Here is a 72,089-nt window from a genome sequence, read left to right on the forward strand (position 1 = left end):
TCACTTGCCCACACCCATGGACGTTCACGAACACTCAATGGTTAATAATCCACCATTATTACACATTAATAGTCGCCCACACACGAATTTGAGAAAATAAAACAAAATCTTGTCAAACTAGAATATAAAAGAAATAAAATGATTTTTATTATAATTTGCAGCATTTTTATTTACTTACAAACAGTCGCCCCAAAAAACCCGAAAAACCCGAAAAAACCGGTTTAGTTCGGTTTTTAAAAATAAAAACCGAAAAAACCGGTTTTTCCAAACCGCTCGGTTTTTGCATGCCCTAGACTATGTATATAATGTATAATGTATGAAACTAATAAAATAATGTCTTTCATCGAAAATTATTCAACTTGTTATAAGTGCCGGTTTTATAACGTCAATTTCAAGTCTTAGAAATTACATTTAAAATAAAAAGAACAATCTAAATTTTTATTAAATTACTGGAATTACAAACTCATGAATATTGTTGACAAAGTAGGCTATTTCATAGGCTCAGTCCAATTTCACAGGATTAACTAACTTCACCCAAGCCGACATAATTTCATCTGGAAAATCTGTATAAAACAGTAATCTGTATAAAACGAATTGCAAATTCAGGCTGCAAATGCACCCCCGGCGGAATCGGGAGAGCTTTTTTAAAAGCACAATACCAAACAAAGCCCGATCTGCATTAACGAGCAGTGGAAATCGGAGAAAAACGAACGCGGTGGAAAACTATTTGATGTATTGTTTAAACGTCGAATCCGATTTTTATTTACCGTACATTTCGAATAGCCTTAAGTGATAAAAGCAAAATGGTGAAGTGAAATGAATGTAACTCCTGTTTGTTTTGCGAAAGATAATATTTAATCTGCTTCCGACGCTGTTCATTGCATTTTGAAACAATATTGAAAGTAAATGTCGGCGGGCGCCTGGCGCGTCAATATTTAACAACGGACTTAACGGAGTATTCATTGTAATTGTTTTAATGAAAATTTTTAGTGCCGCGCTCATTTTCGGCCTTTAAATTCGGCATTATTTTTCAATAATAGAAATCATCACTTTAAGTAGAAAAAATAGGAAATAAATAAATAATGTATTTTTATATCAGAATCTGGATAAAAAATCAACTTGAGCATGTATTTCTTGAAGGGTGTAGAAAAGCAACAAGTGTACGGCGTAGGTACACGTCTCAGCCGACGGGTGCTGAGAGGGTGCGTGGTTCGATTTCCAGCGGTAATGTGAAACTTGAATTTTGTTGTGATATTTAAAGAATGCTATGAAAAATATTAAAATGCTTTTTTAAATAAATTACTCGTAATGTTAAGCAAAATAAATGTGGTTTTAAGTGTGCGATTGTAGTGTAATGTGTTATTTTAGACACTTACCTTATTTTATGGTTCCGCCCGTCTCGACTATCATGTAAAGTGAAATTAAAAAATTTTCACTGATATGAAATTTAATAATTTAGCAAAAATTAATGAATTATTTTAAAAATATTTGAAGAAATTTTTTAAAGGAACACAAGAACACCAAAAACAACTTATTAGAGAAAATATTGAATACTGAAATGAGTGTTTATGGGAGACGTTCGTTCAGGTCTGCTGCCCAGGAGCGATTGAGAGCTGGGCTTGCACGCGGCAGCCGCCCGCCCGCTGCAGCCGCCCGCCCCGCGCTGAGGGCGGCTCGCCTAGCATATAACCCCATATAGCACCACATTATACTCGTACGACTATGGCTTTACTTTTTAATGGATTAACAACCATAATTATTTCCATTTTTTCGGTTGATCCCTAAAAGTCTAAAACATACATAACATACCTATTTCTCTTAAAATACCTGTTGCTTTGTATGTGAGGAAAGTGTTTTGTGTTACTTACAAGTTTTGATTAAAGTCATACATAATGAATGAGTGAGTCTAATGTCCGTTTTCACCATCAATCCCTAGTTTTTAAGTGACCCCTATGGTAACACATAACAGGCATTTTGTTGCCATAGGGGTCACTTAGAAATTAGGGATTGATGGTGAAAACGGGCATTAGGCTCAGTTGCACTACCTAACTTTGATAGTAACTATAACGATAACCAGTGTATTTTGTATGGAGTTTGACAGATTTTTGACGTTTGTCAAAGTTAAAATAAGATGGTGCAAACCCACCCTTAATTCATTTAGTTTGAAGTTACAAAAATGTTTTATTACTATTTCAGTATAATAGTAGATTTACTTACTTATTCTAAGTACATGCCCCGATACTAGGTACCTGCTATATGCTTACGGGGCGGCGAATTGTAACATAGCCGCGATTACATTAGAATATAATTATATTTATTGCTTTTATTTCATTACATCGAAAGTGACTAATTAAGACTCTGTTGAACTATAAATCTCAAATCTTTCAAAGAACATATTTGAGATTACTTATGTTCTAGCTAGACTAATCTAATGTAATGATATAAAATCTTTTTGAAAATAAAATAAAGGAAAAGCTTTCAACCGTAGACCGCAAAAATGAAAATGAGATTGATTATGCATTTGTGCTTTTTTTAAGTATCTTATTCCGAGTTTGACTTGTTAAACAAGTTCCTAGAAAAGAGCTATGGAATTGCGAGAGGCTGAAAAATTGGTTTTTGCTTGGAGAGAAAATAATTCGATTGAAATTGGTTAAAAGTTAAATCGAGTTGTCTATTACGTCCATTTGCCGGCGTCAGTTGATATCGACTAGTTCTAACTTCAGTTTATTTCCGTTTCTCTAAATTAAATGTAACTTAACTAAGCGGCCCGACGCCGCGGCGCTGGGAGTTATTTTTGTTCAAGTAATAACCTAAACTGTCGAGTTCAATTTGTGAAAGTGCATTGTACGAACATCCTTAACTTTCCAATAGTGTTTTGTCGGATCTCCTATGTCAGTGGTTCTTAACCGGTGGTCCGCGGACCACTTGTGGTCCCTGGAGGCATTCCAAGTGGTCCACGAAGACATCGTAATACACAAGTGACGTGACGTGATGAGTCGAGTCAACACAACTCAAACGGCGCACAGTGGGCGAGAAATAGACCTCGCCTTTCATAGGATTTTGAAAAAATAAAAAAAGTTGTCCCTGACAACACAGAAATTTGGTAAAATGGTCCCTCGTGAACTAAAGGTTAAGAACCACTGTCCTATGTAATATTAAAAGACGTGATCGATTCACATGTTAGCAATCACTATTGATCCATTTTCAATTGCGGTTGCATGCTTGTAACTACGAATCGCAATTAATTGAATAACATCCTTATCGATTACTTGTTTCAGAGGCAGTTTTTAACCGACGAATGATAAGTAGTACCTATGTAGATGTATGATATTCTTGATATGAAACATAAACGAATAGTTACTGTTCGGTTTATGTTAACAGTGATTAGTGTCAGTAATATTAACAGCAGCTACTGTTGTTACTTCTCGAATACTCTGGCGAGTTCAGATTCGACGTAGAGCTGTCAGTACATTTGCGAATAGAGTTATTTATACATATAGATATATAAATTTAATGGTTTTAATAAGTGGCAGGTATTAGTTTAATGTATAACTATACAGGGTGTTTGGCGGAAGGTTACACAAACTTCGTGGGTGTATTAATTATTATGTGGTAACGTCATTTTAAGAATACAAGTTCGCCCATTTGACCCTAAGTGAGCTACTATTTATTTAATTTTTTAGAAAGTAAAGGGGGCGTGGCCCGTTTTGCAGCAATATGCCCAAAAACAGAACACATTGCTCGTGTAAGCAATGATGACAGCAGCGACGTCATAATGTAAACAGTTCACATTGCTTGCGTAGTACTAAAGATTCGAACGTTGAGTACAGATACCGCAGTGGTTAATGAGCACATATTTTGATTACTTTGTGTGTGTGAATTTGTAAAGTGACACTGAGTTTCGAACTCAGCGCATTAGTTGGCTTCTTGGGGGGGATGCAGTCAGCCTTCCCGTAGAGCGACTTTGCTCGGCCCCTCCCCGTGAGTAGCGGCAGAAGCCGTGAAACGAATTACTGCACCAAGATGACAAACCGAAGTGTAGGTTTGTTGTCGACACGAAAAGAAGAAGAAGTTGGCATCTCTACATCTCTATGGTTCTTACCTTGCAGCCCTCGCAGGAGGTGACCCCGTAGTGGTACCCGGAGGCTTTGTCCCCGCAAACCTTGCAGGGAGCCGCCGCTTTGGCCCCGCCGCTCGCGCTGTCCGCCGCGTACTGTTGTTCTGGAAACAAATCATTAATTAATGGTAGAATATGGTATGGTGGCTGGTAGGGCCCAAAAGAAAAGGAGACATGTAAAGTGCCCCATAGGGCTACCTTCTACTGGTGGTCTAAATGAAATAAAATATTTTTGATTTTGATTTTTATAATTAAACAAAACGCAACAGCACAAAAGGGAATCAACGGTAGGACACATTGGGAGTGACCAGTCCCAACAGTGCACTGTTGAATCTGGTTACTCCCAGCTATAATGATGAAAAAGGGCATCTGACCTCTCATAAACCCACATAATTATAATATTTTACATAATTTAATAATTAAAAAGTTCGCAAATAAAGCTTAGTTAGCTAGTATACGGATGTTGTAGTCTTAATAAGGATTTTTGACTAAATAAAAAAAACATTTTTTTTTTCATTCACCGTTTCGCTCGTTTGCTTTCTGTCCTATAACATTTTTTTTTTAATAACCTAACATAAACAATTTGCTAACAACATTTAAATTGTGATGTCAAAAATACAGGGTGGCTAAAATACACGCATTTAGACTTGATCATTGGGGGCCTTATTAACAAAAGTCACACCCTAGTTGAACTTTGGCTTAAGTTGTCATTTAGTATGGAAATGTCATTTTAATCCAGTGTTCATCCTATTTGTAACTTTTTATTAATAAGAGGAAGTGCGTTTGTGTTTCTGCTGTCATAAACAAATAGGCTCCAAATTAACAGGCAAAGTGCTTATTAACGTCGATCGAGGATGGAAGTGGCCAATTAAGCCTAAACGTTGTTAAACGTCTAGACTGTGCACTTAACTATTTGAAGTTTACGGGCAACAGAATTGATAATTCAATTACGCAACAATATAATTATTTGCAAACGCCTCCTGGAGTCCCGGCGGAGTGGCGTGGCAGCCCTCGCAGCATCCCGAGTGAAGCTCAGGTGATAGTAGTGACTATATATATATATATATATATATATATATATATATATATATATATATAGTTTATCCGAAACTATCCGTAACTTTTGAATCAGTTTCGGTTACGGTTATGGACATTTTTTTATTTCGGATATCCGATAGTTTCGGTTACGGTTACGGATATCCATAACATCCTTGCTTGGTAAGATGGCCCTCTCCGTCCCGCTCATACCTTTTAAAATGGCTTCTCCACCTCACCTAAGCTAGAAACTTAAATTTTGGGCACATTAGAATAATATTTTTAACCAAGGTAGATAAAGTTAAAAACGGGATTATTTCCAAAAAAACAAAAATTGTCGACAATTACAGCAAAAATTTACCAGGTGTTATACCATTTTGGAATCCTTACTAAATGCGCCAAATTATGACGTCACTTGCCACACTCGCGTAGTACTTTTTTTTTTCAGTACAGTCAGTTTAAACTAGGCAAAATTTTTATTTTGAATTTTTTTTTGAGAACAATGTATTTTTTTCATCCAAGCTGGAGCAGCTGGTTTTGCAATTTTGATAACAATTTAGAGAAGCATTATTCAGGGTTACATAACAAAAAAAAATTTGGAAAAAGTGAAGATTTGTGGCAACATGAGTAAAAGGACCGTCACCTGGAGTAGAATTTTTTGATTTTTTTTAAATGCCTATTATTTTTAAAATATGCCACATAGATTTTTTTTTATATTTTTCTGATAACCAGCACAATTTGCCTCAACACCCAGTTCCGGCTTGACGTTACATTACGGGACACCCTGTATATATATATAGTGACTGAGTTTCTTGCGCTGCTTCTTCTCAGCACTGGCCCATTTATTGTCCCGAAGCAGTGGTAGGGTTAATATTGGGACGTGTAAAAGCGCTTTTTTAAAGCCTATTTGCAAAAATAAATGAATTTTATGAATTTTTAATTTTTAATTTTTGTGAACATTCACATTCGCTCTTATGTCATGAGGCACAAGATCCACTGACAAATACCTACAGTTCAGTAAGTGCTGCCCATTATCTACTCTGTCCTGATGGCTAGATTCGCTCGTTCGCTGCACTTTGTAAAAGTGATGCGATACAATGCATGTGGTTCGTTCGCTTGTTTCAGCCAAAAGACATCCACTGCTGGACAAAGGCTTCCCCATAAGGAGGTGCATGTGGTTAAATAAATTAATTTAATACAAGTTTTTTGTTATTTTTTATTGTGCGGCGTTGCTATTAGTATTCTGTGTAGCATTTATAGGGTTGCCAAGAAAAACTAGGAACTTGAGCTTTTAAAAAGTTTTCCTTCAACAAAAGGAAATATATCCGATTTGAAGCTGTAGTAGTAAGGTAGGAAGCTAGATAAATAACTTAAGACTATAAAGTGTTTCATTTTCATCAACAGCCCTTTACAGTCCACTGCTGGACTATAAGCCTCCTCCACTATAGTGGAGGGTTTTGCCATAATCTCCACGCTTGGCAGGCGGGTTGGAGATCGCAGTTTAAAAGATTGATGTTTTTCAGAGAGCGCTGCTGCCCATTCTCTGTTTGATGTGTAGTCCCTAAGTCGCCTCTTACGACACCCGCGGGAAGAGTAGGGGTTGGTGACAAATGTATTCTACTCTGCCGTCACCACACGGCTAGCGTAAAGTGTTTCATTATTATGGTTTAATTTTTGAGCAGAATGAAAAAGTCCATAAAGAAATAGTTTCAATGGTTGTCCTCTTGCCATTCTAGCCATGTGACCTTTATAATAAAAAATAAATGTCTCGCTAATACTGGCAGATTTTAAATTGTCAAAAGTAGTCACATGCTGCTGACGCGGACGGATGAGACAGATAGAAAAATAAAAAACATTGTTTGTGACAGGGCTCAAGAGCTTACAGAATTATTATTAAAACGTAGGACAATGTAGGATTATAGTATGTAGTATTAAAGCAGCAGTTAACACATTTTAAAAACTAATCTTAAAAAACTTCTGTCATCAACTGCGTGTACACATTTGACAGCTTTTTAAATAATAAAAATTAGTGATGAGCTAAAAGTTTTAGTCGCAGAAAGTTCGTGTATGAGCCGTAGGTCATCATGCACCTTCGCCAGTAACTGCATACAAACACTGACACTAAGGCCGAGTTGCACCACCTAACTTTGACCGTAACTACAACGATAACCGGTGTTTTTGTATGGAGTTTGACAGATTTTTGAAGTAAGATGATGCAACCCAGCCTTAGGCAACTCGCTCATCTATACAGGGTGGAAGCAGAAGATAAATAACTCGAGCTCTCAATGGCAATCACGGAGTGGCAGGTAGCAAAAACAGACGTCTCTTCTAATTGAGTCTGATCAACAATAGGGAAGGGACACGGGGTGGTCACGTTGGCTGGCGCCTCTCGCCCTGCGGCTGTCAAATGACAATATTCGTAACATTATCCCAGTATTTAAGATATACAGGGTGAAAGGGAAAGGCGTAGAATTGAAAAGTCAAATCCAAGTGCTCCGATATTTGTGCCGCTGAGTGTATTTTTGAGCCAAATGTCGATGAAATGCAGTTTATTTACATACTATTTATTTATTGAACTTATTTGCTTATTGAACATCTATCTGTATATCTCATTTATTTTCTCAGTTAACTATCAGTGATCGCTCTCAACGGTTGACTTGTTCGAAAAAAAAAACTGGACAAGATACTATTGTAAAAAAAAATATTTACTTTAGTAAAACATAGAACTGCTGTTCCTGTTATTTTTCAATTTATCTATTAGACGTTGTTGCGATCCAGTTCTTACTACTACTAATAATGTAATTTAAAATTTATGCTTTTTATTTTTTTTTAGGTTTAGCAGATGAAGTAAAATTTAGATTTTAAATTAATTATTTATTCAAGTTATCCTTAAATATAAGGCAATTAACTGACATTGAAACGGCAAGGCGACGTACTCGTATCCCGCTTTGAGCATCAAATAGCACATGCAGTTCCAGTTGCAATCTGTATATTTGTTAGCTAGTGTAGGTATCTACTTTGTCAATTTTCACTTTCTTTTAGGGCTACTTCTCTGCTTTCTTCGTGTATCACTTTACTAATACCCCTGTATTGTTGTTTGACATGACACACACGTGCCCTCTAATGGGGTGTCATCGCGGCCTGCCCACGCGCGATGCGAGTGACGTCAGATGCATTGTCTAGTCTAAATCTGCAGCATTATGCTTCATCTGAGACGTTACATTCATTAGGAATAATGAATATGAAGTTGCTATTTTCATATTTAGGTACTAAGCGCTACGAATAAAAAATTAAACGCATTTTAAACACTAACTTAGTTCATTTCCATACGAAATATCACTTTAAGGCACTGTTCAACACACTTGTTAGTCTAATTAACTACCTACTTTGTTTTTGTCGGTAATAAAATAAAGAATTATTTTACAAAAAATTACGATAAAAATCTTATGTTAAGTACCTACCAAAGGTTGTTTAAAATGTGATTTGCCACGACTAGCTTCATACGTAGGTAAACCATCATCATCATCATTTCAGCCATAGGACGTCCACTGCTGAATATAGGGCCTCCCCCAATGATTTCCACAATGGCCGGTTAGTGGCGGCATTCCCGCTACCTTTATGAGGTCGTCGGTCCACCTTGTGGGTGGACGTCCTATGCTGCACTTTCCGGTACGTGGCCTCCATTCCAGAACCTTGCTGCTCCATCTGCCGTCAGTTCTGCGTATTATATGCCCTGCCCATTGCCACTTCAGCTAGCTAATCCGTTGGGCTATATCAGCGACCTTAGTTCTTTTACGCATCTCCTTAGGTAAACACAAAAATGTTGAATATTAATACTAAAGCCATCGTCTTACAATAATTAATTTATGTTCATACATTGATGTTTAATTTTATGGTCGGTTGACTAATACAGCGGCGTTTTTATAATGTGAAGGTGTGGTGAAGGCAGGCATCCGCCGTCACATAGTATGAAATTTTCGGCAGCGCGTCTGTCGTGCGTTTGTCGCACTGCTAAATCGCCTAAACGTGAAAGCGCTCTTAAACAACAACAAAAACCTTTTCTTCGGCCGAGTTGCACCATCTTGCTTTTAAGTGTTTTCCATTTTTTTCCATTTTTTCCATTTATATAAATTAATTAAACTTAATCTTTTAAAAAAATTGTTTGAATTTTAACACCTCTGTGAATACACCTTTACCCTACACTTGCACTGATGACTCACTGCTTTTTAATGCGTACGAACTATAGTGAAATTATCTCAAGTCTGTGTTACCAACCTCAATAATTTACCCAAATACAAGCCCAAGGGAAAAGCTGTAAGTTGCTGATGAGAAACACATCACGAATTTAGTTAAAACTTTAATCCCAACTAATATTATAAATGCGAAAGTAACTCTGTCTGTCTGTCTGTCTGTCTGTCTGTTGCGCTTTCCCGCTTAAACCTCGCAACCGATTTTGATGAAATTTGGCATAGAGATAGTTTGAGTCCCGGGAAAGAACATAGGATAGTTTTTATCCCGGTTTTTGAAACAGGGACGCGCGCGATAAGGTTTTTCTGTGACAGACAAAATTCCAGCGGGCGAAGCCGCGGTCGGAAAGCTAGTTTTAAAATACGTAGTAGTTCAGCCTTCATAAAATTATTTTTGTAGACGTCAGTATATTGGAAGATAGCCTCTGGCTGACCTGAGGCTATTTTAAAATCTAGTTCAGTCTCAAACAAACTTGAAATATTTCAAATCCAATTATACAGATTGGGGAATAGAAATAAAAGTTGCCAGTTATCTGGGTCACACGGTTATTAGGGGCATGTTTTTCCCTGTGGATGTTTTTGTTAAAGAACAAGCAAAGCAACTTAATTTACTATGCTATGGATTTTTTTAAATAAATAAGGATATGTTAAGTTTGTTTAAATAAATTAATTGCTTTATTACTTCATAAATATATTTTTCCCCAATTCAACCTCAAATTAATGAATTTCTTTGGACTAACTACAAAGCTTATTTACTAGGTTAACTAATAGATAAAAATATTATTTTAAAATTAAAATTTACTTTTAAAATCTTCAAAAACAATGCGGTCAAAAAATTATTGATTAACTCTTTTGTTTTCATGAAAAAGACATCAACGCGTTAAAGAAAACAATCGTCATTGTAATAATTATCTAACCCCGTGAGCTTTAAGGTTCTTTAAAGCCTCTGAAGCTAGACACGATAGCTTTTCTTTTCTTTTCTAGTATGTATGTAACCAATACAGATATTGAGCAAAATTATCCTTTTAGTCCTGTATGACTAATATTTATATCCAAATACAAGTAATACAACAACAACAACACCCGCGGCAGGGGAAGACCGCCTAAACGATGGACAGACGATATCGGGCAGCAGGCTGGAGTGAACTGGATGCGTGTGGCCAGGGACAGAAAACGGTGGAGGGTTGAAGAGGAGGCCTATGTTCGAAGGCGAACCCAAAGGCTGACATAGATAGATAGATAGACAAGTAATACAAATACACTACGAGATTAAACCAGTATTATTTAAAAGCGCCTGAGAAAATGTTTATACGAGTGCATCATCTAAGTAGTTGCTAAAGTGCAATCTTTGAACTGGGTGATCGATGAAAAAAGTTATGGAGTTTGACATGAACCACAATAAAAAGGAAAACATTGCATACAGATCAGTTCCCGAGGGTCCGTAAGATAGTGCAGGTGCTGTTAGGAGTAATTAATACGCAGTCACGAGCTCCGAGGAACGTCTTCCCGCCGGACCCCATTAACCCAATTACATACACCTAGATGCATTAGCTGTGCATTTATTTGATGCGACAATCGACGGGAACAAAGTTTTGTTGCAGTGGGTTGTTTGAAACGTTTAATCCATCCTTTTCATATTAACCATGCTGGCTAATCAAAATAATAATGTTAGGTAATAATCTAAATATATATAACTCAAAGGTGACTGACTGACTGACTGACTTCTCTTCTTTTCGTGTCGACAACAAACCTACACAGTGTCAGCCCAAAACTCTGCCACAAGAGTGGCGTTGTCAGTAGCACTCATCAAATCCTCCTGAGTGCAGTTGCTTGGGCACTCAGAGCACGACATCAGGTGCTTCATCGACTGGGGAACCAAACCGCACCTGCACTCCACGTTTAAGCCATCCAAGACTGACTGACTGACTGACATAGTGATCTTCAACGCACAGCCCAAACCACTGGACAGATCCGGCTCTAATTAAACATACGTAGTTAAACATTTTTGTTCCAAAAATAATAATGTTAGGTGATAATAATTGGCTAAAATAAACTATTAAACTAAATTATTATTAGTTAGATCGTAGATTGAAAATTACTTGTAGTAAACATAAACATTGCAGACTTTATCCTTTCCTCTGCTTGGAAAAGCAATCGAGCTATTTACGTTAATACCGATGAAAAGATAAGAAGTCTGGAAATAAATTCTGAAGAATCCAATCTAGAACTATTTAAAAGAGCATCTCCAGTGATAAAACAATGATTGAATAATATTCTACAGCTTCTCAGAGATGCGCAAAGAGCAAAAAGTATTTTCCTAATGAAAACTATAATCCTTTGTGGGTAGAACCTTTTGAAAACAGAACCAGTGCAAAGCGTGGAAGCCTTCACTGTATTTAGAGCTTCCATTTAATCTGGAAATAGTTAAAGAGATGCGCCTCGCAATTACTTCGAATTTAGTTTTATTGCTGATACAGGTTTGTAGTGAACTAGCGTTATTCGTTATCTTATCTCAAGTACATTTACCTACCTATTCATAATATTTAAAGAAACAAAATCTATTAAAACTTCTTTGACGAAAATTTTCTTAATGTTCCGTAAAATAAAATTGCTTATTCGTAGAGGCATGGTTATAAAATATGTAAGTACCCACAGTGAAAAGATGTACAGGATAAGATATTTTTGTATTTGTTTTTAACATATTGTATTGGCATATGTCACTGTTTTCCAGTCAACATTTGAGCGAAATGGAAATTTTGATTAGTCAAGATTTTTCAGAACATTATGTAGTTTTATTGGTGACTACAGTAGATAAATAACGGATAAATAATCTATATATATAAAAATGAAACCCGTTTCGCGTTGTCACGGCATCACGTGTGAACGGCTGAACCGATTTCGATAATTCTTTTTTTTAAATGTTTGTGGAAGTCCAAGGATGGTTCTTACGGAAAAAAATATTAAGAAAATCTCTACGCTAAGGCGGTACGAAGTTCGCCGGGTCAGCTAGTACATAATATATTCATACATATCTAATGTATAGATATGAAAATAAATGTTCATGCAATCATATTTGTCGCTAGCAGTATTCGAGCTTGAGTTACGATATAATAACCACCAAGTAGCTAGGCGTCATAATAAACCAACTAACGCCCGTATTCACAAACGATGCTTGCTTAAGTTAAGCAGAAAATCGAACGCACAGCGTTGAATAGAGCTCTGTGATTGGTTTGTGTGTCACCCTATGCGTCCACGCGCACTGAGAGACCCCATAGTAATGTTTGTAAATACGGGCGTAAGTAGCAGAAATATGCCCAAATACAGAACACATTGCTCGTGAAAGCAATGATGACACCACCGACGTTATAATGTAAACAGTTTACATTGCTTGGGTAGTACTAAAGATTATTAGAACGTTGAGTACTGATACCGCAGTGAATAATGAGCACATATTTTGATTACTTTGTGTATGTGAATTTCTAATGCGACACTGATGTTCGAACTCAGCACATTAGTTGACATCTCTCTATTTATGGTCACAAGATTGTTTACAATGTTATTTAACAGTTACAGTGCAGTAAATGAAATATGTTTAGTTCTCAACTAGAAATTATATTGGAAAGTGGTCAAGTTGTGGGATCGTGTCGCTCGCGCTGCCCCCGGGCGGCGCTCAGGCGACCCTTCAACTTTGCCATTTACCTCGACGAAGAAAGTCGAGTGCCGAGTGAGCCCTATCACACCGGGACGCCGGCAGTGGTAAGAATTTATTTAATTTTTGGAATACAGACTGTCATAGCCTCAGATTTACTAACGCCTACAAATTATACACAAGCGCTTCGTCTAAAATGAGTAAAGTGAGGCAAAAATCATATTTTGCCAGGCGGACTTAGAACCAGCCCTACCACCAACCAAACCGAACAGAAAAATCTGCCCCCACTGGGAATCGAACCCAGGACCTCTGCGTGAAGAATGAATTAGAATGAAGTAAGTATAGTTTAGTTTATATAGTCTTTTAAAATTTGACTAATCAAACTCCGATTTCATTACATTGGGTTTCGACGTTTGACTGACTAAATTAGTTTCTCTTAGGTTTAACTTACATTCTTTAGTCAAAGTCCGAAATGTTTGGGTTTTGACTAAGCCTTGAAGGCTTCAGTCAGACCAGTTCGTCAGACCTGAGGATTGACATAGTCAACCCTAGGAGCGCCCGAGCTTCGAGGTTTGACTATAATATATGGAATCACTGAGCCTGTTCACTTTTTTTGCAAGCGCAAGGTTTCTAGGCTATAATTCTATGACTGTAGCGTCAACTCACACCAATCACTCTTTTTCATGAGTGAAACATTACAACGCCGAGTGAGACGGGCCCTCCGGTGAATACTGTCATAAATTGCATTGTGCCGGTTTGACGCACGATCCTAACATTGTTCTAATGCGCCCTAAACTGGTCCCAGCCATCGGCGAAGGGCCAACATAGCTGTGGTTTCACTTCGCTTCATGGAAGCTGGTTTTAAAGCTAGTCTGAGGAAGATATCGTGTTGGGTTCCTAAAGTAAAGCAACAATTAAACAGACTTCTTGATATTAGCTTTTCTAGTTAGAAATGGAAATTAAGTTACAAATCAATTGAGTGTTGCGGTTTTGATTCAATAAAATTTGACCAAAGTAAAGTACGAATCTAAACTTTTCAAAATAAGAATTAAATAAGAGTAGGTACGAAAAATGCAGAAGTACCTATGGGTTGATTATTTGAAGTTACATTTTTTAAAAGATATTAATGATACCTCATCGTCATCATCATCATTTCAACCATAGGACGTCAACTGCTGAACATAGGCCTCCCCTATAGCTTTCCACGTTGATCGATTGGTAGCGGCCTGCGTCCAGCGCTTCCCTGCTACCTTTACGATGTCGTCGGTCCACCATGTAGGTGGACGTCCCACCTTAATGATACCTATTCCTCATTAACTGTTTCGATGAGATACAGTTCGTGCGTTCAACATGCAATTCTGAATGCCTCCTGGATCCTCACTACCTCGAGTCAAACAAGCCGCCGCGGCTACTTGAGACTTTAATTAATTACCACTTTTTTTATTTCGAACGGGATAAAAAGTATTCTATGTCCTTCTCCTGGCTCTAAACTACCTCCCTGACAATTTTCAGCTAAATCGGTTTTGCCGTTCTTGAGTTATAAGTGGAGTAACTAACACGACTTTCTTTTATAATATAGATAAATCGCAGAAAATAATAATAAGGGCCTCAGGATTTATTTTATGTGTTTAGACGGTGGTAGTATAAATGCGGGTCTTAATTTCTTTCTTAACACGTTCTCAGGCCTAGGATGCGCGCCGCGATAAGCGGTTGTCACACCATTATATCGATTTCAGCGTCGATAAAGTATATCACGACGCGCATCCTAGCCCGACTGGAATGAATATTGATAGAATTAGGTCAGACTTCCAGGACGGCCTGTGTTTCTAGAACACAGGAATTAGCCTAGGACCATAGTAAAAGAGAACAGTAAAATACCTTCATATTGGCACCTCAATTTTGAGTTCACAGAAGCGTGTTTTTGGATTGAATGTGGACGCAACTTCTATGTAACACCAAATTAGGCTGTTTTAAGCAATACTATTAGGAATAATGGGCACTTCTTCGAAATCGCATTCTTCGGCTGATTCATATGGACAAATTTCAAATTCAATTTTAGGTTTGTAACATAGACTCATATGAGAAAAGGTACACCCAATAACATACATTTGGATAAGGGACTCGTTTTTGTAAAGTAGTTTTCAAGATATCGACGTTCAAATATTTTGTGCCCATATGAATCAGAATTTGTTACATATTAATCAAAAATAGAAATAAAATGTATGATATTTATGTATAATTGGCTCTAAATTAAGAAAATAATCATATTATAACAAAAACAATGATCTGTTGTTATGAAAAAATGCAACGATTCCACAATAATTTGTGAAAAAACATTTTTTTGAAACTTTAGTATACATCCATAATATTTTGTCATCATCATAATAATTTCAACTGAACATAAGCCTCTCCTAATGATTTCCACAATGACCGGTTGGTAGCGGCCTGCATCCTGCGCCTTCCTGTGGAAAGACGTTCTACACTAAGCTTTCCGGCACGTAGCTCCCACTCCAGAAACGTGCTATCCCATCGGCCATCATTTCTGTAAACTATGTGTCCTGCCCATTATCACTGCAGCTTGCTAAAACATCGGACTATGCCACCATGCGACTTTAGATCGTTTACGGATCTCCTCATTACAGATTCGATTGCATAAAAAAAACAAGCATAGTCCACTTCATAGTACACTATGCAACTTTGTGGTTCGTAAGCCTACAGTGAGAGGCCGCTTTTCAGTACAATTTGTCATCACTGATAAACACACACTGGATGTAGACTTTCATCTTATGGCACTAAGGTATTTTAGATGACACTACCGAGCTGTATCACTTATCCAAGCTATTGTTTTTAAGACGTCCACCTACAAGGTGAAGAAGGTGAGATGAGCTTATAGAGGTTGTGGCAATGGCAATCAGTTAATCTCGAAATCATTGGAGGCCTATGCTCAGCAGTATATTATTATGTGCTTTGGACGCCATAAGTGTAGCTGAAATAATAATAAAAATAAATAAATCGTTGGGCAATTTCATACAGCGCCATTTAGCTACAAAATAAGCAACAAATATGCTTGTGTTATGGTTGCTAGCTTAACGGATATACTACTTATTTACTGTTTAAACACAAATTATTCTTAACATAAAAATGATAATGTTTTTTTTATTCATAACAAGACCGCAATCGCACCTGGTCTTAAGTGAGATGCAGTCTGGGATGTCATTCTTAGTTAAAAAACCCTTTTTTGGTGCTTGAAAAACCAAAAACTAATTTATTTTATNTATTTTGTATAAAGACAGCAATTATGTCAAAAATGTAATTTGCGCCAGATAGGGCTATAGCTAAGCTATACGAAAAAAAATATTGCATGCCATTTTGTTAGTTGGTTACAGAACTATACCCAAAGACATCGAAAATTTTGCCTCCGAAGAAATACCCTAATCTAAAATTTTATAATATTTACTAGGTGTTCTATAGGTAACTTAATAGTATTATCAATATTGTTAAAAGTCTTGAATTTATTCTTATTAATAGAAAAGAGTTCTATTATCTTAAAAGGCGCTTCTTTTAGTGTATTAATCGAGAAGTCAATGTCTTACCGCCTTTTTACTGTGACCTAGTGTTCTACTAAAACTGGTTGGTAACCTAAGTACCTATACGTATAAGCAATCCCCAATCACCCCTTAATTAACAGTCAACAGCATATCAAGCTTATATTTTTGCTGCAAAATCGCTCTTATTTCAACTACATAAAGTTCCGTTGTTAGCCTTGAAGTGCCGTCGATACGTAGCATACATACTACAAACATGGGAGGTGGTGGCGGTAGGATGTGGGTTATTGCATATTTTCCGATAATCGGGTTAGGGTTACAGGCTGACGATTTTGATGCGGTAAACTGGCAGCGGGTTCCGAAAACTCAATCACTGAAATTTAACAGGATATGTTGGTGTTAACCGCGAGTAAATTACGTTGTGGCAGAATTCGTTAACCTATTTCGAATTCGTTAACTTATTATCTAACTATTTGTCGGCCGTTTGGTGTAGTGGTTCAGAACGGACTACTATGCCGAGAGGTCCCGGGTTCGATTCCCGGCCGGGCAGAAATTGAAATGATGAATTTTAATTTCTGTGACGGGTCTGGGTGTTTTCTATGTATATTATGTATGTATTTACAAAAAAAAAGTATATAAGTATGTTTATATCCGTTGTCACTAGACATTGGGTTTGGGTTGNAACCTACACTAATATTTACTCCTATTTTGGAGTTTTACTATTGGTTTTCGATATTCTCGGAACTGAAGCCCTTTTATTGTAGTTGTGTTTTTACGCAATAGCTGAAAAAAGATTGATGGATTATTTTTCATTGATGATTTCGCTGTAGATACATTCTCTTGAGAGTGACGGTGGGTATCAAAATTAATTTTAAATTTTAAGAATATTTTCATCAGTTTACATGTAGTCTATTTTTAAAATTACACACCTGACCTTGATTTTATTATGGTCTAAATAGCATCAATAACATACTTTTCCCAAAAAAAAAATTAAAACTTAAAGCCAAAATTGCCCAAAGGTGCAGGTGTCGGACTATGCTACTCAAAATCCGAGGAACGCAGATGCAGAACGCTGGTTCATACCCGTTGACTGTGGTGGTGAACCCACAAGCAGATTTAGAATAGCACGAGGGGTTTACGGAACTATTAGTATTTTATACCATTCTTTCTTTTCTTTCTTTTCAGCCAAATGACGTCCACTGCTGGACAAAGGCCTCCCCCTTTATTCCAAATTTTATACCATACATTAAACTAATGTTTGTCAAAAAATCAAAGGCACAAGCATTATGCGCGGGCGCCGCGCGGGCAATGCGGCGGCCATAGAGTTGCGCAATTCGCTTTCTTCTGCGAGAGCGCGTCCTGCTCTAATCCCTCCGCTAGAGGGGGACACGCGAGATATTGGGCGCAGGGCTGGCACTGTTATAACTGTCACTTGTCATGTAATAACATGTATATCTGTCAACATAATACACACTCGCATCAATGCACTATCGGCAACAGTGTTAACTATCCATTGTCCGTCACAATTTGATGAGAGCGAGAGCAAAACGGAAATAGACTGACTGACTGACTGACTGACATAGTGATCTATCAACGCACAGCCCAAACCACTGGACGGATCGGGCTGAAATTTGGCATGCAGGTAGATGTTATGACGTAGGCATCCGCTAAGAAAGGATTTTACGAAACTCCACCCCTAAGGGGGTAAAACGGAATCCATGCGAACGAAGTCGCGGGCGGCTGCTAGTAAATCTATATAATAATCAGGCGATAGGTACTTAAATTGATATAATTCACCTGTCGGCTTATAGACTTTCCATTAGACAAACCAAACCAACCAACTTTTGCAGAAAATAAAACATTATAATGAAATTATGACATACGTAATTTAAATGTTGTTAGAACCCTAGGAATTTTAATGTTTACGATCTTACTCTCAAGTCAATCGTTTACTTTTCCTGATCTTTTTTTCTTTACAAATTAAACGACGCGCGAAGTCGCGTAAAGCTTTGTTGGCGGAAGCTTCCGCATTAATTACCATTAAACTTTTTATAGAACCATTAAGCTACTGTTTAAAGATAAATGTGTGTAACATATCATCCGTTTTAATGTGGCCACTGAGAAACTGTCATCAATTGACCATGCTTCAGCGTTTGCCTCTTAATTTTGTCACTAACAATCAAAAGTTCTTTACTGCACTGGTACTGTTAAGTTTGAACATCCCCTCCATTAATTTTCTTTAGGATGATTACATCTTGGTGGTTTTAACCACCGTAAGAAAAACTACTTGATTAAATGAGTATAAAAATTACTCACAAATTTTATGAATAAAGACAGATAAGATGAGGTTTCATTGATGAAAATATGCTTTAACTTTTTATGAAAACAATAAACTGACAACCATCAATAAATTGGTCAGTGGTTTAAATGGTTACCGACTATTCTTAATAAAAAATGCAATTGTTCGAGACTTATCGCATGGTATGATATCGTACACGATAATTACTATCACGTGCTATGGCTTGAGTAACAAGCGCTTTCTAACAAGAAACAGCCATAAAAAGCAACATACAAGCGACCAATTCTCTTTTACAATTTTATAATGATTTTTGTGAAAAAAGTTCCGTGGTCAACCCTAACGATTTTCCGAAGCTATGATTGTAGTTCAACAAACTGCGCGCGAGTCGAGCGTTGAACCTTCACTAACCGTTAAGACCTCTCTTTCACGCTTATATGCAGCGCGGTATAAGCTTCTCTCTCTAGAATATAATATACCTCCTCCTTGCATTTCCATCGAGGGCTCACTTCTATGGGAAATGGAGGTGGCGTAGGGAGCGCCTCGGTGTATGGAAGCCTAAGTTCCTATGTAAGAAAAGGCGAGTAATGTTGTGAGTGCACGTGCACCGAGCGCAGCCTTTTTGTGCGCTTCGAGCATGGACGTAATTATGTAATAGCTATGTTATTGATTTAGAAGGTGTAATTGGGCTGCAATTATTTTATTTATCGGAAACAACATTGAATTAGGTAAACTATTTTTTATGAGTGCCATTTTTAATGTTACAGAAATCTTCTCCCTAAGAGTGAGATACTTCAACAAATAATGATCGTGCGGGGAAAGTTTTTATACAACAATGATGTTAATTCCATTATAAAAGTTACTTGAATTCACATTAAATGAGGAACAAACAATGCTTTTAATTAATAGGATGAATGAAGCTCGAAGCTTAGTAATCAGTGACAGACTTTCCTTTACTACGAAGTGGAAGGTCGATAAGATTAAATAACAATGTAAATACATTAATATCTTTGGACAATTTAACACAGCGCTATCTAGCCCCAAAGCACGGTAATAATATCATACAGTATTGTAACTTCATATAAACGGACGAAACGCGAGCTTTCCTTCGAAATTCAAATCTCGGTATGCGCTCGACATGCAAAAGTCAGGGGTGTCGCGAATGTGCCATAGTAATAAACGGACGATGTGTTGTTTTATAAACAGTAAGCGCTTTTTTTAATAAAAATAATTACAAGTACATATTTATACAGGGTGTTAGATAAATAGGTTTATAAGCCGACACTAGACCATGTTAACATAGGTACCTACGCAATTACGCATATAAATGTTATGGTGAAGTCAGTGATATCATCATTTTATTTTTTTTAATTTTCATACAAAATACAATTTATAAAATCAGATTTGTATGAATATTAAAATTATTAAAATCATTCATACCATTTATATACCATGGGCTAGTGTCGGCTTATAAACCCATTTACCTAAACAACCTGTATAATAATCAAGCATTTTACTATCGTAAATTTATAAGATTTGTTACTAAATTTTAACACTAATATATTTTTTTTATTAAATCTACTAATCACAAAACAACATGCATTTTTATCCTATTTCATTCACAAAGTTTTGTTTGTCAAAATAAAATAAAAATTACAATCACAAAATACATTCACAATACTAGATAAAAATTCTAAGTAGGCAGATGTAATTAAAATAGGGTCTGCAAGTGGGCAGCCCTATTGCATGTTGTCATACGGTGACGTTCCGCGCGGCTGTTGACATTTATTTCAAAAATATGGCCGAGTTGGAATACTGTATATACTGTATATACTGAGATAGTGAGATAGTATTACCGTATATACTGAGATACTGTACTGTATATACTGAGATAGTATTACCGTGCCCAAAGCACGGTAATACTATCTATACAGTATTCCAACTCGGCCATATTTTTGAAAAAAATGTCAACAGCCCCGCGGTACGTCACGGTATGACAACATGCGATAGGGCTGCTTACCTACAGTACCCATTCTAATAAAATTACATCTGTCTACTTAGAATTTCTATCTAGTTTTGTGATTGTATTTTTTTTTATTTAGACAAACAAAATACTTTGTAAATGGAATAGGATAAAAATGCGTGTTGTTTTGTGATTAGTAGATTTAATTTAAAAAAATATACTAAAATAATTTTGAATCTACTAATCATAATGAGTACTTAATGACCTGTTACTTTAATTTCAGGCGGGCAAAATCGTTGGCAAAAGCTGGTTTTATACAATATATAATTTTCATTTCAAATCAAACTGACTGAAAATGACAATTTCTGACAGTTTTAATGACTAGTTTTTGACACAGATCGTAAATGACGGTCAGTCAAATTCAATCACCTTAGTCATTTTCTACACTATTATGTGCTCTGTGACTAGGCCATCGACGTCCGTTCGGCACATTCGCGACACCCCTAACTTTTGGATTTCGACCACGTCCCGAGATTTGAAAATCGAAGGAAAGCTCGCGTTTCGTTGGTTTATATGAAGTTACAATACTGTATGATATTATTACCGTGCCCAAAGTAAGCAATTAATATACTTGTGTTATGGGTGCTAGCTGAACGGATATACTACATACCTAAGTATTTTAAATACATACATATTATACATAGTAACACCCAGACCCGTCACAGAAATTAAAGTTCATCATTTCAATTCTGTCCGGCCGGGAATCGAACCCGGGACTAAACTCTCGGCACAGTAGTCCATTTTAGAACCACTACCTACTACACCAAACGGCAGACCGTGAAAAACCTTTTCGAAATAAACGTACGAAAATGTATATGTGAAAATGTATACGAAAATGTGTATAATTATTATGTGGTACTGATTCTATCCATCATTCATTTATACCAACATAAAATATTATTACCTTAGAGAATTAAACCATTACCTAGTTCATAATAATACCACATAGTCCAGTAGAATTAGATTTGAAATCGGAAATAATTCCTACAAAAGATTTTATTGCTTGAATGGCTTCATTGGTTGCCCATTAAGACTCTTTAACCGAAAAAGCGCCCCTTTCGGGGGCCCCCACCACTTAAACACAACTCCGTCGAAGTCGAAAACCTAGGAGAGTCTTTATGGGCAACTAATGAAGCCATTAAAGCACTAAAATCTTTAGTAGGAATTATTTCCGATTTAATTCATGTTTGTGTTTAATTCTACTGGCCTAACAGATAATAATACCTAAGTTACATCAATCAAAATAAGTGAACTTGAACTTCTTAGGAATCATTTTCCGTTGAGAATTGTATAAAAAACTTAGATTCAAATTAATTAGTATATAAATGCAGAGTAAAATTGCAAAGCTCTGTTCCAATCCGAAGGTTCTGAGTTAGATTCCAAGCCGACAAAAGAAAAATCTATTTGTAACTTTGTATACTGTAGAATGAAAAATTATTGAGGATGGATTAAATCGCTAACTACCAATCCAAGAGTAGAAAATCGAGTGACGTGAGTATCAGTTCATCTGCTACTTGTCTTTAGTATTTGCAACAAATTATTAAATAAGTAGGTACTGGTACACTTTATTTCTCATCGAAAGAAAAATTTTACATGAGAATTTGACCAAACTAACATTCATACCATATTTCATGAATTTTAGTAAAAAAATCTTTAGCCTAAATACTAAAAAAACATCATCAATTGTTCAGCTGTTACAGATAGATGAGGATCTACTTTAACTGAGTAGTTATATTGATGGAAGCAGTTAAAAGTAACTGAACTTATTATCTTGCGTCAAAACAGATTTACACTAAAACAAGTCAAAGAGCTTTAAAGCTCAAAATCAAGCTTTCAAGAATTGAAATCAGACGCAAAAGCTCAATAATGTTGTTAGGTGGTTGAACTTTTCTTTCTAGAAGCTTTCGTGGAAAATTTAATAGACCGATAATTGCCTGCATGAGTGATTTGAGCTGTAGGTAAATTTGTGGACTGGTCACATTGGGAACGATATTTATTTGAAGATACTCGTATCTGTTTCATTATTTTCTTCGTCTTCGTTTCAGCCAAATGACGTCCACTGCTGGACAAAGGCCTCCCCCAAGGTTTTCCACAATGAACGGTCCTGCGCTGCCCGCATCCATTCTCTTCCCGCGACCTTTACCAGATCGTCGGTCCACCTAGTAGGAGGCCTGCCCACGCTACGTCTTCCAGCCCGTGGTCGCCACTCGAGAACTTTCCTGCCCCAACGGCCATCGTCTCTACGAGCTATGTGTCCCGCCCACTGCCACTTGATTTTAGCAATTCTGCGAGCTATGTAGGTTACTTTGGTTCTCCTGCAGATCTCCTCATTTCTGATTCGATCACGCAGGGAGACTCCGAGCATAGCCCGCTCCATCGCCCTATGGGTGACCTTGAGCCTTCTTATGAGGCCCATATTCATTATTTTATGTTTCACGTAATGCAGCATTTTATAGTAAGTATTGAACAATAACAAATGAAATAAGATATTTTCAGACGGGCTTGACATTCCGGTTCCACTGTCAGACTGACTTCATGACGCCAAAATGTCATTAGTGTCGAGAGTTCATGAAAAAGTTTAATGCTACTACTACTACTACTTTTGGGACTTAGGTCCAGAACAGACGGTGAAACGCAACTGCAACGAAACTGCAACTGCTAGTTACTTTTGAGTTGCATCTAAGTTGCTGCCATAGCGTCCGTTGAGAGACCACACATGACGCGACCAGTTTGAATCCTTCAGTTTCAGTTTCATTCATAAGAATCATCAGAAAGTTGCAGTTTCGTTGCAGTTGTGTTTCACCGTCTGTTCTGGGCCTTAGAGGAAATGTAGTTTTTCAAGAAAATGTAGGTAATTTCTTTAATTAATATTTAAATATTTTATCTTACGAACTGTATTGTAGACTTGCTTATGAACGAGTAATGTAATTTCACCCTGGCTTGATGGTCACCATCGATTATCGCAAAATGATGTATCACTTGATATTGGCAACTACTTGATCTCATATTCTTTACTATAACTATCGACCATCAATAATTATTTTAAATGGAAAACACTTAAGTATGCTGCGTGAGAAATTACAAATTAGCTCAATATGAATATAACTTTTTAATGACTTGAGGGTAGGTCGTTTTAATTTGAACGGTGATCAAGTGGATTATAAGATTGCATTATATTTTCTATCCAATAATTTTGAACTTAATGACAGGTTAATTAATTTCCTCTCATGCAGACCACACCCAGAGCAATTCAATTTGGTACATATTTTTCTAAAAACACATACTTGGCTTAATAATTTCCATTGATATAACATTAATACTAACGTCATTTCGCTTGCATTGCAAACAATCCGTAACTCAAAGATTTAGAATTTTAGACTATAATCCCGAAGTCTAACACAAACAGAATCTAATTCAGGTCAACAACAAGGTGGGTCTAGAAATTTCGGTACACAGGCTGCTGGCAACACCAATTACCTGTTTCAAGTTTCAATAGACAAAGCCAGCAGTGTTTTGGACAAGCTCTATGCCTTGCCGGGACGTCAGTGCATATTAGTGGCAACGACAGCCTGCTCAATGGGTGGCTAATGCCGAAAGGCTAACGAGAATAGGCGTATTATACCCTCATTCGGCACAGATACGTTGCAATTAGTCACAAATAAGCCATTCGGTGGCCTAATTAAACAGACAGTGATGGTTTCATTATTAATAGTCCCATGGCTCCTGGCTGAAGCTGCGCACGTGAATAGTACTGTTTATTAATCGTGAAACTCCAATGTAAAAATATAGTTGGCCAGGCATCTACTATTTGATGTCAAAGTCAAAAGTAGTAAGAAATCGTCGAATATTTAAAGAAAAAAAAACTAATGAAGTTTGGCGCTTAAAGAGCCTTTACATGTCTCATAAACTTTTTACCCTAGCAGCGCTTCGAGTCGAGACACATTTAAAAGTGCTGTGTAGAAGCGCCGCAGCAAACTCAGTCACCACTGTCTACCGATTGAAATAAATAAATTGAAATAGCAGTAACTAGTACCACAGAATAATAATAATAAGTACTCTAGTACCTACATTAAATACATTGAAATCTGTACCCTAGCCTACTGAAAGTGCCTATAAAACATGCTTAATTGCAGTCTGCCTATAATTTTTAATACACAAAAGAATCCCAAACTATAATCTGGGAATAGAAATGTTTGCAAGTTACCGCTTCAGTTAACTTGCATAATGAAAGAATGTTTTAGTATGAGAGAGCACGTTACAAGCTCAAATACTTGACTCCGTGGTTCCCAGCCCGTTAAAGTAGGTCAGCTATATTCCCTTTGTCTAGAATCACGCCAGTTTCAGCCTTAAATACAATGTGGATGTTGCTTACTTAGGGCCCTCGCCCGCGGAGGCTTTTTACATTTACGAAACGCGCGGCAGCATCGCTACTAACGCGCGTTAGTCGCATTTGTAACGCACTACAGAAGTGATGCCAACGCGCTACTAACGCGCTATAGCAGCTTAACTGCATCGCTAAAAAAAGTCATTCACAAACGGTGCTTGCTTAAGTGAAGCAGCAAATTGAACGCACAGCGTAGCATAGAGCTTTGTCATTGGTTTGTGTGTCACCTAGTGCGTCCACGAACACTGTGAGACGTGAATATTCATTGTCGGTCAAAACGGTAATATTTACTAAATGTAACTTTTTATGAATTTTGACTGATTGGTCAAACTTTAAATCATGCGAAATCACTTTTGACTGGAAAAATCAGACAATGATATTGACCAATGGCATCGGTAAAAACCATTTTTGACTGATTATTGAGTTAAAAGTGGTTTTGACCTGAGTTTTGACTGTTAACAGTTAATACAGCTGCAGCAATGCAGCAGGGTGCTTCCCCCTGGATCTACTGTGGTTGATTTGTCAGCTGATTGGACTCTGACCTACTTGATTCGAATACATTACGGGGGAGTTTCACTGGAGTTTACTTACCTTTGAAATTGATTGTTTTGGTTCTAAACTTGCGAAACTTCAAGGAAGATAGAAACAAAATGTATAGCGCTCTAATTTATTTAAGGCTTACTAGTGCACAAAAGAAAAAACATCGTACCTAAGTTGTGTGTAAATATAGCTATGCTTGAAAATCTTATTTTGTCATTATTAAATAAATTTTAATACATAATGACAAATTAAGATTTTCAAGCACAGACGACAACACATTACTTAGTACATTTTGTTGCAAAATAACACCTATTACAATGAAACAAGGTGCATAATCTTGCATATGCTTCCCAAGCTGCCTCCTTAACTGACCTCAGTACTTTAATACATATGTAAAACCACACTTGATACAACTCAAATTACTTACCTTAAACTCAATATTCTGATACTAACTAAATAAAATTAAATATTCTGATAACTTCCGGTGTATCTTACGCTCATGTTAGTCCGGAACTTATGAAAGTTTTCAAAGTTATAATATGTAAGCCAACGCCGAAGCTTCACCTTAAGATACCTAACTACCCTACGTTGGAAGCGAAGATTACACTTCGCAGAAGGCTTTAAAGCGGAGTTCTAACCAAGGCAACATTAATATTAAACTACCCGCTCTTTGACGCCGGTTCGAGTTAAGTCTATCTCCAGCAAAAGATCGAGTTTCCTTCAGGATACAGCAGAAATGCTACATTACAGAACAATGGAGCAGATTCCACGAACACATTGTGTACATTTGCGCTATAACATAATCTGACTGGTTGACTCATTGAGGCATATTGTTAGTTTGAAGGCGATATTTTATAATAATTTTAATTTGTTACAAATATTAACAACTATGGCTATGTTCGGTGTTTCTTTACGAGATCGAATCAGAAATAAGCAGATCAGTCAACGAACTAAAGTCGCTATATAGCTCGACGGATTAGGAAGCTGAAGTGGCAATGGGCAGGGCACATAATACGCAGAATTGGCGGCCGATGGGGCAGCAAGGTTCTAGAATGGAGGCCGCGTACCAGAAAACGCAGCGTGGGACGTCCACCCACAAGGTGGACCGACGACATCATAAAGGTAGCAGGGAAGCGCTAGACGCAGGCCGCTACCAATCGATAAACATGGAAAGCATTGGGTGAGGCCTATGTTCAGCAGTGGAAGTCCTATGGCTAAAATGATGATGATGGTGATGATGAACAACATTACTATATTTCAAAAGTTTTCTATTTTTTGAAGAACCGTGTTGTCAGACATAATGAACCGATAGGCGTCTGACCACAGATCCCAGAATCTCTATGCGTCTGACATTGCTCACGTAAACTAATGTTCCACCATCCGAAATACTGATACAAATAATAAACAGTTTATTTGAATTTCACAAATTTTCAACGAATATGACTGTACCTACTCGCTCTCATATTTCAAGTTGCCACTCAGATGAGTTCCCCTGGAAATGGACTCCAATTTCCAGGGTGTCGACTCCGCAACCGACAGAGCTAACAGCACCTAGTTAAATTGAATTTTAGTAATCAGCGTCGAGTGGCCGCTGTCGGCGCTGTCGTATCGCGCCCATTGTCGCCGCGTGTGCCGAGGAAACACAACGAATAGAACGGGCTGAATTAGAGCGACCTGGAAACAGGGCCGTCTTTAACATATTAGGGGCCCTGGGCACTTAAAGATCAAGGGGGCATATATCCTCTGGAGAAAGGTCTTTTGAGTAGACAGGGGCCCCCAGTGTTACCAACTTAGGGGTTTTCCCCCAGATTTAGGGGGTAAATAAGTGAGATGGGATTTTTAGGGGTCTAAAATTTTTGGGGTTATTTTTAGAGATTTTTTGACTCTTTAAATACATATTTTTAAAGGACATTGGGAACTTTAATATGAGAAAATGCCCCACGGCGGACAAAGATGAAACGTATTTTATTTCAAAGCTTTATACTTGTAGGTATATTCACTTAAAGCGCTATGTTGTGATATATGGGAATTCTGAGATATGACGAGTCTAAGTTGAAAATATATTTGTCTAAAATGATTTGATATTTTCATATGTTATGTTGTTTGGCATTGCAGAGTAACCAATAAAAGTAAATAAAATAATATAAATAAATAAAAATATAAATAAAATAATATAAATAAATAAAATATTATAAATACTTAAATTAATATTAGACAACATCTCATATACTACTCCAACCCAAAATAAGTAGCTTAGGCATTTGTGTTATGGAAATCGGGAACGACGAACCACAACACACCCAAACCAGAGACAATGTGAAAAGATCGTTTTCTATATTGTCCCGGCCGGAAATCGAACCCAGGACCTCAGGATTGGCCCGGCACACCTTGAAAACCGGTGTGTGCGCCTCTCCGCCACCGAGGTCGTCAAAAATGTTACCTAAATGTAAAATAAAATAAAATATTAAAACTTCATTTTCTCAATATTCCCATATAAGAGAGAAAAAAAAAATGCACGGAAATTCATTGGATATTAGTATGTATCATCTGTGATAGGTTTCGTTTGTGTCCGCTACTTTTCGAAAAGTGGGGCAAAAAGTTCCCAATGTCATTTATAATATTATTATTGTTATTTTTTTTAAGATAAATATACAAATGGTAGCCAACAGAGACATTAATATTTATTTCTTGACTTGAAATATTTCATGTATTAAATAATTTATTTGCTACAAATCTCATAATCACGCCTCTGAATGTCCGTTTTTTAAAGTTACGCTACCCCCGAAAGCGTAACTTTATAAAGCGTCTACTGTAAATATTTTTTAGGGGGAAAACTCAATAATTAAGCCGATTTTAGGGGGTTTTGAGAGTTGGTAACACTGGGGGCCCCCTAGGTCGCGGGGCCCTGGGCACGTGCCCAAAGTGCCCAGTGGGAAAGAGGGGCCTGCCTGGAAAGCCTGCCGAGCATTGGAAATAGGCTGGATGCGCTATTTTCCATTATTATTTGACCGCTTAGACAGACTTCGTACGCGTGGAAATGGTTTGAGTAATATTTCCCGTTTTTGTTTCTTTATTAATTGGCTGTACGGTGATTTTTATAGCTTAAAGCCTTCCTCGATAAAGAGGCTACCCAAAACAAAAATATTTTTGAAATCAGACCAGTCGTTCCTTAGATTAGCGCGTTCAGCAAACAGACTCTTCACCTTTATAATATTAGTATAGATACGAACGAATTAAGTTTTCACGCTTAAACTTCCTGATTTAAATGAATTTTCGTAATTAAGAGGCCCTGAGAAGAGAATCAATAGTTTTGATCCCGGTATTTTGAGAAGTGATAAAATCTTTCTTCGTTTCAGCCAAATGAAACAAGATCTTTCTGTGACAAATTAAATTACCGCGTGCGATGCTTTGGTTTTCAGCGCTATAATAGGTAGGTAGGTAGTACCTACTTTATAAAATGTGGTTAACTTCCATTAAAGTACTTTAACAGGCGTTTTAATAAATAGATTCAGCGGTGGTTAACATGCTAATGTGGCTGTCTCGTCTACTTAATTAATTATTATAAAAAAAGCTAATGAAGTGGCGGCAAAGATGTAAAGTTGCATTGCCTTAAAACAAAATGTCTACATGAAAGTAATGCATACAGTATTTTCTTATTGCCCTGGCATAATGTTGATGTTTATCCAGACAAGAATACGTTCGTTTATTGTTTTAAATACAAAATAACAACTTTTACTATAAATATTGAAATGATTAAAACAAATGCTCATGGCTCATACATTTCTCGCAGACTGTTTTTTATAAAACTGTAGCCGATGTTCTTGTGATTTCAATACGAGTATAATTGCCCAACAGACCATACTTACAAGTATTTTGTAATGAATATGTGAAACCTTTGAAAAAGAGCGCTCTTTAAAATAAAATAGAGTATTAATTTTATTTCTTACTTCCACATTCAAGGCAGTGTTCACGATTATGAAAGCTACATGTCTGAATATAACGCTATGTTATTTTTCGTTTTCTGTTTTTATTAGTATGTAACAATTATTTAACCATTTGATTCGTAATTTTGATGAACATTTGGAACTAATTACGTAATTATTTCACGTTTCCACCATAGGTACAGGAGTAGGTACAGTCACGGAATGAAAAGGTTCGTCAGTTTTCAAATTGATTCCTTCAACGAATCGCGAGCACATATATTACCTTTTGAAACTATGTTACAGAATAATCTCGAGTTAGACAAAATAATCTTTAACTGTTCGTCATTAAAGTTCAAAATTATTCAGATTTAAGTTGTTTGACAACTTGTCAAGAGGATTATTATGATTGATAAACTAAAACCAGGCCTCCGTCACTCGCCTATGCCGGCCGAGATAATTACCTACAGCGCGCGACAACTTCAAGTTGCAAATCAGTCAAGGCCGCCACGCGCCGTGACGCGCCTGTGAGCACACGCGTATTTCTATACACGCTCGGTCGATTATCGTCGCAATCAAGATTTATTGTTCCAACAGCACTGTTATTCTTCTTTAATGGAAAATCGTAATATTTAGGAATAAAAATTAACTGTAGTAATTTAAATAATTAAAAAAAACTACACTTTAAATAATTTTGAAATACTTATGACAAAAAACTGTAGCAAAAAAAAATATTTAGCTAATAAAAACATTAACTTTTACTTCACCGTGTCTATTTTCCGACACTACACCTTTTAAAACTGTGTGTCCAATTTCGAATTATCGCAACACTGAAGTTTATTAATAGGTACTTTAGAGATGGTACGATTATAAAAAAACCACTAGTTTAAAGTTTACCAATCGTAAATACAATAAATGCTTCTTAAAATTAAGTTTTTATTTATTTTAATTTGCTTATTCAACCCTGACGCTTGAGCTGTGAAGTAGATCAATTCTGAACACAAAAAAATTGCGGTCTTGTGAGCGTAGTGTAAGGTGCGATTTCGAATGCACCATGTGCGTTGGATATTTTGCATTATTATTATTACCGTTAAAATGTCGGCATCTGATCCTACACAAAGGAGTGCAATTTCTGTTGCTACTATTATGTATTCTGTGCTAAAACCTTCTTGTTGGTTCAACCTGCTATTATCTATTAAATTAAAAAAACTACATTTTGTAACATTGCACTGATGGGATAGAAAAATAAACAAGCAAAACCTTATTCGTTAGCAAACCTCAAATTTATTTAAATGTTAGCAGCAATGTTTCTTGCATGGTTATGTTGGCAGGTTTGACTCTTACAGTAGGTACCTAGTGCAAGCGAAAACCGACACTAAGCTGGACGAACCTTTTCATTCCGCGACTGTACATAATAATATTTGAGCATCATCGATACGACGAAATGGGGCCAAAAGAAGTGCAGTGTTGGTGTAATCGAGCCCCGCAGCGTAATTATAATAGATATCAAATTGCACCACGGCGACACCTCCTTATATATTTACTAACAACAAATAAAGGTGTAACCGCTCGTATGTATTCACACACTGTCACTTATCATATTGGCGAAAAAGTTGATGTTTTTGTTCATTAAATTGATATAAAAATGAAAATGAAATGTTTTATTCTGCGACACAAAAATTAAAATTAAAAATTCTTTATTTCATACAATTTTGACAGTCCATATTTAGCGGGTTCGAAATAAACATAAACACAAACAATAACAAATTAAAATTTGAATTTGTACCCTGTGCTGAGTCGGACCATCATGGGGATGGATAAGGCCCCGTGATCAGTCTCTGCACAAGACACTTCCATAGCGGCGATGTGTATCTGTCCGCTAAGGTCCTCAGAATGCTGTTGCGAACTTGCTACTGGCTCGCACTATGGTATTATTAAGGGATACAGATTTCTTGCGTATTCAATGCGTTGCGTAAAACACATCAAGAAAATTATAACAAAACTAAAAGTAATAGTAGGTATGTGCGGATGAAATGATATCCTCTCAGCATTATGTCGAGGAGTCGTAAGGAACACCACGACGCTGGTCTTCCGTGGATACTGGAAGGGCAAAAGGCACTGCTATGACGCAGCAATACTACTCCGGTTGCAGTACAAGTAACAGTGGTTATCACCCCAAATTTTGTTAACAATTGCTTCCTTACTGGTAGGCGAAGAGTACAACACTGATAAACAAGCGAAAATATTTTTAAAATACGTTTCAGTCAAAACTCATAATCAGTCAAAACCACTTTTGACTGCAAAAATCAGCCCTTGGTCAATATCACTTTTGACTGATTTGTCCAGTCAAAAGTGATTATGACCAAGGGCAAGGGCGTTAGTCTAAGCCACTTTTAGCTGCAAAAAAGCAGTAATTTAAATGATACAGGAAATTCGGAAAAATAGACTGTGGATTAAACACAACAACACTTATTAAAGGTCACCTTAATAAACACAACAATACTCATTTACTAACAATACTTATGTCAAAGTTTCATAGCTTAAACTCAATAATTAATTATAATAACTTCAGTAGAATTTGCAACTAATACATACTAATACATTAAACAAATAAAGACATGGCAAAGGATATTTCCCAATTGTAATTTGACATCGTAACACATTAAACAACAAATTATAAAAATGTAAAAAATAAAATAAATTTTCAAAATAACAAACATCATTACTTTCCAAAATAACTAAAAAGGAAAAGTATACATATAATATCTCTTTACTAATAGTAGGTATTAATATAATTTAATGGCGCATCCACGACATGCCGGCGGCCAACCCGACGGCCAGGACGGCACAGGGCAAGGCATTTTGAAAGCCGGCGGCGAAGCCGGCGGCATAAGCCGGCGGCATGTGTGGACGCGCCATAAGAATGGTAAGAAGTGTCATTCGTAAACATGTAACCAGTAATGCATTAATTAAGTTGTGCAGCACTATTAAGTGTAGTGTCACAAACAGCTTCAAAAAACCTTGATGTAATCCGCATTGGAGGGCAGTCGATACCGGGCCTTACCGTTATCCTGTGGGGCGAACACTTTACCGTCCCTCATCCACACACACTTCCACTTCAGCCGCGGCCGTGCAGTCCGCGCACGCGGACCCGGCCGGACCGAATCCCGGGCCGGGTTCCCGCTGCTGGTCTCCCGAAAGCCCTCCACCTCAATCTCGTTTCCCAAGATCTCTTGGTTTCTCTCGCTAATTGCAAGTCGTGCTATCTTCTCCTCCAAATCCAAAACCATGGAACTATGGGAATTGCTCGCTGCGGTCTCGGGGCACTCTATGGAGTCGGGGTTTTCTATAGAATCCAGACTCACGCCATGGGTTTTGATGGCAGTCGTTAGCTCTGCCATTGTGCAACGTAAGAAACTTATTTCTGTGCGCAAAGCGCGCATCTCATCAACGAATTTCTTGCAAACAAGCACCGAACCCGCCGGGAGAGCATCCCCAGAATCGAGCTGCGAGATGTCACTGCCAGGTGATTTAGGCAGGGGCTTTTTACACCCAGCACAACCATCGGTATTAGACATGGTTGCCTCTCAATGTCAACAAATAAATAACACTTCTATCAGTAAATCACAAGCACAAAGAATAATCAGAATCCAATATTAACAGATGACGTCACGATAAGATTATGAATCAAAGATTGTAGGTTATAAAAGCACATAAAATCACTTAGCTGGGAGCACACAAATTATTATGTATATCAGACAAAGTCAATTGAAATAAGTCTTCATTAGTAACACTTTATTGTCACTTCAAACAACTTCACTACGGGCAGGTTAAATAATATTATGCAATGTCATTATACATTATAATTTTGTTATTCCACTGATATTCACGGACATTCACTTGTACACATATAACACCACACAGTAATAAACTCTTATATTCACTATTAGTTATGAACAGTACATACAGTTTATATAGTATTTGTAATGATAAAAATGAAATAACAAGAACACGAAGTATCTATGTGCTAAACAACGTCTTCAATTTACTTCGCCTCGGTAAATGAAGCGATTCTATTGGTTCCTTTCAAAAACATCCCTCGCCACGCATCCCGCCACATCTCTTATTAGGCAACGCAGATTAAATCGCCAATGATACACAGATGTCAGTCTACGAGTATACTAATATTATAAAGCTGAACAGTTTGTTTGTTTGTTGATCGCGCGAAATTCAGAAATTACTAGTCCGATCTGTAATAATATTTTTGTGTTGGTTAGCCCATTTATCGAGGAAGGCTTTAGGCTATAACATCACCCTACAGCTAATAGGGGCGGAGCGGTTAAGAATAATGTTGCAAAAACGTGAAATATTATACAAACTATTTTCACGCATACGAAGTCGCGCGCACAGCTAGTAATATAAAAGGACAAAGGTATGAAGATCGATAGAACCTGTTGATTGTTCACAAGAATTACGGGAATCACAACGACACAATTAAGGCCGGGTAGCAGAGAAAATGGCGAAAATGAGGTTTTCATTTTTCATGTACTAAACAGTAAAATTAAAGGCTAAGATTTTTATTGGGCATAGTTGAGGATATTTTCTAGGGCTATTAATGGATGGAAACACGATTTGATGAAGTTGACTCAATAGAATATATTCCCAAAGTTACCTCTAATCGTTTTCTATTTATGGTTTTATTTTTAAAATAAGCGATTTGAGGTTCTAAATCTTTTACTAAACTAAAGTTCAGAAATAACTTGAGGGCTTTTAACGGATGAAATTTTTATATTGCGTCTTATTTAGTTACTATGTTAAAAAATGTGGAAAAAATCGTCGATGACGGCTTGGACAATCTCAATCAGTCGCGCGGTGGCGCTTACGGAGGATGGACGCGTGTCAGTTTTTTGGCCGTGACAGTTCGCGATTTGTCAATATTTTTGACAATGATGACTTTGATGAGTCACAGTATAATAATATCAGTGTTACTGGAGAAAGCTTAAATTTTTGATAATTAAGAATTTTATTATCAATTTTGTCTACCTATTGAAAGAAGAACGGTCACGCCCCATACAAAAAAAACCCAGACCCGACAGAAACGAGACATACCTCAGTTTTTTTGTCATGTCTTAATTAGTTAAATTATATATTTTTTATATTCGAAATGGATGTATANCCTCATAATCGGTCAAAACCAGTTTGACTGCAAAAATTAGTTAAAAGTGGTTTTGACCAAGGTGTGCAAGTGCACATCGTGGACCACTTGGAATGCCTCCAGGGACCACCAGTGGTCCGCGGACCAACGGTTAAGAACCACTGCTCTAGAGCGTCCCTTCCTCCACCATGCGTAAGAATGTTTCAAAAATACTGTCTAAGGTCTGTAGCTAAAGGTCTAAGCTGCAAGATAAAATAATCTTCTAGCCAATAACTTTAAAACTATAATTTGAACGAATTTTGCTATTAGTGGACAAATTTCTGCTCACGATGGACTAATTATCTGCTATACTCTTGACTCTCTAAAGCACAACATTTATAAAAAAAAGTTGCTGCGGTAATTCACTCCAGGTAACAGTGTGTGATGCTCATTGCTCATAGTGATTTTCGATACAGAGCCCGGTACATACGTTATACATAAATTATGGAAAGAAAACACCCAGACCAATAAAAACAAATATGTATGCAATTTTAGTATGATATTTTTATTTATTAATAAACAAAAAGATTGAACAAAATTGATGCGTGTACTGATTAATGTAATTAACCACATGCAAAGCTTTGTGAATTGCAACAACTATAATTTATTATCCAAGCTCTAAATAATCGCTACTACGAGTAACTGATCATAAAATGTTTTTCCAATCGCTCAAGTTCCCGAGGATCTACCGATAGGTCGGGTGACGTAATCTTGGAATTCTTTTAGCCGGCGCGGAACTTCCGGAAGGTCACGCCTCTTTGAACCGTGTTTACTTTGGCAGTTATATTCTATACAACGTGTTCCAAAATTCAAGGATAAGCCGACGCCACAGGATGGACATAGTCATGACTACTTTAGGAAAAATAAGGAAAAAAATCTATCTCAATCATTTTTTAACTTACACAATAAGTTATGATATTCGACGAAAATTGACACCCCTTATGATATTTTACATTACCACGACCACAATTTTTCAAATATTCCTGTTTTTCTGTTAATATCGCCAACTTAAGTAGTGCTGCTGTTCACCCCAACACTTAAAAACCCCCAGAATCCTTGCAGTTTTTACACAAAAGTTAATCAAAATATGTTATTTCCTTAAAATTTTCAACGATTTTTACTTTCACTCCACTTTGACTCATCGTTTTGTAAAAAAAAAGTATGAACACTACTGCGGCAAGTTTTTTATAAAGTTGACGCAACTATCCAAGATTCCAAAATGGTATAATACTCTAAGAAATCTAGTCGCAAAAAAGATATGCCTACCATTTTTACAAGAACTACGCTTGTTAGTTAGTATGGGATAAATCTTGCAACTGAATTTAAAACCAGTTCTCCTTAACCAATTGAGCTGAAATTTGGTATACTTGTGTAAGTACGATGACAATGCAATATTATGGTACCATTGAGCTGGATGGAGTCTGGAGGTGGCCATAGGAACTCTTAACGAAACGGCGGAATTGCATCTAGTTTGGGTTCGTTGGACTTGTCTTTTCGACTCTTGGACTTTAGTGCTAGATTATGTCTAGGGTCCTGATGATGAAGTCAAGAGGTGGCAGATGCTGGCCATAAGAACTCCTAAACTAAACGTCGGAAGCTTATCGAGTTTGGGTTCGTTGGGTTTGTCTTCCCGAGCACTTGGGATATGAGATTGAGAAACAACTAAAAAGTTTAAAATAATGTTATAATAAAAAAAAACTTTTTTTAAAAACAAGCTTGACTTCGTTTGAAAATTATAACTGACTTCATCATCAGGACCCTGGACATCATCTAGCACTAAAGTGCTCGAAAAGACAAGTCCAACGAACCCAAACTAGATGCAATTCCGCCGTTTCGTTTAGAAGTTCCTATGGCCACCTCCAGTCTCCATTCAGCTCAATGGTACCATAATATTGCATTTTCATCGTACTTACATAAGTATACCAAATTTCAGCTCAATCGGTTGAGGAGAACTGGTTTTAAACTCAGTTGCAAGATTTAACCCATACTAACTAACAAGCGAAGTGCTTGTAAAAATGGTACGCATATCTTTTTTGCGACTAGGTTTCTTAGAGTATTATACCATTTTGGAATCTTGGATAGTTTCGTCAACTTTATAAAAAACTTGCCGCAGTAGTGTTCATACTTTTTTTACAAAACGATGAATCAAAGTGGAGTGAAAGTAAAAATCGTTCAAAATTTTAAGGAAATAACATATTTTGATTAACTTTTGTGTGAAAACTGCAAGGATTCTGGGGGTTTTGAGAGTTGAGGTGGACAGCAGCACTACTTAAGTTGCCGATACAAACAAAAAAACAGAAATATTTGAAAAATTGTGGTCGTGGTAATGTAAAATATCATAAGGGGTGTCAATTTTCGAAGAATTTTGTAATTTACTGTGTAACTTAAAAAATAATTGAGATAGATTTTTTTCCTTATTTTTCCTAAAGTAGTCATGACTATGTCCATCCTGCGGCGCCGGCTTATCCTTGAATTTTGGGACACGTTGTATTTATTCGATTCTAAAATATATTCCCATAAATTTTGAAAGTTGTTTTAATTTGTATCACTTGGATATGATTTGTATTAGAAAGTGCTGTGAGTGTGACGCTTGAACGGATGGAAGTCAACCTAACCTAACCAACTGCGTATTTCTAAACTGCGTATTTCTATACTGTGTAGCCGCGAGAGCTCTTTGGCGCGCTGTCTTCGGCGAAGTATTGCGCGCGCAGATTTTGACAGCCCGAAATACCTACTTTAGCAGAAATACCAAGCCTTAAGTTAGCTAGAGTGCGATTTCTTCCAGCCGGGAAGAGGAAACAGGATACACTTTTAACTAGCTACCTACAAGATAAGTTAGGAAATGTAGTGACATCCACAATATCTAGACTAGACTCTAATGGGTCATTTTCCCAAGCACATTTTTTGGGCGGCGTAGTTGCAAATCATATGTTTTTTATGAAATAGAACTTTGATTTTTTTTACACGAAAATATACAGAGGTTCCATTTCGAGGACAACATTATTATTGAGTATTTTCTTTTACAAATTCGATAAAAAATAATTGAGCTAAGCGTTTCTAATTTTGGTGCAGTGTCCACATCCTTTATTTCTTACAATATGTATTTTTTTAGCTGAAGATCAAAACAGAACTTAGGGAAAAAGTATATTTTTGAATTATACAATCTATCTATTATCTATAAAATTACCAAATTAAGCAAGTTTCCCAAATAACTGTGATTAAGTCACGTCCTTAAGTTTTGTCCGCGAAAAATTTATAATTTTGGTGTCAATAATAAAATAGCTCGTCAGTTTCTTTAACGATCAAACAGGATTTAAACACTCCCATCATTCGTTAGGTTTAGTACCGCCTCCGCGATTAGTGACGGCAGACGGGTGCAAGACCTCTGCGTCTTCCCGCCAAAAACGTAAATGTGTTGTTTTTTTTTTTAAACGGACATCAATTCTGCAATTTTGGTGTCTTTATGTATTAGATTTCTAAGCTATTCTTTTTTGTTGAATTCCTTGTATAATGTAAAGGAACTGTTTTCATACCATATTTTAAAATGTTGTTGTTATATTTAAAACACATTTCATATAATTTAGCTTTTTCAACGTGAATCTAATTTTAGTGAGTCAATTTTGGTGTTTTTGGTGGTGCACCAAAGCATTTTTAACCGACTTAACTCCGTCAATTGTGAACCGAGTTTCAAGATTATTTTTTTGTTCGATAGGGTACACTTCTGTGGTAGTCCCATTGTCACCAAGTCAGGATCTGATGATGGGATCCTAGGGAAATCGAGAGTAAACCTCAAATTTTGTAGGTATGCAATACGTTTTTCATATTTATTCTAAAGTTATTCAAGTAGTCATCATCTAATGTTGATGAGGTGATGATGGAAGGTAAAACTCCTTAACGCTTAGGAGTTGGAGGATAATTCTTTAAATATTTTAGGTAGGTTAGGTTAGGTACATACAGTTGTATTATTTCAGGTATTTAAGATGAGCTGATGATGAAAGGTCAAACTACATAAGTTAGGAGTTAGATGATACTCAATACTCATTTGTTGATACATACATTGATACATTGATACTTTTTAGTTGCCGATATTTAAAGTAGGTAGCCTGTATTTTGTTAGGAAGATTATTTACACTTGGATTGTGATCAACACTATAATTTATTTTCCATTACAAAATGGAAAATTATAGTCTTAATCACATTAAACATAGGTACTGTCCATCTTCAGTGATAATAACAAGGACTAATCAACTAAAAAGCATGAAAAAAAATAATTTTAATAAAAAAATTAAAACCTACGCCAAAAATCACCTAAAAGTAGAAAATAAGTACGTCGTAATTTATTTATTAGGACAATATACTATGATTACGAGATCGTCGGTCCACCTAGTAGGAGGCCTGCCCACGCTACGTCTTCCAGCCCGTGGTCGCCACTCGAGAACTTTTCTGCCCCAACGGCCATCGTCTCTACGAGCTATGTGCCCCGCCCACTGCCACTTGGTTTTAGCAATTCTGCGAGCTATGTCGGTCACTTTGGTCGCGGGAAGAGCCTGGATGCGGGCAGCGCAGGACCGTGCATTGTGGAAAGCCTTGGAGGAGGCCTTTGTCCAGCAGTGGACGTCGTTTGGCTGAAACGAACGAACGAACGAACTATGATTAATATTTTTGGAGTCGGTGCTGGTAAATTTATAACATTTCTTGAGCTTGACACTGAGCAGGCTGGCACCGACATGACCGACTGACAGCATTTCCAATTTTGGTGCTTTAATATAAATTTTGGTGTTCTTTAATTTTGGTGTAAGGAAAATCTAAAAAAACTGCTGGACAAAATTTAATGTCTTAATCATTTTAGAAACAGTATACGGTTCCAATAAATTTGATCTATATTAAAAAAATAAAATACACAAATAACAATTTCCACCAAAATTAGGCAACTCCACCAAAAAGCTCTGAATCGTGCTAGAATTTCAAATCATATTAAATGTTCACACACACACACACACACACGCGCGCGCGCGTTCTCACTACACTCCACACTCACTAAACTTCACTATTATAGTTCCTAGTAGGTTTTAGGTTTTTGTTCAATTTTTCTTTATTGTTAATTAGGGTTCCGTACCTCAAAAGGAAAAATCGGAACCCTTATAGGATCACTTTGTTGTCCGTCTGTCCGTCCGTGTGTCAAGACCCTTTTTCTCAGGAACGCGTGAAGGTATAAAGCTGAAATTTATATCAATTACTCAGGTCTACTGTCCCTTGAAGCTGTGAAAAAATCAAACTTCTAAGCCAACGCAATCAAAAGATACAGCCGTTTATGCCGCAAATTATCGACACTTGCAAGGGAATCAAAACCTACAGGGTGCTTCCCGTGAACTCAGAATCTTGAAATTTGGTACGAAGCAACGTCTTATTGCATAGATAAAGGAAAAATTACGAAAACCATAAATTTTTAGGTACATCACATAATACAGTGTGTCCGGGCTTGTAGTGATCAAACTTTAATGGCGTAATCTATGGACAATTTTATCGATGAAAATACTTCGAATTTGGGGCCTGACCCATTTCTCGAAAAATTACATCGATTTAAGTTTTTAATTTTTAGTTTACACCTCTTCTTTAAAAAACAAGTGAAAGCGTGGGTAGCTTAACATTAATAGGCAAATATTTTATATCATGCGATAGCCAATAAAATTATCTATTAGTAGAAGAAGAAAGCAGACACAGGTTTCATACATTTTATGGGAGTAAGAATGGATTTAATTAGAAAAATACATTACTTTTTTCACTTCTTTTTCAGTTATTTTCCAACACAAGAAAAACCAGGTCGTTAAGGTATGTTTTATTTGCATTGTATTTTTAGTATTTGAGCTATTCTACAAAACAAATGTAAATTTATTAGTCTACTAAGTGATCAAACGAACTTCACAAGCGAAGTTCGATCATTATTATATGAGTCGCTTCATTCGAAGATATAATTAACCAGGTAGTCCCTTTTAGGTGCTGGCAACATCGCACAACTTTTAGAGAATTCAAATATTATCTGTGTAACGACTTTTTTCCCCACCGCGGCGCCCGCGCGCTCCGATCGCTAGCTCATTCTTTAGAGAGAAGAGTTAAAACTTTCTTGATAAGGGTTATTACGTTAACAAATCTTTGTTATAAGTACATATAGTTATGGGGGGGAGGGAACTTATATCTTCGAATGAAGCGACTCATATAATAATGATCGAACTTCGCTTGTGAAGTTCGTTTGATCACTTATTATATTTCGTCGCTTCATTCTTCAGATATAATTAACCAGGTAGAATTTCAGAGTAGAAATAACAAGAAAGTTTTTGATAGTGTAACTTGTCTTTTTAATATTATTAAAGACGAAAACAAAATTACAATTTTGAACTCAAATAATAACTAAACTTCTAGTAATCAGGTAGATAATTTATAATTAAAGAGCAAATGTAGCTTAAAATAATCTTAATTTAGGCATACGGACGTGGCAAAGCTTTCTTCTTCAAGGATTTCACGATTATAGAACCTTGCGAAAGTGTTAGAGGAGCTGGTCCAGCCAGCCGTTCTGCGAATGGTATCCATGGACACCCCGCGTGAGTGAGCGGCCGAAGTCGCGGCATGTCGCGTACTATGTCCGCTAAACACTGTCGTGTCAACTCCGCTATCTGACAGCACTTGCTTGATCCAACGACTTATCGACTGAGTTGTCGCTGCTTTGTGTGGCGCTTTAAATGTTAATAATAATCTACCCGTGCTAGCAGGTCTCTTATTTTTTGTAACAAAAATATAGTCTCTGAGAGCTGTAGCAGGGCATATGCTGATATTCTCAGCAAAGTATGGCAATTTCAGAATAGGTTGCTGACGACCCGGAGCAGAGGTTTTAATTAAATCCGTTATAAAAATTTTTGCGCCTTGTTCTGAAAAACTGATATTTTCTAACTTTATAAGTGAGAGAGTTTGCACTCGGTGTGCAGTGCAGATAGCTAGGAGAACAACTAGCTTCTTCGTTATTTTTTCTAGTGATAATTCGGCATTAGGGTGCCATCGTGAAACAAAATTCAGAACCAATTGCGGGTCCCAAGTACCGGAGTACTTAGGTGTGGCCGGTTTTAACCTGTACGCTCCCTTAAGCAACCGCTTGACATCGTCATTCGATGTAAAGCTGTTGCCTAAGAGTAACGACAACGCGGAGCGGTGGCTATTTAAACTACTATAGGAACATCCATTAGAGAACTGTGTACTTAAAAAAGATAGCACTGATGTATGTGAAGGCGCAAATAAATTAATGTCTTGTTCTGAGCAATATTGCCACCAAAGCTTTAGTGTAACATTATACTGCTTCATAGTGCTGTCAGCTAGCGAAGCGAGCATTAAGGTGATTGCCTCTGGGGGGGAACCTCGCTGAGCGAAGGCTTGCCGCAGAGCTTCGCAGCCGCCAGGGTAAGGTTGGAGCTGAGCGGGTGTTGATCTCTGAAAAGAGATTGAAGTGGGTATTTTTGACAATCAAAATAAATTATGTCTGAGCAAATTAACTTCTTCAACAAAGGAAACCAAGGCTGCGAAGGCCAGTTGGGAAACACGAAAACGCCAGATGCTTGGTCATCAATCACTTTTCTCAGGCATTTTAAAATCAGAGAAAAAGGCGGGAACGCGTAGAAGTAAAAGCTTTGCCAGTTTATAGTAAAAGCATCCACAGCCATCGCATCGGGATCCGGTCTCCAAGACATAAAATTTACACATTTGGCATTGGTGCGCGAAGCGAACAAATCAATTTCAAATTCGCCAAAATGTTCTTGAATAATTTGGAAAGCTTTTTGTGACAAAGACCACTCAGTGTCCGGGTTAATAATTCTAGAATCACTGTCTGCAACATTATCTTTCGTATTTACGTAAGAAGCAAAAATCCATATGTTACGCTCCTCGCACCATTGCCAAATTAGTCGGGATAGTTCATTTAGATGAGGGAACTGAATTCCCCCCATCCGGTTCACGTAGCTGATGGCTGTGGTGTTATCCACACGTAACAATATTGTACAGTCTTTTTCTTGGCTAAAGAAGGTTTTTAGCCCTAGAAAAATTGCGAATAATTCTAGGTAATTTATGTGTCTATTACGTTCTGAAATGGTCCACATCCCATTAGCATGTTGGTTAGTATTTGTACAAACGGCTCCCCATCCGGTTTGAGACGCGTCTGTGTAAATCTCAAATTGAAAATGAGTGTGTCTCATATGGTTGTAGGTAGAATATATATTATTACTCCACCAGTTAAGATCTCGAAGTATTTCGTCNCCTAGCACCTAATTTGCGTTTGTGTCTAACAAGGTCCAAAACACTGGTCCCATCTACTTTATAACTTTGTATCTTTTCTATTAAAGTACTAGCGGCCACCCGCCTTTTTGCCCCCTTAGGGTTAGAGTTTCGTAAAATCCGTTCTTAGTGGACGTATACACGTTTTAAGTAACTTACCTGCCAAATTTTAAGTTTGTAGATGTTAGAATTTCTGAGATTTCGTGATCAATCAGTGAGTGGTATTTCGTATAATTCAGTAAGGTTGCTTTCACATTAGGGCGTGAGAAATGCGACAGCGGCATTTTTATAATGTAAAGGCATGCATCCGCTGTCACATAGTATGAAATTATCCGCAGCGCGTCTGTCGCACGTTTGTCGCGTTGCTAAAGTCGCCTAAATATGAAAGCGCTCTAATTGAAAAACGTACAAAAAATACGTCAATTGACTAGTGAATCAAATTCGTACCTGTAAACAAAAACGTACAAAAACACGTCTCAACGCCTCACCTGCAGACTGAAGGCGNTTATTGTTGTGTTCCAATAATAAAAGAAATTTTTGTCTCTCTAAAATTTTTGTGTACAGCCACCCATACTTAGCGGCTGGACACGCGGATGTTAATACTCCGATTAATTGGGCAAAATCACGGATGGTGCAATTTGGTAAGGTAGAAAACTTTTTTACTAGCTGTGCTATATTGTTACGTTTGGCATGTGGCAAACTCATTGTCATGTCCTTGGTATTAAATTCAAATCCTAAAAATTTGCAAGTAGATTGGGGTATCAAACAGCTCTTTTGGTAGTTCACAATAAAACCTAAACATTGTAACAACTTTAGGGTTTCGTTAATATTGTTAAGACACTCTGTATAAGTATCACCGATTAATAAAATGTCATCTAAGTAGATTGTTGATCTAAAACCTCGGTTTCTTAGAAAGGATATCACCTCTTTCATTACTTTTGTGAACACTCTAGGTGCTAAAGACAAACCGTACGGCATAGCAGTGAATTCGTAAGTAATGACTGAATTTAAATCAGATTCGAATTCGAATCTGAGGTATTTACGGTCCTCGCTATCGATAGGTAAAAGAAGATATGCCTCTTTTAAATCAATAGTGGCAAGGTATCCATTATCAGGAATTAATTTTGCTGCCGTACGGTAGTCTTCCATCTTAAAGTGAGGGGGTGATATGAATTTATTTAGCGGTTTTAAGTTTAATATAAATCTCTTGCCCCCGTTTGGTTTTGGAGTCAAAAAAGTTTTAGATAAAAACTGATCATTTCTCGGTTTACATGGCGTTATAGCCCCTAACGCTAACAATTTTTCAATAGCATGTTTCATGTCTCGTCTTTCGTCTATTGAAAAATTGTTACGTGGCACTACTGTTTGTCTTACATTGTCGCAAAAGGGGATGGAAAATCCATTTTTAATCCAATCGAGAACGACCGGGTTTTCTGTAATTTTTAGCCAACAATTATAAAAGTATTTGATACGACCGGCGTGTACCTGTGTTACTGCTGCGCTGGCGCACGAGGTTTGCTCTGTTGAGCGTTCTTTGTGTTGTTGGTTTGATTGTTCCGGCGCATCTGCGGTGCTGGAGGATGGCGTCGGTTCCCTCCCCGCCCCCCTCTGTTCGACTGGAAGCGAGGAGGTTGCCAGTTTCCCTGGTAGGACGGACGAGCGCCAGCTTGCTGAGGATACGTCACTGGAGCTTTTTGGGTTGGTCCTTTCTTTATTTGAAGCCCTTGCTTCTCTATTGCTTTCGCAGCTTTGATGTTCTCACCCAGTTTTTCACCAAACAGAGTACTATCTCTTTCAGCGTCGTTAATCACGTTGAGACAGGTTTTGTCTAGACTTGGTGTGATTAATTTTATGCGGTTTTGTGTATACATGAAGTGCAAATCCGACAATAAACGACAACTATTACTCAGGTGCTTGATCGCCTGAACTTTGTCCCCATTCAATAGTAATAGGTCTAGTGCTCTATTACACGCTGTTATTCCCAAGCCTAGCTGCTGCTGCTGAGCCAAGAGTGAACTCTTGTCTCGGTTTCGGACCATGTCTGGAAGAGCTGCTGCGATTTCTGCATTTAGTTTTGGGGCTTGCAGGAGGCGACAATTGTCTGGTACAGCGTATTCTTTGAGCAGTTTGTCCTTGGCTTCCTTTGGAACGCCTTTCTTTAGAATTGGTAGCCATAACTTGGCTTGGCTGTCTAAGATTTTTTCGCCATATTCAGGAGAATCGGATTCCGTTTCACCCAGAGCTGAGAGCAATTCAGGATCTAACGAAGGCTCTTCTAGGTTTGGCGGGTCGGCAGAAATGTTTTCTGCTGACTTCGCTTCGGTTGGACAATCGCTTAATAGGTTCTGTACCAATTCGTCATTTGGTATCGAAATATCGTTGTCCTGAGGTTCTTGTATATTAATACATGCCTCGGACGGCGATTCTAGGTAGCCTAAAACAATATAAAACTATATTTAAAATGTGGGTAGAAATATTTTATTTTATGAAAATGTGTTTAGTTATAAGTAGTAACTACTCAACAAATATTGCATTACATCGTTGAAAATTCGCGATTCACCCCGATGTATATGCCTATATAATATAAATCTATAATATAATTGTGTAGTCATTAACTCGCAGTTAATTCCTACTGGCCGATATAAAAATATGTAGGTCACGGCGCCGTCATGGCGGGCGTGTAAAATAGTATCATTGTTGAAGACTCGCAGTCAACCCCAATGTACCTTGTATTGTATTTATTGACTCGCAGTCAATCCATACTAGTCGGTCTATTTATGGAAAATTTTCACTTTCACTTTTATTCACTTGAGAAAATGAAAGTTTTACTTACATTGATTTTCGTCTTCATCGTCAGATTCAATAATCCGGCGGCGGTAAGTCTTTTTATTTTCTTGTAACTTCCTTATTTTCTTCCGATAACGCTCGATCTTTTCTTCCCTACTGCGTTTCGGCATATTGGACGGAACGTGTACTCGTTGCCTCGCACAAAAAAAGAATGAGCTAGCGATCGGAGCGCGCGGGCGCCGCGGTGGGGAAAAAAGTCGTTACACAGATAATATTTGAATTCTCTAAAAGTTGTGCGATGTTGCCAGCACCTAAAAGGGACTACCTGGTTAATTATATCTNTAAATAAGAAATAATGTAGGTAAATTATTGAAATAAGCGCCTCAATCAATGTAAAAGTTTTATACGTTGTTTACTTTGGTAGACCAGGAATCTTGTCTTAAGAAAGCCGCTCCGAAATATGACATGCTGTCATTATATTTATTTCCTTTTATATAAAGACTGCTAGGATTTATACTTCAGGTTTGCTATAACTGTTGACGTTTCTGTAAGACTTTATTCCTTTAAAAAATAAATAAGTAGGTACCTACGTGAAAATTTAAACTTATAATTACTGACAAAATATATTCTCAAGGGTCTTATGATATAAGAACCTCAAATCTTTCAAAGCAGGTGTATGTATAAAAACACAAAATGTTCGTCTATTTAAAGAATTTCATTANCGATCCCGCCGCGAACACACGTTACGCCTTACATAAATAGCTCAAAAATACTGAAAATGAACTCACGGAGGACGTTGCACTTCGCCACATTGCTTTTTGGCACAATAAAACACAATGTTCCGACTTATCTGCTGGAGAAACTAGTTTGGACTCGGGAAGTCCACTCGCACCAGACTCNAAAATGTTCGTCTATTTAAAGAATTTCATTAAAACACACTGCAGAAGATGTTTTTTTTTTTTATTTTTTTTATATGATATAAGATTCTATTATAGTTGAGCCAGCGCAACTTATTTTTAAACCTGGACCTGAAAAAATGTGTTTTAGGCGTTTTCACGTTTCATTATAACAACTTGAAATTTAATCACCTACGTAATTGCATGAGCAATGTCACATTAAATTGTTTAGCTTTTACTTTCGGGTAAGGCGTATGTAGTTTACTCTACACTCGTGTGACTCGTGTATACCGTGATGTCAGACTATAGAGTTGTCATGAGTGTCAGACATGCAGTCATCAATTAGACCTTAGCTTAACACACATCCACGCATCGTGTTAGCTTAAACACTAGCTGTTGCCCGCTGCTTCATCCGCGTGAATTTTTTTGTCAGAGATCGTTATAAATTATAGCCTATATGTTATTCTGGGTTATAAACTATAATACTGCAAAGTTTCATCAAAATCCGTTCAGTAGTTTTTGCGTGAAAGAGTAACAAACATCCATCCAGACATCCATACATCTAGACATCCAAATTTCGCATTTATAATATTAGTAAGAAGTAAGATGTTTTTTTATATCAAACTAATAGATTCCAACTTATATCAACCAAAGTGGGAACAGATGATTGTTTACAAGAAACTCAACACTAACTTAGCCGTCTAACATTTATACAAAATGAAGTAAAATAAGACATAATGTTTATTTGTTTTATTGTTATTCTGCAATTATTAAAAATATCTGTTTAATGATAGTTAAACTCTAAGATAATATACTTAATTCAAAATTGCTCTGATTATTTAATTAAAAAGGTGTTTTATACCATTTGCTATCACCATTCCGTAGTATTGCTAAAATAGTTAATGCTAATGATCGAAACCTTGATTTTACGACTTGTTTTAATAATTTGTAATATTTTAGATTTGATGTAAATAAGGCTAATTAAAATGGCTTAAAAATAAAAGTATTTACATTTTACATACTTATTTTCATAATACATTCTACTGTGATAAAAATAATTCGTTTCAGATAAATGTCGTTTTTATATAATTAGGTATAAAGTAATAACTATTGATTTAAATAAACTTGGAAAAATACCATATTAATAAATTNTCGAATGAAGCGACGAAATATAATGTTAAGCTACCCACGCTTTCACTTGTTTTTTAAAGAAGAGGTGTAAACTAAAAATTAAAAACTTAAATCGATGTAATTTTTCGAGAAATGGGTCTGGCCCCAAATTTGAAGTATTTTTATCGATAAAATTGTCCATAGATTACGCCCTTAAAGTTTGATCACTACATGCCCGGACACACTGTATATATTTTTTTAATAATTTTAAACTTACTACCCATTTCCTCATAAACGCGTAAAGGTATTAAATTGAAATTCATACCAAATACTTAGGTCTATAATACCTTTAAAATCAAACTTCTATGTCAACGCAATCAAAAGAAACAGCAATTTAAGCTGCATATTTTGAAACTCGCAAGTACTCGCAAGGGAATCAAAACCTAAAGGGTACTTCCAGTCGACCTAGAATCTTGAAATTTGGCATGAAGCAACGTTTTATAGCACACATAAAGGAAAAATTCCGAAAACCTTACATTTTTAGTTACATTACAAAATATATATTTTTTAATAAATATAAACTTATTACTTTAATTTTTCCTCATGAACGCGTAGAGCTATCAAGTTGAAATTCATATCAAATACTTAGATCTAATTGCCTTTAACCCGTGAAAAAAAAACATAGATAAGACTCGATTGTCGTAATGAACGAACTTTGTAAACCTTGCAGGTTTGTACGGAACCCTCGGTGCGCGAGTCCGACTCGCACTTGGCCGGTTTTTTTTCTTTAAATTTGTATAACATTATTGAATGGATGCACTTTAATAATTATGTATTGTTTCTCGGAGGAGGGCGTTGATCCCTGCGACACAGTTTTATACTTCTGCAGGAGTCATCGTTTTTTTCCATTGTATCATGTACCTTTGTACTATACGAAATAAATTATTAAATTACAAATTAAATTATTTACTGTTTTGAACGATATGATATTCAATACTGACTCTAACTGACACACAATAAACAAAACTCCATCAGATTAAAACCAGTGCTATTTAATATTCATTCATCCCAATAAACCCCTTTGGCGATATTCCATTGTTCTGCTCAATGGAAAAACGGTTATGAACGCGTGGTTATTACCACCCTGTATAAACACGAGCGTCCAATAGCGAGCTATTGGATTCCCATGTAGAGTGGACGCAGAGGCCTCCAGTAATAGTGTTGTGAAGGAGTGTATCGATATCGAATGCTGGCGAGGCTGCATAATCGCGATGCTTCAAACTCGCAAACAGCCTCACAATGTTGATACACGGCTTAAGACTTGAGTCCTAAGTCCTAATGTCTTACAATAATTGCAATGGAACTTGAATTCTTTATGAAGACTCAGTTGTTTTTAAAGACTCAGTCCGAATACAGCTCAAGTCTTTGAGTATTTAAAAAAATAAGAGAACTCCTAGCTGAGTATTTGCAAAACAAATGAAAAGACTAAAGGACTGAGATACTTTGAGTAATTGACTGAAAATACTCAAAGGACACATGACTCGCGAGACTAAGTTATAACTCATTTTTGTCTCCAATTGAATACTGAATTAATGTTATGTTGCTGCATAGCTTGCATTAATATTTATAACTAGGTGTACTTTCAAGACTTTGTAAACATTCGAAAAGGAGGATGATATTGTGGCTGAATTTCTTCATCTTCTCAGCACTGGCCCATTTATTGTCCCGAAACAGTGGTAAGATTAATACTGGGACGTATAGTGCTTTAAGAATAAGAAAACTTTATTCAACGTAGAAAAAAAAACAGTACATAACATTAAACTATAAACTATGCTGAAGTGGCGTCCGCTCAGCTATATTCGTGACATAGCAAGCGCCATGTGCCTGTTTTTGAAAATTTGTAAAGCCTACTTGCAAAAATAAAATGAGATTTTTTAAAGCTAAAGTATTTCCCAACACTATCCGGAATGAACTCGCACTTGCACCGCGCGTTTCAATACGAGTATAGCGCGAATGTGCAAGTAACGTTGCATCACTCGTTCGTTTCCGCGACGTCGCTCGTAATTTTGCATCCGAGCCATCGGAAATTGAAACGCTTGGAATGTTTCTGAAAATGTCTCTCATTTTTCCGGAAAGTTACGATGAAGCAATTTCAGAGCAGGCTGAAATGCGAAACATTTCACGTGCTATTGGCTGAAATGACGACGACGATGATGTGTCAAATAAGTACCTGTTGAAACAGGTACAAAGTTTTGGAAAAACCTTATTATTAGGTACCTACTCGTAGTGAAAGTATGTATACCGGGTGATTTTGTAGTCAGTGTCCAAATTTTTAGGAGCGGCTCTGAATCAGTAACTTAATCGATTTTTCATTTTTAACAATTTTTAATTTGCTTCGTTCATAGAAAAATACGTAGACTCAGTTAATTTAATGCTTAATGCTCAATTGAGCTTAATATTGACATAATGGTGGGCGAAAATAAGCCTTAACTTTAAAAAATTAAGATAATTATGGGAATGCGAATTAGATTTTCGCGAAAAATACCACGTTCAAAAATAATTAAAATAAAATTGTATTGTTTAATTGTTATATAGAGCTTTATTAAATAATTGGATACTGATGGCAAAGATACGAAAGTAGTACATAGGATAATAAGTTTGATAGCTTAATAAATTAAAAAATGGCGAATATAATTAAAATGATAATTTATGGCAACGTCCTGGTAGTGTTACATTTTATTCATTAGCACTCGTCGTTACAGGCCACTTGCTTTATTGCATGTTCTCTAAGCATTTATTTATAGCGGTCTTAGATTGAAACTTAATACATAATCAATAGAGGCTTCCCTACTACGGAGATGCCGTGGAAACCAGCTTCGACTCTATCTTTAGACCCGCTAGAGTCACCATGATACTACATGATCATAGGATATTTTATGCATTGGATCGAATGTTAATAAAAAATCAACAAATATTAGAAACACTGAAAAAATCTACTGACAGATCTATTTTCAAAAAAAAGGTTTGCTAAAAATAATTAATAATCTAAGTACCTACTTGTTTTGAAATATCTGTTACCGTTTTCATTTCAGTTAAGTAACACCGAGTTAGAAAACCACATTTTATATTAGCTGTAACTAAACATTCAATAGAGATCTGATGATTTAACATTGACAAAAATGTTAGGTTAAATGATATACATTGAACGTGTTTCTTTCTGTGTTTCTGAAAGCATAATACCAAATAGTAATTTCATTGTATTATGTAAAACCATACACCATATAGGTATTACATAATAAGGAACCGCAATTTAACTGGCAAGTTTGTCTCTATCGGATGACGCTGAAGACCCAAAACTTTAGTTGACCGACTTAAAATTCTCGGCGATATTTTTGGAGTATTTTAATGAAGACATAGGGTTGCCAGCTCGATATCTAGGTTAACAATTTTTGTATACCCATTATACACTATACAAGAATGCATGGTAAATTCAGTGAACTGCTCCTGAATCGAATGTACCTACTACTGCTATTTCTATTTATTTATATTAACCGGCAGACAGTGGTGACTGAGTTTGTTGCGGCGCTTCTTCTCAGCACTTGCCAAATGTTGGTCTCGAAGCGCTGGTAAGGTAAAAAGATTATGAGACATGTAGAGGCTCCTTAAGAGCAAAATGACGATTTGTAAGAACTATTTATTAGTCTAAATAAATAAAGAAATTTTGACTTTTGACTTTTGACTAACCCTTAACCACACACCTCTTGGTTCAGTCACATAACCACCTGGAGTCTCTCAGACTCCTCTCTTCTCAGGACTCAAAACAAAAAACTAAGTTGTCAAAAGGTAAAAAAGGTATTTTTACAGTGTTTTATAAAAAAAAAATAAAGGCATAACATCTAAGACATTTATTTTGTCAATAAAAGCCAAAATATCTTACAGATCATGTGACTGATAATATAATAATAAATGAAAAAAAAGAGTAGTCACGACAAGAAACAAATTCACCGGAGTCTGAGAGACTCCTGGTAGGTGGTTAAGGGTTAACTCAGAATTGTTGTTGCTCTCCGAAAATGGTTAGAACGCCGGGTTAACAGAAGTAATTGCTCTTCCAAAATGAACGTTGGATTAATATGAGATGTAGCCTGTTATATTACGTTTCAACTGTGGTTTGCAGTTAGATTTTCACCCAGTACATACAAACAACTGAAGCTGAACGCTATTACTGTGATTTGGATTATTCAGATGTATTACTGAATGCTCAAAAAAGATAGTATTAATATTAGTATTACTAAAACAGATAAATACTCTCTTTACCTAGTTACTTTATGTCCTTGTGCCAAAACAGAACTAAAGTAATTATTACTTATATTACAAGCTTTAGTACGTTGTATTATATTAAATTAGTGGTTTTAACCTTTCCATTTGAAACTGCATACAAATACCAACACATTTAACGGTCAACCCTATCGGATAGTCGTAAGTGAAAGACAAACTCAGATCCTGCAAACTTTATAAAATTAGTTACTGCTCGAACAAGGACGGTGTTCAGCCAATATTTACTCTGTAATACAGGGTGACGGTGAAACTGCGACGTGCTCCAGCAGCGTGCAATACTTAACCCTCTCACTACTTCAACTTTGTTGTCCGTACTTAGAACTTAAGAGAGAATAAATAGAGTGCAAAATCTATCAGTAATACCTTTTTCTATACAGATTAAGGTTTAACTTCATATGACTCAAACATCTTCAGCGAAACAAATTAGAAAACATTTTACCAATCAATAGAAATATCATAAGTGATGTAATAAAAGTTAGGTCTAATCATTAAGCTATTCTAAGTGCTGAAAGCAATCTCTACAGTGAGAGGAAAGTAACGACTATTACGGAATCATCGAGTAAGATAAATATAGGCAATATAGTTACTAGACTAGCTTTTGCCCACAGCTTCGCCCGAAACATTACAAACTTCCAACCCCATTTTTGTAAAGTCTTTACCTATGTAAAGAAATGTAGTTATGTACAATTCGTCGGCCATTTGGTGTAGTGGTTCGAAGCGGACTACTATTCCGGAGGTAGCGGGTTAGATTCCCGCACTGTATAAACATTTTTGTGCATGAACATATTTGTTGTACTGGACTGAGTGTTTTTTATGTATAATAAGTATGTATTTACAAAAAAAAAGTATTTAAGTATGTTTATATCCGTTGTCTAGTACCCATAGTACAAGCTTTGCTTAGTTTGGGACTAGAAGCGCAGTGTAAAAAAATGTCTAAGGATATTTATTATTTACTTTTTACCCCCTTAGGGGTAAAACTCGTTTTTGGCGGAAGTCTACACCCTATAAGGAACCTACCTGCCAAATTTCAAGTTTGTTGGTGTTATAGTATCCGAGATTTCGTGATTAATCAGTTTACATCAAACGTTATTTCTACGTTTGCTTCTACACATGATTATACCTGCCAGACATGCATAATGCAACACATCAGCATTTCAGTACACAAAAGCACACGTCCTAAGTTCTAATCCGGAGCTTTCAATGGGCTTTTCACGGAAGCAGCATGCATGAGACAGCTAAAGCTTTCCAGCGCCCTGTCGGAGCTTTGATGCAGCGTTGCGAGTAAACCTCTAAAGCCTATTTTAACTAACTTTAACAGGTGTAAATGACAGATCAGCAAACACTTAAGGACTCAACACATAAAACCCTCCGACAGCCCGGTGACTTTTGACAACATGTCGAAAGTCGGCGGTTCATGTCGGCGAGTCTTCGGGTTTGGTACTTAGATTGCATTTAATTGAATGAAATTCATTTTTAAAAGTAACGGTATCGTAGATATCGTGGACTACCAGTATGCGAAATACTTTACTTACCCACAGTAAATTATTTCACAAGACTTTCGATAATTATTATGAAATATGTAGAGAAAGAAACCACAGAATAACAATAAATACAACTAACTAACATTACATACTGATTTAATTGTAACGTTTCGATACATTTAAAGTTAAAAGGGAAAACGGTATATAATGTAGGACCATTCTAAGCATAACTTTAGTTTATTTTGTCCATTTTTGTCAGCTTGTTTTTATGTATATTATTTTTAGACATAGGGAAAGGGCCCACCTTAAATGTTGCAAAGAAATTTTACTCAACGAATACCTATTTGTAAGTATTTCAAAAGATTTTAATAAAAGTAGTCATTAGCGTGAGATCTCGGTATCGAATCAACTAAAAATGAAAAAAAGCATTTTTATGATGTGGATGGAAAGAATGTTTACCGGTCACAGCTCAGTGACTGGACTCTACTAATGTTTTTGCGCGAACTTCCTCTTATTAGACGCGAACAGAAAGTAAATAACGTTTTATTCGCTAACTGAGGTTCTATTGCGTAATACAATTCCAAGTAGTGAGTAAAAGAGATGTACCTGGACCATATTATTCGGTAGATTATAAATTCGGATGGATGTATTGATGTTTTTAGTAAATATAAAACATTTCTTCCGTCTTTTGCGTCTCTATAAAGCGATAACCAAACTTCGGACTTAATGTAATTTTCAACACTATTATCCTTCTGAACTTTGGTCATTTTTTTAAAACTTACTTTAATGCATTTTTGATAAAAGACTCCACTTCGCGATTGCTTCGTTAGCGAGGTACAAAACAGTAATAACAATGCGACTTTTTTAGCGGTTTCGAAAGCGAATGTTGACAAAACTCTACATCTAGACAGTATTCGGACTCGAAATCGAAAATTGAATCTCAAGAAACGTCTTTCTCAGTGTGCAGCCATCACAATCGAGCTCAGCAGAGTCGCAAGGCTCACCAACACAGGCCCGTGCGAACCTCAGGCTATCTTCCATTACGTAACGTCCGGTCAGTGACCCGCGGCCGGTCGGCGATCCAGTATTAAGGCCGACTTCCGACTCGATGAAGTTAGGCGACCAGTCGGCAGATGGGCACGCTAGTGTTTTGTCTTGTGACCACTCGCCGAGACGATTTCGGCGGTGTTTTGTTTTTAAATCGCTTCCGAGAGAGAAAGGGACGATGTTTCAATAAGATCGGCCATGCTGACGACGGATTTTAAAGATTTATGTTGCTGCAAAGCTTTTAGCATGACTCTTGTTTGGTATTTTTACGCATGCCATTAAAGTTGTTCAAGTGAAAAGGTACAAAACCATAACATTTTTCTTTAAATAAGCAATTAAAGACACACACAGTTAAAATATTTTCTTTCAAAAACTTTAATAATTTTATCATTAAATTCAAATTCATTCCAACAACTTGCTCTAGAGGTACGCTAAAATAATTTATGGATAGGTGGGTACTTAGTAAAAACAGTTTAAGCCCACTTCATATTAATTAGATGAGGTGAAAATGAAAGTGGTATTTACCAATCTTCATTACGTAGATAATATTAATATCTTTCAAGCTGGTTATGCATACTAGTAAATATTTACTCATAGCTTTTAGCAATGGTAGTTAAAGATTGATAACCTGATTTATGATAGTATCAATAATGCGATAAAAATATCTCTTTGGGAATATACCTATTAGTACTTGTAGTGTCAAGATGATTGTTTGATAGGACGTTTCCGTGCTTCAGAGGGAAAGTATGTTGTCCTCGGATGGATCAATAATAAAGAGTGATCCCAGGGTGTGATACCTAACAGAAAAATGGATAGAAGAAACAAACTTTATAACATGTTTAAAAATATCTACACAATTTTTACAACGATACTAGATGATTTGAGTCTAAAATCTGGAATCATGCTTTTATGAAAACATTATTTAGTTAATTCAAACCAAAGTCTAGAACTTAATTTGATTAGATTATTAACTAGTTACTTTATAATAGTTAAATCTAAACAATCAATCTTTTATATAAAAATGTCATTCCTAGAGAAAGATTTCAAGATGGAGAAAAAACGGCAACCGGGAAATGCCACCAATCAAATAAAGATTAAAAAAATTACCCTTCATTCATATTTTTTACAAAATTTATATTTAGGTACTGATAACCAACAAGGCCATTAAAATATAAGAATCTGACAGGCTTCTTATATTTTTTATGGTCTTTTGGCTACAATACTAGAATGATACACAACACTAAAATGTTGGTAGCTCTACCAAGCCTCTCTACACTAGCATGCCACTTCCCGAGCTGACACGAGTCGATTGAAACATATCTATTTGTTTGTAACCAAATTCTATTATTAAAATTCTAAGGCTGAGTTGCACCATCTTACTTTAACTTTAACAAACGTCAAAATTCTGTCAAACTCCATACAAAAAGCACCGGTTACCGTTATGCCACGGTATTAATACTATGTATTACTACGGTTTAATACTTTTTGCTCCGATTTGACACGAGTGCTATTGTTGATGCGCAAGGCTTCATTATCGTTCGTAATTTTTTCGCGCACATCTGCACTCACGTGTAATTTGTGTGCATGTGAGCAAAGTGTGTGACACGTGTTTTATGTTATTATATTATTAATAACTAGCTAGAAATGCAGGTCTTCGCCCGCATTCAATTTCTTTCAGGTGATCAAATAAACATTTGTAACCAAAACATTTCTTACTTTACTTAGGGCTGATTTTTCAATCGTCGGATAACTTTTAACTAAAGAATAAGTTTGGCACATTGAGGGCTGATTTTTCAATCGTCAGATCTTATCTGAAGAATAACCTTGTCATTTTGACATATTTTCCATACTGAAACTGTCAAGGCTGATTTTTCATTAGTCGGATAACTTTTGTTTAACTTTAATTTTCTTTGTAAATTAATGAATATTGCCCTAAAACGAGTAGCGTTGTTACGATATCATAATTATGTCACTAAGAATTGCCTGAAGTCAGATGATAAGTGAAAGATAATAATACTAGTAATGCAAAATATCTATGTTAGTGCTTACGAAATAAAACGAATGTCTGCCACTGGTAACATATCGGCATGTCTACACATAAATATAAATATCAATATGTTGAAGCATGTATAATGCATGCAGACTATGAAAATCTACGTATAAACGCATTGGATACACTGGGTGTAAATAATAATGGGCAACTGGATATAAGGCAAAAAATACCTTAAATATCGTTAATTATTAGATCTACTAAGAATTACAGACCAAGAATTAGCTAAATCATTAATTTAACAGATATATAACTCGAGCAGTTTGATTGATTTCGATACGTATTGTTGATCGTTTCAGCAATTGTTAACACGAGTTTTAACGAGATGAACGAGATATACGAACAGGAGCGTGTTAATTGTTAAATAACAAGACGTATAATTGAAACTAATGAAAACGTTAATAATAAACGTCTAAGAAAATGTACTGAGAAAAAATTCTCAATAGATTTTCTTCCTTGTTATGTAAACCTGAAAAAGTAATCTAAAAAACGCAAGAAAAATCCAACGGTTTTTAAGAAAGAGCATCGCATTTGGCGCAGTCAAAAACAGTTTGAAAACGTAAATACATTCACAGAATAACGAAAACTGTTTTAACAGAAACGTGTAAGTAATAACCGTCCCACGAACTAAAGAAAAACTTTAAGATCAATATATGATACGCAAGCATTCTACTTACACTCAATCAAAAGATTCACTGCACAAAATGTATTTAGTCACTTGTGATAAACTTATTACAATCAACAACAAGGTTGTCAAAACAAGTAAGTACCTAAATCAAATCAATAAGTTTCTGCATCCCTAATAGACTAAAATGGAGAACTATTAGATTCACAATCTCAGTAACACAATTTATTCATCCCATGAGGGGGCTACGTTAATTATAAAACAATTAAATAACTTACCCCGCCCGACCGAGGCAGCCACTGTTACACAAATACAAAACCACATTGAAACAATAAGTCGGAAATATCAAAATATTTTACCGAAGTAAGCGATTTAGGCAATCACGCGCGTGCGCAACTTGCAACGGAAACGTGCATAGGCAGAATTTGCCAATATTAAACGCTGTCGTAGATATTAAGAAAGTTTTTACAATTTTTCAATTGTACAACTTGCACGTGCTTTCCATTTATTTGTACTATTAATTAAGCTTTAAACTAATATTATACAAATATAGACACAATTAATAAATGAATGCAATATTTTGATTATTTGCAAACCACTTTAAACGTAATCGTATACAATTAGCCGAAGAAGGAAATTGAGTTTTCTTTTTATTGAGTTTTTCACTTATTTGATTTCTTATAATAATTTTAATACCAGGATATACGTAATAATGTTATTTATAAAGCGAATTTTAAATGAGAAACTTTAGATCAATTACGGTTGTCTAGCCTAATTCGCGTATGTACCTGGAATAACTAGCTAAGTAGGGTTGCGAGTTCGAATCTCGCTGGGACAATGTTTGTATGATGAATTTATTTTTATTCGCTTGTCACTATAAAATAGTGAGATGATCGAGGAGTAGTAAAGGATTAGTGAAAGATGTCATATATTTTTTTTAATTATTCGTGATAAGACGTTTTAACTTAATTTAATGAAATCATCTATAAATATCAACAATCGCTAGTGCATGACATCCAAACCATTTTTTTTAACTAGACCGAAAAATTAGTTTATTAATAAGTTTTTTAAACACTCACTTCGTTAATTAATTTTCACACGTTTTCAATTTGTTGTTTATTTGCTGTTTTGTCAATATACGAGTACTTGACATAGATCAGTACCTCTATGTATACCTATGTATAGTTTCAGGACAGATTAGTAAACAACAATTAATATATATCAAATGATCCAACACAAAATATATTATAACTAGCTTTCCGCCCGCGGCTTCGCCCGCGTGGAATTTTGTCTGTCACAGAAAAACTTTATCGCGCGCGTCCCTGTTTCAAAAACCGGGATAAAAACTATCCTATGTTCTTTCCCGGGACTCAAACTATCTCTATGCCAAATTTCATCAAAATCGGTTGCGAGGTTTAAGCGGGAAAGCGTAACAGACAGACAGACAGACAGAGTTACTTTCGCATTTATAATATTAGTTGGGATAGGTATGTTTAATGTTAAAACTAAGTCATTCTAATACAATATAAAATTAACTTCAAGTTATGTAGTTACTTCAATCTTTTTATTTGTTTATGAGTATTATAAAATTATTATTATAATATAGTATTATTATTATAATATAGTATTATTATTATAATGTAGTATTATTATTATATTTACCTTAACTTGAATCAAGCTCTAATTTTTTTTAAACATTTAAATTGACTGCATTGTGTAATACCTAATCTCGAATACTCATAATTATTACAATCAAATGTGATCAAGTCAAATCGAAGCCTTTAATTTGATACTATATCGTAATAATACGAAGTAAACACCTAGTGACATGAAATTACGCGAAATTAACAAATAATATAAATAAGACCGCTGCAACCGCAGTTATTGTAACTTGAAACTTAACTTGGTTAAGTGGGTAATTGACGTTTGATCGATGTATTTGTAAACATAACAAGACGACAACGGCGCTTCGAAACAGTAGCCCCTGCACAAAATAATCACTCACCGGCGAACGTGAAATTTCAAATGTATGAAGGGCACGCATTTTCAGGGTTCGAACAAAATTTCAAATTTGCACAGGGCACGTATTTTCAGGGGTCGAAAATGTGGTAGTGAATGCGTTAAGGTACCTTGCTTGGGCGGCGCGTCGGGCTTCGGATCGAAAAACGCGAGCGCAAACCCCTCGTCGCTCACGGGCCGCAGGCTGGCCGCAGGCAGGCCGCTCCATAGCTCCATGGCCGAAACATGTCGCGCATGCGTGTGCCGGCGCGCGCTCCCGACACAGCACTGAGCTTTCGCGAGCTTGTGCGCGCGCGCAGATTTTTTAACAACCTTTTTTGCGACTCAAACGCATGAAAGCGGATTGAAAAAATCTGAATGATAAGATGCAGCTCAGAGGTCGCGCTTCGGTGGCGGTTACACAAGTGCGGCTTTGAGACGTTTTCGAGCTTAATTACACAATTAATTACTTGTAAACGGGCTGTAAACAAATTATCCCGTTTTATTAGGGTAATGTAGGCTTGGGTCGACTTAATGTTATGTAAAGAAGGATTATTACAGTGGTTCTTAGGGCGCAATGTATTTTTAAAAATAGGAACTTAGAAAGAATTACAATCAGCTGACAGGCTACAGATAGATAACAAAATTATCTCCGACATAAGCGAGATAGCGATACATACCTACACATATTTTTTTTTACAGTAGGTATTGTAAATGAAATCAGATGCGCCGCGCTTATCTGAAAATCTAATCTACATCAATTCAGCGATAAGGAAAACCAAGAAAACAATCCACCAATCGGCCTCCAAAACACGGTTGTACTTGACCGATTTCCCAAATCGCCGTCCATTCGGTCGCATTAGGTAGGTACCTGGGTTCATTTCAAATTCACCGTTTTCCATTTTTTTGTCCCGAATTGAGATTGAATTTTTATTTCGGCTTCCGCTTACTATTTCACGAATATAAAATACGTCTAGTCTACATTATAAATTTCTAGAACCAAAATGTATATTTTGCTGAAAATGTTAAGAACCAAATAAATCTATGTAATTCAATAGCAAATTCACAGTCGGAAACGACACACAGCACAATTTGTATTACCATGTTTAGATTTGTGGCATCGACTGATTTGAAAAATAATAATGTAACCATACTTTTAGCTCATTGATACACACTCAAAATAGTTATTTGGAAATAAGTATTTTTCATCCTTACAAAAAACGCAAAATATAATCTGCTCTTATTCAAACTCTATGATACAAATTACTTTTATTCAAAATCTATGATACAAATACTTTTATTATGGTAACCCGCGGAAAGCAAAGCGCATAATAATATGACAAGTAGCATGAAAGTGAACGCATGGGTTCGAGCAGTATGCTTTAAATATCGAGGACGTTTCATACATACTAAGTAGCATCTTGTGCAGGCGGTGTAAGTGTAGCGTATCGCAATAAAACCAATTATTTTTCAATTTAAGTACCTTGTAACACTTGTCGTCTAACCGCAAAATAAGCAAAGCTTACGCTATGAAGGTAGGTGTTCAGTAAAGGGTTTTCTCCCACTTTCACAACAGCTCCCGAGTAGAGCCTCAAAACTCCTCGTATCTTTTGATATTTGTTTTAGATTCCAATTATTCCAAAATAGCTATCGACAGGTTACTCAACCTTCCCCAGTTTTAATCGTAGAGCTGTAGATTCTAACGAAAATAATCCCGTTTAAAAAGCCAATAAATTGATCAAACCTCAGACGGACACAATCATAAATTGCCTATGGTGCCAATTTTAATTCTTAAAAGGTGCATAATTATGAAAAAGCTCGGCTCTGCAATGACCATTGATTAAGGCTGATTTGCACCACCTAACTTTAACCGTGACTATAACAATAACCTATTTTCGTTGGACCTATGGACGTTTGTTAAAGTTAAAGTAAGAAGGTGCAACCCAGCCTAATACTTAAAATCAGAATGAAGTGGCAGAAATAGTTAAACGTTTCGAATATTAGGCAACATAATAGAATAACAAATGCCACTTGAAATTCAATAAGCACCCCAAATATTACCGTTATCAGACGGCCGCATGAGCCGGGTTGCGTAACGATTTAAAAAACTAATTATACCGCAGTGTTGTGAGGCGGAGCGGAGTTAAGACAGTTCTCCGTTAAATTAAACTAAAATAAAACGCCTCACAAACAATAAGTGGTGCTAAACACCTAATTTCTTTTAAATTTTTGTATAAAAACACGTCCAGGTATATTTGTGCCAATGTGAAGCCACGATAGCCGAACGGTGAAGAGGTCGGACTGGCCGACTCGCGATCCGGGGAACGCGGGTTCGGTCCCCGCCGCCGCTCGACTATAGTGGTGAGCTCACTCGTGATACAAGGGGCTAACGGGACTATTAGTAATTTGTGTAATAACCAATAAAAATTTTAAGAAAAAAAATGTTTTTGTGAAATCAAATTGTTACGATTGCCCAGCAACATTTATTAACATTTTAACTCCACTGGGAATTGAACCTGGACCTCTGAAGATGATAATTGATGAAATTATTACTTAATGTCCCTTTTTGAATAGACCACACAATCAAATGTAGGTAGAAATATTTAAAAGAAGGAAACCTTACTGTAGTTTCAAGTTCCAACAAGACTGTATTGTTAAACCGGGCCATTGAAAAAGTTTAAGAAACTTTGAAGAATGTTACGTCCTCACCACGAGAAACAAGTAACGCGAGTCATTTGTTTCTCGAAACCGTAGAAATATAAACTTTTAATTCAATTCAAAAGTAAAACAATGTACCTAAGTATTTTTTATTTAAAAACAAAAGCATCCCACCTTTTCAGTTCTATGGGCAAGCAAACCCATATAAAATTCAAAGTTGCAACATGGAGGTTATAAAACAGGATAAAGGGTTTTGGTTGACTTAATTATAGCTGAGAATAGTACTTTAGTTAAAATATTCAACAGAAATTAAGTTACGTCAGTGTTTGACACCGCCATTGTCCAGTTTAGTGCCATGTACGGGTACACCATAAAAATTATTTAAGTTTTCATGGTGCTGAAAAATAGAGTAGGTATGTTTATGTCGTATCGATTAAAATGTTAATACCTGGAAAAAAACCCGATATCAGGATGGAATTTTTGTTACTACTTCATGTAAGTTAACAGCTGTTATTTTATGAAATTCAACATAATGCAATGAAACAGTTTATACAGTACATAGGCCCTTTCCAGGGCACATAAACACGTCATAATACTTTGAAGGGAAGGTAAGTTACATTTACTTCAGCTCAGGTTTTAGATCATTTATCAAAATCTAGAGTAAAGTCACGGGCTGAAGTTTAGCACTTTAGTAATAATCTAATGCGTTCCTTGTGTGCTGTAAACTAGATTTAATCAAATCGTGGAAGCTAACAGCATTATAATGGAATCTGCTAGATCAAATTACTATAATGCATACGTTAGTATTATCTGTATATCAGCAAATACATTACTGGCAAAACCGGTGGACAGTCGATAATCTAATTAATAATGGTTGGATGACCACAGATCGCTTTTAAAGCCTATCGCTATCTACGCCAATAGAAACGCTTCAGCTGTAAGCGACAGTACAGCACGCTAAGTCACGTGAATAAACTACTAAATTCTACGACGAAAGAAGATTCGAGCGAGCGCACTTCGAGTTGGCTTTTAGATGGCAACGGAAAATAAAATAGGTACTCGTGGGAGATGTGACGCTTTTTAGTTGAATAAGTGTATTGGAAATAGAAGAAAAAGGGCAATAACAGATATAACTTAAAAACGTTAATTGCATATATATATGTAGTTAAGTATTATTTTAGTAGTTTTTACTTGTAGTTGGTTCCATTGCATCTAGGCCAAGGTAAACAGAGTTCAAAATTGTTATTACGTTATGGGAATTAACAACAGAAAGTCATCAATTCAAAGATAAGCACAAATATAATTTATTATCAACGTTGCTCTCCTACTCGTATAAATAGTGAATTCTCATATTCGATATCATGAAGAGCAGGCAATTCCCTAACGCTTATGAAAAGGTGTTCATAAAAATTACTACTGAGTAGACATTCAGTAGGCTTTCTCCTACGAGTATTTTACTAATTATTAATTTATTATATTTTCGGCTGGTGCACTCTCGTAATATCTTATTCTTATGGGTGAATGGGTGGACTATGTAGCAATTACCTACTTAAATCTTTTTTTACTTTATTCAAAACCTAATAAGATCTGACCAGAAAAAGCCAGTTGAGTAGTTGAATCACATTTTAAGTTAAAAGGTAATTGGAAAATTTTGAAAAAATAAACAGGATTTTAAATAAGTAAATTGACATAATCACAGCAACATAATCAACACTGTACAGCGGCGGACACAATGTCCGCCGCTGTACAGTGTTGATGTGCAAGAAATATAAATAAATAAATGTACAACATGTGCCTTCTCAGCGTAAGTCCATTGTGGCGGTACTTAGCGACGTAGTTACTGCGGTGGCCTACTTCCGCGGCTGAGTCTAGGGAAACAGAATTTAAATTTTTAAACGCTTTCGTGACAATTTAGTATGATGGGCTCACGGCGGTTTAATATTATGCTATTTTTTTATTAGATAGTATGAATTTAAACTTCAGCATGAGCTGTTTATAGGTGTGAACTTAAGAGGTCTATTCATGGGATATTCCAGCCATAATGTTAAAGAGAATAATGATAATTGTAGTTCCTGGATAAATACCAGCTGCAGTAAAATATAGGTTGTTTTGCCTTGTTTCACTTTACTTGGAAAAAACAATGGAAAATTGTACTACCTGGTGTGTAAATATTTATTATTTAAATAGGGCGCACGATGCAATTTTAAATATTTACCCAGTACACTATATTATCTGCCCATCTATGGAAGTTAGAAGTTCCCCAAACTTATGTTGTTGCGGATTTAAAATTTATTTCTTTCGTTCGTTCGTTCGTTCGTTTCAGCCGAAAGACGTCCACTGCTGGACAAAGGCCTCCCCCAAGGATTTCCACAAAGACCGGTCCTGCGCCGCTTGCATCCAGGTACTTCCCGCGACCTTCACCAGATCGTCGGTCCACCTAGTGGGAGGCCTGCCCACGCTACGTCTTCCAGCTCGTGGTCGCCACTCAAGAACTTTCCTGCCCCAGCGGCCATCAGCTCTTCGAGCTATGTGCCCCGCCCACTGCCACTTGATTTTAGCGATTCTGCGGGATATGTCAGTCACTCTGGTTCTCCTACGGATCTCCTCATTTCTGATTCGATCACGCAGGGAAACTCCGAGCATAGCACGCTCCATCGCTCTTTGGGTGACCTTGAGCCTTCTTATGAGGCCCATAGTAAGCGACCACGTCTCAGAGCCATACACCATCACTGGCAACACACACTTATTTCTTTACAGAAGCTTTATTAAGTCCTTGCACATTTATCATCCTTTCTGCATAGCGAGATTGGTATTTAATACCTCGGAACATCTTCGCTCATAAAGAGTTAAAAAAATACAGGTCAAGAGACTCTACCTCATAATTTGGACATTTGTGATTCCTGCCTAACTACCTACTCTTTCGGTAACATTATTTCTCTTTCGGTATCTTTCCTAGCCTTATTTTTGGCTTCTCCTTACAAATGATTCCTGTAATCATTCCTATCCTGCGACACACTTAGATCACCCACTCATTATTCAAGGCTCACTGTATCGTCTAACCTAGATTGAGTTCTAGACGTTTCCACCGAGCCTCCATTTACATTTCTAGAAAATTCCGCATAATATAGTATTAATACAACGTGCGCGCCCTTCATGATTCTACAGGCATTATACATACATTATATGTATACTTACATCGGAAAAACTTTGAGTTTTGAAATTACTTTTAAAATGATATTATTATATTAAGTCCTTAATCTGGTTCGTGTAGAGAACTGCAACCTAGCTACAGCGTGTTCGATTCCCGCAGAGGACAAGTCAGTGTGATGAGTGAGGTTTTGGGTCGTATGAGTGTGTGTAATTCTCTGGTTTCTGTATTACGAGCTCTACTTGGTGATCGATAGAAGTACTTATTTATTTATAATAATATATTATTAGTATGAACCTATTTAAAATTAATGTTTAGGCGTAATTTCCAGTTCAGCAAAAGTTTAAAAAAAGATAATTGGGGACCAATTTCCTGACGCTGAATTCCTCAAAGAAAAATAATATATCAATGATGTTTATGTATCATTTGTTAAATTGTTATTAGACAAAATGCAACTCAATATGATTTTTCAAGGTAATCATGGCTTCACCTATGTCCTTCTGTCAAATTACAAGATTCCGTGATTTACTTAGTTCCAACATGGCACGTCATTTTAATCACATTTCATCGAGTACCACCTCTGCGTGAGATCCCTATCTCTGTATTGGCACACGCTTTGACCTAGTTTGAAAATTTAAAGGACCCAGTTGGTTAAAATGTTTAACTTAAACACCTTTATTTTTTTTTATAGCGGCCGCCCGCGACTTCGATCTCGTGGATCCTGTTTTACCCCCTTAGGGGTGGAGTTTCGTAAAACCTTTCTTAGCGGATGCCTACGTCATAACATCTACCTGCATGCCAAATTTTAGCCCGATCCGTCCAGTGGTTTGGGCTGTGCGTTGATAGATCACTATGTCAGTCAGTCAGTCAGTCACCTTTGAGTTATAGTATATATATTTAAATTTACTTACGAGTATTTACCTATTTGAGCGAAGTAAAATGAAACCTTCACTAACTTGGTATTATTGGAATATCGAGTCAAATGTAAAATGACTCAGAACACGTTGTGGATCCACATGGATCTCGCTCTGTTTGCATTATTTCTGCTAAATAGAGCTTTCTATATACAAACGTAAGCATGTAGCTTAAAATGAGGTCTAAGATTTTTAAGGGCTTACTTAGTCATTAACAAGATTTGTCATTGTACCTACTCGTATCTAGAATATTCCTATAAATGTATGTAACCCTGATAATTGATTGATTAATGTAAACATAAGTAGGTATATGCCCATAGTTATGTTAATAAGCGCTGCTCCAGTTTTTTTATTGCTTATTTGTTTGATCTAGAGATAATTTGTGGTGTAGAATTATTAAGAGTCAATAAGATACTATCAGTTAATTTACGTATATTTTGAACGAATTATTAATAATGTAGGTACCAAAGTTACTATGACAACAAGAGAAAGTGAAGAGCTTGCTCAACCATTGTTGAAAATAAAACAATTTCAAGTATAAATTCCGAGCACAGTCTCTTAGTCGTATTTCTTCGCAATTCTAGCTAGATGATTGTAAAGCAGGTACGAGTAATAGTCTGAATGTCCAATAATTAGGCTCATAGATACAAAAAGATTAAAACCCATCAAAGAGAAAGATTAGTCCATCAGCTATTTTCTACACCAAAAAGAAAACAGTGCCTTTTTGGTACAAAATGTTTTCTAGAACCTAGATTCAAACTCGGATCCTACCAACCGGAAGAAAGTGCGTTCAAATTAAAATGACTATCGACAAATCTTCCGCAAGGTTCCTGGCCTTTTAATCTATTCCCAGCCATCTTTTCCTATTGCCTTGTAAAATCTATGAGAATACGTGTGTGGATGGATGCAAGTAGTATAAAAAGCTGCCTCCATCGCTGCGCGGGCGCGCGGCGCAAACCTCAGGGGGTCAGCGAACCCTGCATAGCTGTTAGAACACTGTTAGACAAAAACCAACTTTATTTTCAAGATCCACGCAACGTTTTGGCATGCTAGTCGATTTTTGCGAGTGTTAGCATCTAACAAAACGTGTTTCGTGCAAACTTTTTGTAAATCTAAATCCTAACTTCTAATGCTATGGTTTGTTTTCGAACGGTGGGTGTTTCGCAGAGCCGTGCTATTAGTGAGTAGGACTGGCTGCGACTAAGATGCTGTGATAACGGAGATTAAGCTCAAAATTAGTGGAAGTCCAGGCTCCAGAGCCGAAGTCCCAGCTGTTTTAGTAACCTTACATTTTGAGTTCAAAGCGAAGGTTTTTTAGCCACGTGCTCTCTGTTGGTGGCATTTTTGACATCATGCGAATACCAAACAAGTATCGTAATAATATAGAAATAAGTTACATAATTTATTAGAACATAATCAATATGAATAGCTAAGTGTGTAATTAATAGAGGTAACTAAACATAAAGGGGTTCTGGAAGAAAATTACACGTTGGGAAATTCAACGCATTGAAAGAAAATGAGCCCAAGAAATCAATAAAATGTTACTAAACATGTCCTAAGAGCTTTGTAAACAAGAAGGCGGGCGCACTAGTGATGAACTAACTGTGTATCGATACTAAATAAATAAATAAAAACATAATTAAAATTCAAAACTTTACCGGAAAATACCATACTCATCTGCACTTTAAGCAAAGACTTTAATTGTTTTGGTTTCAATATTATGGTTAATTAGCAAATAATGAAATTTTTAGTTTAGACCTGGCTGTAAAAAGTAGTAGTTTTAGAGGTAGAGAACAAAATTAAGATACCTAGACAGGAACCTATGGGATTATAATACAAGAAAAACGTCAGTCGGCAACCTTGACCTTTTCAAAACCCATAGAATATTAATATAAAGCATAGAAAACTCTTCCAGATTGACCTCAATCAAACGTAAAACCTTTTTTTGGAAAGCTCATTTATATCGATAAAACATCGACACAGTCGCAGCACAAGCCAACCACGACATCGTTTATAATTGACGTGAGAAAACAGGAGTGCACCCGATCGATGCAGGGCGGTGCAGGAGGCAACCAGCATGCATTAATGATGAGATGGATACAGCTGTCAGAACCTTTTAAATATAACCTTTTAACCTAATTGTGGTAGTTGGTTTCCAGTAAACAGAGAATTTTTGCTGTCAATACCGCACGTTTGTATTCCAAAGGTATAAAATTACGCTAATTTGTAGGTAACGTAGCTAACTACTGCTTAAAAATTCTGTAATCGGTAATCTGATTGTTTTTAGGGTTCCGTACCTCAAAAGGAAAAAACGGAACCCTTATAGGATCACTTTGTTGTCCGTCTGTCCGTCCGTCTGTCAAGACCCTTTTTCTCAGGAACGCGTGGAGGTATGAAGCTGAAATTTATATCAATTACTCAGGTCTACTGTCCCTTGAAGCTGTGAAAAAATCAAACTTCTAAGCCAACGCAATCAAACGATACAGCTGTTTATGCCGCAAATTTTCGACACTTGCAAGGGAATCAAAACCTACAGGGTGCTTCCCGTGAACTCAGAATCTTGAAATTTGGCACGAAGCAACGTCTTATAGCATAGATAAAGGAAAAATTACGAAAACCATAAATTTTTAGTTACATCACATAATATATATTTTTTTAATAATTTTAAACTTACTACCCATTTCCTCATAAACGCGTAGAGGTATTAAATTGAAATTCATACCAAATACTCAGGTCTATAATACCTTTAAGCTGTAACAAAATCAAACTTCTATGTCAACGCAATCAAAAGAAACAGCAATTTAAGCTGCATATTTTGAAACTCGCAAGTACTCGCAAGGGAATCAAAACCTAAAGGGTACTTCCAGTCGACCTAGAATCTTGAAATTTGGCATGAAGCAACGTTTTATAGCACACATAAAGGAAAAATTCCGAAAACCTTAAATTTTTAGTTACATTACAAAATATATATTTTTTTATAAATATAAACTTTTTCCTTTTTTCCTCATGAACGCGTAGAGCTATCAAGTTGAAATTCATATCAAATACTATAAAATAAAGGATTACTTAAACGATAAAGAGATCTTTGTCTTAAATTTATGCTCCTCCATCTTTCCCCATTGTAATGTTATGAATTTCATTTTGCAATAAAAATACCATAGTTATGACTCGATTGTCGTAATGAACGAACTTTGTAAACCTTGCAGGTTTGTACGGAACCCTCGGTGCGCGAATCCGACTCGCACTTGGCCGGTTTTTTTACTCTTAATTAGATCGTAAAGTTTAACTGAATAATGAAGCCTTCTTTAGTGGTGAGTGGTTTGTCTCATTGAAAGGTTCTATTCCATGATTTTTTAATTTTTTATTTATTTAATAGGACATACAACAAGACATCACCAATGACACAATGTCGGTCTTGTCGGTCTTATTATCGCTAGGAAACGATCACTTTCATACGAGCCAGGACATTGGTCTTGGTTGATTCCACACAGAAAGTCACTTTCATGCGAGCCAGGACGTTGGTCTTGGTTGATTCCACACAGAAAGATGAATAATTTTATACATTACAGGGCCAATGTTTTTCAGTTAATGAATTTCCTTCAAAAGCGTCAATAGTTTTATATTCTGTATGTGCGCTGTTTTGATACAATATCACATTAAAGTTAACAAATCCTTTCACAAGTTTTTCTTGAAGAGTAACACATACACATATTCGTAATTTTCATATAAAAAACATTGATCGGGATTGTTATAAGTAATATAAAACTATTATTGACACCGAGGAAGGTCGCAGGCCAAAGCTAGTTCACAACAAATGAATGCCGCAGTCACGCCACACTCAACGGGACAGAACATAATGATAGTAGTTAAATTAAACTGCATGGACTAAAACAACAATACAATCTATATTTTATTGTTGGCCTGTCAATTACTTAGTAGATAATATTTATTACTAAAATACTTATTTCCATAACGAATGTGATGCAAAAAAGTGGATGAGTATGCAGCAGATATGGCATAAAACCATAGAGATATTGAGAGATGCCAACTAATGCGCTGAGTTCAAAACTCAGTGTCGCATTAGAAATTCACACACACAAAGTAATCAAAATATGTGCTTATTATCCTATCTACCTAACCGATTTTAAAAATTCTTTCACCAATAGAAAGCCACATTATTGCTGAGTGTCATAGGTTATAATAAAAAACCGAAAAATTTCAAGGGGGCGGAAAGCTAGTTTTAAATAAATATGAAAGCTGGGAGCCCTCTGTGCTTAAATTTCCAGTGTGGGTGCTACAGAAGCCTCATATCAATTTATTGTTTCTTCAAAACAATTTTTTTTTGTTTGGGTTACTAGTTAATATATTGTCACCTACATAGGTTGTCTGTATTCGCATCTCGCATCGGGTTACCTACGCCAATTTTGTTCGTTCGATATTCTGAACGTTCGATATTTTGAGCATTCGATATTTTGATCGTTCGATATTTTGATCGTTCGATGAAACGTATTCGATATTTTGATTTTCGATCATTTGTCATTCGATATGGCGTAGGTAACCCATTCGCATCTATGCTCGCATATCCAATTTATTATGTTGGTCATACCTGTCCAAATTATATAGGAAAAGGCCATTAATGAAAAGCTCATACGCATGACATACAACATAACACCATATTCCCCCATAACGAGCACCGGCCGGTGGAAGATACTTGTAGTTGGTACTGACTCCGATCACGCAATTGCTAGGAACAATCCACTGGTGCAATGTACCTTGCATTAGTAAAGTCTCAACACACTGCAAGCTATAATATGTAAACCAACTGCTCCATTATTTAATTTTTAGGCTATATGAGCATCCTACTTCGTACATTATAATTGAGAAAGTTTGGATGTCTGGATGTTTGTTACTCCTTCACGCAAAAACTAATGAACGGATTTTGTTGAAACTTCACACTATTATACCATGTGACACTAAATTTCACGCAGGTGGAGCCGCGGGCAAAAGCTAGTCGCCACTATTTTTAATCCGGCAGACAGTGGTGACCGAGTTTGTTGCGGCGCTTCTTCTCAGTACTTACTAAATGTTTGTCTCGTAGCGCTAGCGTAGAACTTTTTAGTTGCATTGTAATATGATAAGTATGTATTAAAAACCAGAATAAATAAAAAGTAAATATTACCTATTGTTAAGTTTTGTAATACCTACTTAAAAATAAAATATTTCAACCTCATCAAAACTTAATTCTCAAAAAAGGTCTAATCAGTCTCTACAAATAAAAAATAATTTAATAGCTGGTTAGATTTATTTATTACTTGTGTATTCAAATTTTAGAAACGAGCTTAAGAGCGTTTACGCCGTTTGGCGCAAAAACAGTACTTTTTCAACTCGTTACAATCATTAACCAGTAATACTACAAATATGTTATAGGCATAAATAGTTAGGCAATTTCGTCGTCTAAATAGTTAATTGAGAAAATATTGCGATTAGTTTAGCATTTAAGAATTCTATCCAGATAAGTCCACACAGGTTTTGTAAATTTCCACTTTAGCGTCAGTTTACAAGCTGAAATTTTTATAAAAACACTGTGAAAACGATTTAACAAACATATATATCCTATAGCATAGATCCTTGGGCAAATAGTTATCTGAGAAAATTTTTAGATTTAAGCATTTTACACTAAGAAATCACAAATTAAAAGAACGTGAAATACCCAAAAATCAAAGTGATTTTTTCACCAATATTCTTCCTTTATTCAACACAAAAATAGCTTAATATAATAG

The 72,089-nt window shown here is 36.3% G+C and overlaps 2 protein-coding genes across 2 annotated transcripts; both read right to left on the reverse strand.

Annotated features, from left to right (window-relative positions):
- Nucleotides 1–3,418: 3,418 nt before the first annotated feature.
- Nucleotides 3,419–59,863, reverse strand: LOC114359278 (estrogen receptor-like). Its single transcript, XM_028313594.1, has 3 exons — nucleotides 59,721–59,863; nucleotides 4,103–4,221; nucleotides 3,419–3,460 (listed from the first exon to the last, which is right to left on the reverse strand). Exons 1-3 carry the CDS (start codon nucleotides 59,824–59,826, stop codon nucleotides 3,419–3,421), a joined length of 267 nt encoding a protein of 88 aa, XP_028169395.1. The 5' UTR covers nucleotides 59,827–59,863.
- LOC114359274 (uncharacterized) lies at nucleotides 42,338–46,319 on the reverse strand. Its single transcript, XM_028313590.1, has 3 exons — nucleotides 46,094–46,319; nucleotides 44,746–45,694; nucleotides 42,338–42,423 (listed from the first exon to the last, which is right to left on the reverse strand). The coding sequence occupies exons 1-2, from the start codon at nucleotides 46,215–46,217 to the stop codon at nucleotides 44,751–44,753; spliced, it is 1,068 nt and encodes a 355-aa protein (XP_028169391.1). The 5' UTR covers nucleotides 46,218–46,319; the 3' UTR covers nucleotides 42,338–42,423; nucleotides 44,746–44,750.
- Nucleotides 59,864–72,089: the final 12,226 nt, after the last annotated feature.

Source organism: Ostrinia furnacalis, unplaced genomic scaffold, assembly GCF_004193835.3.
Source record: "Ostrinia furnacalis isolate ACB-3 unplaced genomic scaffold, ASM419383v2 OfSCF4280, whole genome shotgun sequence".
Taxonomy (NCBI): Eukaryota; Metazoa; Arthropoda; class Insecta; order Lepidoptera; family Crambidae; genus Ostrinia; species Ostrinia furnacalis.

Excerpts from the sequence above, each read along its gene's own strand:
- LOC114359274 (XM_028313590.1), bottom strand. The coding sequence starts at position 46,217 with ATGCCGAAACGCAGTAGGGAAGAAAAGATCGAGCGTTATCGGAAGAAA. Across the intron at positions 45,695-46,093 it reads CGATGAAGACGAAAATCAAT|GCTACCTAGAATCGCCGTCC; the intron begins GTAAGTAAAACT and ends ATATTGTTTTAG.
- LOC114359278 (XM_028313594.1), bottom strand. The coding sequence starts at position 59,826 with ATGGAGCTATGGAGCGGCCTGCCTGCGGCCAGCCTGCGGCCCGTGAGC. Across the intron at positions 4,222-59,720 it reads CGACGCGCCGCCCAAGCAAG|AACAACAGTACGCGGCGGAC; the intron begins GTACCTTAACGC and ends ATTTGTTTCCAG. Across the intron at positions 3,461-4,102 it reads CCTCCTGCGAGGGCTGCAAG|CTCTACGTCGAATCTGAACT; the intron begins GTAAGAACCATA and ends ATGTACTGACAG.